At 33.3% G+C, this 72,089-nt stretch overlaps 2 protein-coding genes across 2 annotated transcripts; both read left to right on the top strand.

Moving 5' to 3' along the window:
- Positions 1–38,794: 38,794 nt before the first annotated feature.
- Positions 38,795–39,781, top strand: LOC131657985 (uncharacterized). Its single transcript, XM_058927326.1, has one exon. The coding sequence runs from the start codon at positions 38,795–38,797 to the stop codon at positions 39,779–39,781; it is 987 nt and encodes a 328-aa protein (XP_058783309.1).
- A 7,892-nt stretch (positions 39,782–47,673) lies between these two features.
- LOC131657984 (uncharacterized) lies at positions 47,674–48,859 on the top strand. The gene is made up of 4 exons (XM_058927325.1): positions 47,674–47,712; positions 47,792–47,899; positions 48,020–48,081; positions 48,124–48,859. Exons 1-4 carry the CDS (start codon positions 47,674–47,676, stop codon positions 48,857–48,859), a joined length of 945 nt encoding a protein of 314 aa, XP_058783308.1.
- Positions 48,860–72,089: the final 23,230 nt, after the last annotated feature.

The raw sequence follows: 72,089 nt of genomic DNA, 5'->3' as shown, positions 1-72,089 counted from the left end.
TATATCCAATTGTTCTTTAAATACTTTTTTATCATCAAAACCTTAGGAAAATGGTGCAAACCAATTTTGTTCCAACAATCACCCCCTTTTTTATGATGACAAACACAAGTATTTAAGAACAATGGTTGTTGATTTAATTAACAAGTTGACTCCAAGGTCCGAGGTTTCTAAGCTCTCACTGAGTCTGATAGTCCTAAGGGTGAGGTTTATAAGCCCCCCAATTTCTATTCAAATTAATTAAATTGAACTTTAAAGCATAAAATATATAATTCATCAGAATTTAAGTTGAAATATAATTGTCAGATTCAGATCTTAAATACTTATCATCCTACTCCCCTTTTTGTCATCAACAAAAATATAAAGAAGGAAGTAAGATGAGAGACTAGAGAGAAATAAACATGAACAAAAGATATAACCATCAACAATGATGACTAAAAGGGCGCCATACATGATTTTATTTTACCCAAAAAATAATTTCAAAAGGATATACCCGTCAATATAGCATAGAGTCCAGAAGATAGAAAATTCCCAAAAGAATTTTGATTGAATTACTATTAAACTAATTGACCACTATTTAGTTTGAATTAACTAAATAATTTTAAAAATTAATTAATTATTTAATTTAAATTGATTAAATATTTTAACGATTAATTGAATTACTATTAAATTAATTAATTATTATTTAATTTGAATTAGTTTGAAATAAGTAAATATTTATTATGTTATTTAATTTCAATCAAATATAATATAATTTATTTTTATTTGATTAAATATATAATTTTATTTTTAAATTTGTGCATTATTTGAAATTAGTAAATATTTATTTGTATGTTGATTTGAAATAAGTAAGTATTTGTTCTAAATTATTAAGTTAAGTATTCATCATTAAGAAATTGATCATTTGTCTAGTTGTATATTAATTATCACTTAACGACTTATGTACGAGACTTCATTGGTACAAATTTTGTAATTTTTGTTTTAAATTCAGAATTATTTAGTATTACTAGAAATTATAAAAATTATTTGTTATGAATAAATATTGGCATAGTGATAAAGACTTAAGATGTTGTTTAAAAATATTGGGTTCGATTCTTTATAGGAGGCAATTTTGGCTTTTTTGATATTATTAAATTAAAATGGTTTAAAAATGAAATTAAAATGTAAAATTAATTTAATATTTAAAAATAAAAAATGAAATCCAACGGTCACGATTTAAAACTAAAAATTAGCTATTAATATTTATTTAAGAATTTCGAACTCGATAACACTTCAAATTGTCAAAATTACTCATAATTAACGTTATACTAACCAGACTTGTAATATTCTTTTTAGGTAAATAGTTTGATTATTTGCAAAAATATTACTGTTTATTTTTTTTTTCAATATTAAAATTTCTGTCACTCCAGAGCATGTGCTGGAATATCCATGGATTACTATCATGAAAAACTCACGCTAAAAATGGGCTTATTGAGCTATACCAACAAGACTCTCTGGACCGGAGTAGAACAAAGTAAAATAAAGAGAATTTTCTAAGAATTTTTTCTGCCACCACAAAAACTTAACCTGGCACCCCTCCTTATTTTCATATTTTCAAAATATTCTTACTTAAAAAGAGAGCGAATGATAAATTCGGTAGTGCAAATAAAAAATTCAGTAGTATATTATAAAAATTCGGTATATTTTGGATTTTTCGAAAATACCCGTAGTTCATTTTTTTCGATATGCAAAAAAAATCAAAATTAACTTTACTAGGTTTTTTTTTGAAAAATTTGGTAAAAACTCATAATTTTTCAATAAATCCGGTAGTGTATTTTAAAAATTGAAAGTTTCTCATCCAATTCCAGAGGTCTTTTATACACCACGCAAAATTCCAATTTTGTCATCTGTTTTCGTAGATGCACATCCGGAAATACTCCATATTTTGAAAAAAAATTGCTTCCTTCCGTAGATGCTTCTACGAAAGCGTATAAAACATAATGAAACTATCAAATCTTTCCGTAGATGTAATTACAGAAGATTTTTCCCAATTAATTGAGAATTTGGAATTTTCTCAATTAATTTGTAATTAAATTGGAGATTTTACAAAATTAATTAAGTTTGATGTAAACATAGTGAAAATTTGGATTTTCTCAATTAATTGGGAAAATTCCAAATTAATTTACAAATTAATTGGGAAAATCCCAATTTAATTTCTCAATTAATTGGGAAAATCCCAAATTAAGTTACAAAATCCCAATTTAATTTCTCAAAATTAAGTTACAAATTAATTGGGAAAATCCCAATTTAATTTCTCAATTAATTGGGAAAATCCCACGTTTCATATGGAACATTCTGATTTTCCCAATTAATTGAGAAAATATCACGTTTCACTATGGAACATTCTGATTTTCCCAATTAGTCCCATGTTTCACTATGTTTTAAGAAGTTCCGTAGATGCATCTACGAAAGCACGAGGGCAGTTTTATAAATTCGGTGGTGCCTAAGAAATGCATGAGGTAGGTTAAGAAATTATCTAAATATTTAGGTAAAAACTCAATTTTTTTTTGAAAAATGCGGTAAAATCTCATATTTTTTTACAAAAATTCTAGTGTATTTTGAAAAATCTAGTAAAAGCTCATAGTTTTTTGAAAAACTCGGTAAAAACTCATAATTTTTTATAATCGGATAGTGTATTATGAAAAATCCGGCAAAAACTCGTAGATTTCTTTTATTTAAAATTCCGATAAAAACTCAGATTTTTGAAAAATCTGATAAAAACTCATAATTTTTTGAAAAATCCGGTAGTGTATTTAAAAATCAGGTAGTTCATAATCCGACAATTTTTAAAAAATCCGATAAAAATTCATAGATCCCCTAAAAAGTCAGTAAAAACTCATGAACTTCTTCACAAATCCGATAATACCTCAGAAATTTTCAAAAAATCTGGAAATCGCACAATTTATCAAAAATGTAAAAAAATCAAAAAGAATATTATGAAAAAAGCATTGCAAATGAAGGGTGGTAGAAAGATTCCTCGAATTTTCTCTATCACTCTAACGCATTTCTAGATTTAACGTGAGCGGATAATTTGTTATTTAAGTCAAATAAACAATTTTTAAAATTTTTTTAATACTAATAAAATCTAATATAAATTCATAAATGATGAATTTGTTTTTTTGAAAACCATGATAAATTGCTTCTTTATAATTATTAAAATAATTTACTTACTAGTGACTCTTGATTTTCTCTCGCTAAGATTTCAACTATATCACATCGTGAATTTTTTCTTTTAAAATATCCAGTTTTTTAAAAAAAATTTCAAAAATAACAAGGTTTTCAAAATATTTACAAAAATGTTTTTTTTTAATTTTAACACGTTGTCGCCAGGGGGGGTGGCGACAACGTTTTGGGCCTAGGAGTTGTCGCCAGTGGGCCTGGCGCCTCCTTTGTTTTGTTTTGGTGTTGTCGCCACCCCCCCTGGCGACAACACCCCCCCTATTTTTTTTTTCTTTTTTTTTTTGTTATTTTTTTTTGCTAATTTTTTTTATATAATTTTTCCAACTCTTTTTTCAACATTATTTGTTTATATAATTTTTTTGTTAATTTATTTTCCATCCGTATTTTTTTAACTAATAATTTGATTTCATTTCATTGAAAAAATAAATTACAAAGACACATAACACCTAAATACTATGTTGTGGAGCTAGCACCACGATTAGGACATTTGTTCCTATTATGTCCTACCTCACGACATATACTACACTTCCTCTGCATTTTTTCAGTGACATCCATATCGGTTCTAATACGCCTGCTGTTTGGTCGACCGCTTTTATTCCGACGCATTAAATCGTTATGCCAAACTGTTTCCCCCTCGTACACAGGCCAATATGCTTCCATTGCTACCACCGGAAAGTAATTGTCGTATACGTTGAGCAACGTTGATACCTTGTAAATTTCGGATACCAAAGATAATGCATCAAAGTGAGTATGTGAACATGCTGCAAGGACATGGGAGCAAGGCATGCGATATGCTTGAAATTGGCCACAGTCGCACCAACGATCTGGGATATTGACGCGATACTGTTGTCGTGGAAGTCCCTGGTTGTGGTCAATTGTTTCCTTTACACTGAAGGTGTGGCCATGACGGTCGAACTCGGTCACTCGGTGAGTGTTACCCTTGGCAGATTCCTGTTGTATATATTTCATACACACATCGCTGTAGACCTGTTGTGTTTGTAACACTGAATTCCACCGCTTACCTCTTGTGGCGAACAGAGTTGCCATCCGAAAATACGTAGCACTAACCAAGGCAGTTACAGGTAGGTTTCGAATGCCTTTGAAAACCCCGTTCATTGATTCCATAAGATTTGTAGTCATGTGACCCCACCTAGCCCCATCGTCGTATGACCTAGTCCATCTCGCTCTGTCAATGCTGTCAATCCACCTCCCTGCATCTGGATTTGTCAACGCTATTTCTCGGCGGTAGTATTGAAATCCAAGTTGGTTTAAGGCATACCCCGCGTTCACCAAGTGGTTCTTCAAAAATTTATCTTTGATCTCTCTCATAAAATTTTGTGCTATATGCCTAATACAGTAGACATGATTAGAGGGGGGGTTGTACCAACCATTTGCCGGATTGTTGTATGCGCTGTCAATAGAAGCGTGCCTGTCTGAAATCAAACAAAGGTTAGGCTGTGGAGCAACTCTAGCTCGGAGATTCTTCAGAAAGAAACTCCAAGCAGCAGTTGTTTCTCCTTCTACCAGAGCAAAGGCTATTGGAAAAATGTTGCTGTTTCCATCCTGCGCGACCACCATCAGCAAAGTTCCCTTGTATTTCCCATACAGCCATGTTCCATCAATTTGAATAATTGGCTTGCAAAAACCAAAACCGATGATGCATGGTCGAAACGCCCAGAACAGTCTATGGAAGATTCCATTACCTTCGAGAGGGGTTCCGTCTTGGGACTGTGCCGGCAGTGTCTCCAAAATAGTAACAGTCCCAGGTGAATACAATTGTAGTGCAGCCAGGTAGCGAGGAAGTTGTTGGTATGATTCCTCCCAGTTGCCGTAGACTTTTTCAATTGCTTTCTGCTTAGCTAACCAAGCCTTTCTGTACGAAGGTCTGTATTTGAACACAGAAACGCAATGAGAAATTATTGTCTTCACCTTCAGTGATGGGTCAGTTTCGACAAGAGGAATGATGGTATGACATATCATGTCATGACTGAGTTTTCGATGATCTTGCGCCATATTAGTGGTGACGCAGGTGTGGCCTTGAGATATCGAACGTATCACCCAAGCATTAAATTTCTTTCTGAATGATGCCTTCAGCATGTATCCACACTCCGGGTTTTTACACACAATAGTCACTCTCTCTGGATTTGAGCGATCAGCTTTAAAATCAACACAATTTGCTAAGTGCCAATTTTTTATAGCCAACATACAATCATCCTTCGAACGAAACGTGTCACCCTCTTTTAACTCCTCGTTTGACCGCATATATGGATTGTAGAACATATCGGACGATGGCTCGTCCTCTCCCAAATTAAGTGTTGTAAAATGTGCTGGAGGTGAGTATGCATGTGTATCTGGTACTGGATCCGGTACTGGAACTTGTTCGTCATCTTCGGAGTCACGATTCACCAACTCGTCAACAACATCTTCTATTTCAGTTTCTTCGTCCATGGCATGTTCGGGCTGTTGTTCGTCATCAACAACAGGATCAATAACCTGTGACTGAGTCATTTGTGAAGGAACAATTTGTTCGACCACTATGTACAGTTCCAGATAATCGTAACCAAAATACTCATGGGTAAGGAACATGTTTTGAACCTCTATGTCAGTCGTTATCTGTGATTGATAAAACTTGACCGAGTTGTTAGGTTCAACTAGGGGTTGTTGGTAAAATATTTGCGAGACTGGTTCTCTTATTTTGGATTCGATTTTCCTTTTTAGATAAGAAAAGTCCGCCTGCCTATTTAGAGCAAAACGTGTTGAGTTGGTGTTTCTAAAAATAAAACCGTTTGTGTCGCACTGGTAAGTCTCACCGTTCATATGAACACGAACTTTGTATTGTGAGGTGGATGCCATAATTTTGATATGTGTTTGTGAGAAATAGGAGGGATGAATGTTTGTGAAGTTTAGGTATGAAAGAAGAAATGTTTGTGAAATTTAGGTGTGAAAGAAGAAATGTGAAGTTTAGTTCTTATAATAGATGCACCACATCTTACACAATACTAATGCATGCAAGAATACATGCAATAATTCTGCACAAGATTCAAACATGACAAGACTAAACCATGCCACAATGGAATCTCGTCCCCACCTCTTACACAATACTAATGCATGCAAGAATACATGCAATAATTCTGCACAAGATTCAAACATGACAAGACTAAACCATGCCACAATGGAATCTCTTACACACACCTTACACAAGACTAATGCATTGATTTTAAAACATGCAATGAGAAAGTCTGAAACATTTAAATGTGACAAGACTAATGCATGCAGGCTAGGGAATCTCGTCCCCACCTATACAATTATGGCAGTCGCCAACGGGGGTGGCGACGACATTGATTTTTAAGAGTTGTCGCCAACGGGGGTGGCGACGACATTGATTTTTAAGAGTTGTCGCCAACGGGGGTGGCGACGACATTGATTTTTAAGAGTTGTAAGCAACAATAATTTTTTTAAGTCTGTACGCAGCAATACTTTTTTTATATCCACTAATATTATAAAATAGGGGCTCCTATGGTTGAGTTTACACACAGATACACAAACTCCAAATACCAAACAATCACACAAACACAACCATGCCTCGCCGGACAACCATTAGGCCAGACGGATGTCACAGGACAACAGAGCTGCCGCCCCGGAGATCAACATGGCGTGCCGAACCTGAACCGGAGTATCGCAGAAGGAACGAACATGTCATATTCTCACCCGTCAAACCTCCCATGCCGGTTATGTTTTGGAATATCTCTTCCGTCGAGCAACTCAAGAGGAGTCTCATGTCTTTTTTGGAGGGGGAGTACGAAGCCGGCGAACAGATAAGAAGCATCAAGAGGCTTAAAACAAGGGCCGATGCTGTGACTGGAGCAACGATAAGTGTCTGGGATAAGGTGGAATACGACGTTGATTCCATTCAAATGATGCATGGACCCAATGACATTGTTTTAACCGTAGTAATTTCTTAGATGCTTTATTTTTTTTGGAATGATTTAATGTTTTCCATGTATTAATGTTTTGCATGACCTTTTATTGTATCTTTTAATTAACGAATGAATTAATGTTTTCCATGACATCTGCGTTATTTTAATATATATATATATATATATATATATGTAGTTTAAATATGTTAAAATAAAAACAATTAAAAAAAAACAAATATACATGCATGCAAGAGTACACACAATACAAAGTCTGAAAAGCAAATAACCATGACAAGAATACATGCATGCCACAATGGAATCTCTTACACACCTATGCTATTAAGGAATCTCGTCCCCACAGTGGAGTACACCAAGAATACATGCATGCCACAATGGAATCTCTTACACACCTAGTGCATGCAAGAATACACGTTATACATAGTCTGAAACATTTAAATGTGACAAGACTAATGCATGCAGGCTAGGGAATCTCTTACACACCTATGCAATAAATGCATCTCGTCTCCATATTTTACACCAGCATGCATGCAACAATACAAAGTCTGAAACATTTAAATGTGACAAGACTAATGCATGCAGGCAGTCGCCAGAGGGGGGTGGCGACAACATTGATTTTTTATAGTTGTCGCCAACGGGGGGTGGCGACAACATTGATTTTTAAGAGTTGTCGCCAAAGGGGGTGGCGAGAACATTGATTTTTAAGAGTTGTCGTCACCGGGGGTGGCGACTTGCTTCGTGTTAAGTGTTCAACCGTTGTATGCACTTGTCTTCTCACAATTAATTGTGGCAGACTTTTATTGCACCAAACACATTTAATTGTGTTTTGTTTTGGCTATAAATAGGTCCCCATACTTGTTCATTTTCTTCATCACCAAAGAACTATCATCAAACTTACTTTCATCAGAACAACTAGTTTTCATCATCAACAAAAATGTCTCTCCTAACAATGGGTGAAGAGCATCGAGGAACCATTGCAAACATCGCCGATTATGTAAGTTTGAGTAAATTCAATTTATTTATGTTCTAAACACTTAAATTTTCTAATAATATTTACTAATTTCAAACATTCAAATACTTATGGTTCATCGTTTTTTTATAGGATTTCACGAGATTTAGAACCCGTGCGGGATCGATAAGTCCACCGGACCCTTGGATTGTGCCTTATCTTGAGCGTGCGGGGTTTGGGAAGGTAATTAATTTAATAAGCACCTCAATCGATATGAAATTTATATTAGCATTGTGTGAGCGTTGGAGGCCTGAGACCCATACTTTTCACCTTCCAATCGGTGAATGTACCGTCACTCTAGAGGACGTGTACATGTTATTGGGTCTCAACACAAATGGAAAAGCTGTGTTTGGAAATGTCCAACAACCAAACGCTCTATGTGTAGAATTGTTGGATGTTGATTTAATAGAGGGTGAGGGGCGACAAAGAGGTAGGGGCCAAGGTATAAAGCTTTCTGGCCTTCAACTAGCTTATCAAGGCCTGGTGTTGAATCGAGACTCTAGCGAGGAAAGTAAACTACAAAAAACTAGAATGTATATTATGTTGTTATTTGGTAGGTTTCTATTTCCCGAAGGCACGGGGAATAGTGTTAATTTTATGTACTTGTGTCTACTTGAGGACATCGATGCAATTAAGACGTATAGTTGGGGTTCGGCGGTGTTGGCGTACCTATATAGCTCTTTGTGCAAATGTGCAAAAAAGGATAGCTGCACATTTAGTGGATGTGCATTCTTGCTACAAACATGGGGATGGTGGAGAATGCCGGTATTAGCCCCAGCAAATCCGCACATTTACGTCTTCCCTTATGCGTCAAGGTAACTTAATGATCTTATTTTAATTACTTCATTTTTTTCCATTATTAATTGTAACTATATTGATTTTTATTTTTGAATGTGTTTAGGTTTAATGCCCTCGGGATGGACTACACCAAAACGCCAGTAAACAAAATCATTTTTTACCGCCAACTATTGGATCGATTAAGACCCCAAGATGTAACACCACTAAATATTTCCATCTTCTAAATATATTTGTAAAATTAACTATTTTATATAATTTGAAATTAATATTTTTTTTGTTGCAGTTTCTTTGGAGACCTTACTTGGGTTTGGACCACGTACCCGACCGTAAAGAGGCAGCTGTTTGGACGGCAAAAACACCCATCATAAGGTTCACCACTGTGGAGATGCACCCAAGTGACCGTGTGAAGCTCCAATTCGGCATGCATCAAGGTATCCCTGACCCCCCTGAGCCCGACTCTTTGGGACGTTGGCATCTGGCGAAGGTTAGCGAACAGTGGTACGTAGAACATTGGCAGACGTTTGCTAGAGATCAACGTAAAATATGGGCTAAACGTTCCAACACTGTTTTACAATTTCCTGTGGCGCCGGAAGAAATGAAACCAACGCTTGAATATGTAAACTGGTACAGATCGGTCACAAATCCCGAAATGTTTGTGTCTGCCCCTTTCTATTTAGCTGACCCGCGAGAGCAACAACCATATTTTGGAGGCCAACAACAACAACCACCTATTTACCAACAACAACAACGACAACAAAATTTCCATCAAGAACAACCACCACCGTCTTTCCAACATCATCAACCACCACCAAATTACCAACAACAACATTACCCACCACAACAAGAACCACAACAACAACAACAAAATTACCACCACCAACCAATCCACCAACAAACGCCTTTTTACCAACAAGAACAACAACAATCCCAACAATACCATGTCGGTAGCTCTTCCAGATCACAATTCCTAGACCTCAATGTGGGGGGTTCTTCCACATCACCACCACTAACCCCCGACATGGGCATACAAGAAGAATACCCGCCTTACAACACATTCGACCAACCAACATCACAATACCCCAGCCAACCATCTAACTTCAATACACCACCACAACCAATCTATTTTAACCAAACCGAATCCACCACCAACTTCCAAAATCCAAACCTCCAGGCCGCACCCACTAGGAGAAATTTCAACCCACCTAGACAAAGCTTTGACGGGCATGCGGGCACCCGCCTTTCCTATAGCGGGAATACTAGAGGTCAAGGACGGCTCACAGATTTTGTAGACCCGGAATACATTGAGGGGCCGTCGACTCAAACACAAGAGGAACCAAATAGAGGGGGGCGTCGCAGGAATAGGGGAGCACTACCGACTGTGACCCTTCTACACGACCTATTAGACAACCTGAATGCGGATCGTACCATGGTCCACGTGGCGCTCAATAATTAGGAATTTTATTTGTATCTTTAATGTATTTTGTGTTGTTTTTCATTTTAATGTATTGTGTGTTGTTTTCCATTTTAATGTATTTTGTATTTTGGTAATGTTTAATTTATTGCTATTATTTTTCCAACTTAAAAAAAATAAAAAAACAACTAAAAAAATAGTATAAAAATATTGGAAAAAAAAAAGAAGCAGAAAAAAAATAACAAAAAAAAAAGAAAAAAAAAAGAAGCAGAAAAAAAATAACAAAAAAAAAAAGAAAAAAAAAATAGGGGGGGTGTTGTCGCCGGGGGGGTGGCGACAACACCAAAACAATACAAAGGAGGCGCCAGGCCCACTGGCGACAACTCCTAGGCCTAAAACGTTGTCGCCACCCCCCCTGGCGACAACGTGTTAAAATTTAAAAAAAAACATTTTTGTAAATATTTTTAAAACCTTGTTATTTTTGATTTTTTTTTAAAAAAATTGGATATTTAAAAAAAAAATTCTCACATCGTTTGTCCATAACACATATTTCCTTAACAAAAACCCGACATGACTACGTATTCTGAAATCATATAGCATCTAGTTGTTGGATTATAATTTTATTTTGATCTATTGGACAAAATGATAGGCTCATTTTGTCTCAGAGGTAATAGACTAAGGAAAGTTTTAGACAGATGTAAGTTTATTGGTAGATTCATAATAATAAATGTAAGTAATTTATAAATAATTGTATAATCCTATAAATTGGGAGAACTTATCAATTGTAAACTAAGCTTGTAAAAGCTATAAAAAGAAAGAAGGAGAAAGTAATTGTGCTCGTAAAGTATCCTCTCAAACAATAGAAATTATCATTCTATCAAATAGTCTTTCTTTCGAATTCTCACAAAATTCTCAAATTATCCTTCTCTTTTTCCAACAAAGTGCCATTAGAGCTTAGGTTTTGATAAGAACTCCCTACATGGTCACAGTGAGCAATGGGGGAACATCCTTCCAATTTTCACTTCTCAAAGAAAGTATTGGTGATAATTGGTGTATCAAAATGAAGGCTATTCTTGGAACACACAATGTTTGGGAGGTTGTTGAAACAAATTTTAGGAATTACAAGATGAAGATTACTTAACTTAAACACAAAGGAATCTTTTGAAGGATTCAAGAAAGAGATACAAGAAAAATCTTTTACCCATCTACCAAACATTGGATGAAGATTAGTTTCAGAAAATATCAAATGCAAAATGTGTTAAGGAGGTGTTGGAGAAGCTCCAAACGTCTTACAAAGGTGATGACAAAGTAAAGAATGTACGTCTCCAAACTATAAGAGGTGAATTTGAATCCTTTCATATGTAAGATTCATCGTTTGAATCCTTATTTTCCTTCTTATTCTTTATTTGAGGTCGCTTATCCTACTTCTCCCATTCTGATGTCTTATGTGTAAGATTTCTTATAATGGAATGGGTAGACCCATAGATTTTGGGGATTGCTTCTACTATTACTTACGAAGGTGGCCTCTATCATGCTTTTGGTGACATAAGACCTTCCTCCGAATTGAGGGTGTTGACTCCAAACAAGGATAATCGGATGTGAATTGAATACAATGTGTGTGTCATTTCCCTTTATGGACACTTATTTCCCAGATTGGGTTTTCGTCTTCCATTCAATGACTTAGAGGCCGGCGTCTTGAATCACTTACATATTTTTCCCTCACATATACACCTAGTGGTTTGAGCGTTTATCAAGGTTTTCCAACATTGGTGTGAATATCATGAGGCGTGATGACGGTTATAGCAAGTGTACTAGTCCTGGCGAAGTAATAAATTAAATTTGCCCCCACAGGGATTGCAAATTTTAACAAGGTAACAATATTGCAAATTAAAATAAATAACAAAGGGGGAGAAATGGGAGAAATAATATTGAGGATTAATTCCCCACCTAACAAATTTACGATTGAGTATGAAACAATTTTAGGATCAATTTTAGAGTTAAAAAACATTTTAGAAATAAGCAGCGAAAAATAAAATGCAAAAAGTTAAAATTTAAAGGATAGGGAGATAACACCAGAAGTTATAGAGGTTCAGTTAAAAAGAAAAGACCTAATTCTTTCCTCAAGATTTGTTCTTGATAGTATCCAAACTTAAGAGCTTTTAGTAGGTTTAACTCTCGAACCCCTTTATACCATGAAAATGAACTTTGTGGCTAACTTCCAACCAAATAACGAACAAGGAGATAAGCGGTGAGTCTTTCTTCGAAACGATGGATTGAAGCGATTAGTCTTTTTTCCAAACAGGAACTTGGAGCAGTTAGTCTTCAAGCTTCAAACCTATATTTTAGTAGCGGGATGACCTCGAGCCGACGAAGACTTTTGAATGGACTAAGCCTTTGAACCAAACTTGTGACTTAGTAACTAAATCCGTAAAACAGAGATTTTAATGGGTTTAGCTTCAAACCTAAATAAATAATCCCTAAATGAATGAATTATTCAACTAAGGTAGAAATAGATGTTCCTTGGTAAATTTATAACATTATCCTTCCAGAATTACACAAATGCCTCTCTTGTAAAATAACTTTCTCAAAAGCACTACGACTAAATTTAAGTGAGAGAAAGCAAAGAAAAATATTTTAGAGAGAGAGTGAGGAGTGAGGGAAGGGACCTCTATTTATAGGCTATAGGTTGAAAATATAAGGGAAGAGGCCTATATTTATAGGCTAGAGGGTGACACAGAAAGGAAATATTTTGTAGCCAAAATTGATGAGACAATCGATTGGCATATACACCAATCGATTGGTTGGCCTAAAATTAATTGATTATAATGTTTTAAAAGGAGATTAAAGATATATAGCTGTTACCATTCATTAAAATATATTCCTAAACATTTATGACATATTTTTGCATTAACCCAATCGATTGGGTATAAGTGCCAATCAATTGGACAATATGAAAAATTGCCTATAACTTTTCTGACACCTCCCAATTCAACTGGAATGGCTTTAAAACATTTTTGGGAATATTTTATTAAGAAAAATAAGTTGTAAAACTCTTTTTAGTGTGTGTGTGTGTAAGATTAGCCGTAAAACTTTACGAGAAAACCCTTATGCCTTTATAATACTTATTCACTCATACGTGTCAGGGCGAGCTTTCACACACTTCAAGACTTGTCAAATGCTTCAATCTTGTAGACCTTTTCTTGATCTTTTACTTTGAGATGAGGCTTGAGTTATATTTCATTTAGGTTCCAATCATTAGAGAGTCTTTGCAGTGATCATTAAACTCTAGCTTAGTTTGATTGCATCTTTTAACCGCTTGCTATGCTTGTACTTAAGTTTTTTAGTTGTCGTCGTCAAAAGCATATCCAAGAGTTGAGATCTTCCTTGATCACTAAACCTGCAATACATGGTTCCATGTATCCCTAGGGAAAGTAGTGGTTCCGTTAAATGCTTGAAGATCCGAGCCTTTGTATAGAAACAAATCGCTTCTATCCAACCCTATGTTCTCAAGCAACTCTAAGTAAATGATGATGCAGGAGCTGTCGTCGTAAATAAGGATCCAAGACACATCAAATTTTTCAACTATAGTAATCATTACGAGGTAAGAAGGTTGGTTTCCCCTTTTTGAAACTCAATATCTGAACAATCTTGATAAATTTTCTTTTGGGAGACCTTCGGGTGGTGTACCTTTCATACTTCCCCACCACACACCGGTCGGAGTCATCTTGACACTAGTGGGACTCCTTCCCCATCGTGCGACTGGTGTCAAACACTCGACAGAGTTGAGTTTGTCAAATTGTGTGGTCAGCTTTTCTTCTAGAAGCATGTAAGGTTCATCTATAGTTAACATTTCCTGGACATATTTTACTTTATTCTTCCCTAACTTCTTCCCGAAGGGGTGGTATCTCAGAAGGCCGTTCTCGAAGAACCAACACTGAATACCCTCTTATGTCCATTCCACCTCAACAAAGACCTGCGTGAATCGGTTTATGTAAGACTGCAAGTTCTCTTTATTATCTTGGATGATCTTGCTCAAGGCAACTTCATTTGCAGGTTGTCCTTCCGGTATGTGAAATATGCAGAAAACCTGTCATAGAAGTCCGCCCAAAATCGATGCTTCTATTGAGCAGACCATTGAACCACAATGGGGTCGGCTCGATCAAAGCTAACACAAATAACTTGCATTTGGAGGCATCATCGGCAGTAAAGTAACTCAGCCAGTCATTTACGAGTTGCTCATGCTCATCAGGATGTCCTTTTTGTTGTATTTGCCTAACTTGGGAAACTTCTATGGATTTCAGGATATTGCTTTATAGGATTTTTAATGACAGGAGATGCTTCGACTACACCATTTCTAGTCGTTTCTATTTATGATGGGGAAGGGGCGTGGCTGCCCTAGTCCGGGGCTATAAGGAGGAGTCAAATGCTTCCTGCTCTTACGTTGATCCTTTGACTGAGAGGCCTCATCTCTCTTTGTTGTCCTGGATGGTTCCAGGACAACCACACGAGTCTTTCTAGATGCAACTTCTTGAAAAATATTTTTGCGGGAGAGAGCGTTGTAAGGGGGTTCTTCCAGACGCTGAAGCCTCTCTTAGAGCGCACGTAAGTACTACTGTCGAACGATGTCAAACATATTATTTAATAGTTTGTTAGAACCTTGCACTCCGAGGTTTGCATGTACAACGTGCATACAAAACAAGGCTTTTGGCTGTACAACAGAAGGCGAAATAGGAATCTCCATCAGCGACAACTTTGTACGGAGCGGCAGATCCAATGTCCTTATATCCAGCCTTCACCGATAATCAGAAGGACTGCATATATGGAAATCTAAGGAAACAAAATTAAGATTATGCTTGATTGGATCAAGTTGCGATGGATCTTTCGCTGCACTTGATCGCGGATGTTTTCACTCTTTTGATCTGAGAAAACTACAGACGATGAAGAGCAAAGTTGAATTTGCGGAAATCTTGGAATTAGACAATGCTACTGTTCCGTTCTGGAATTTGAAATGAGAGGAGGAACGATAGTGATGGCAGATTATAGTTTTTGATGCGGAGGAGTAGAGGACCTACAAGGTTAACACTCCAACGCTCAAGTTAGTATTTGAGTAAGAAGAATAAAATAAAAATGAATTTGAAACTTATAGAAGGAACGTAGCCTCTTCTTAATGATCGGTCGGAATTGACGTGGTCGACCAGAACAACATTCAGTGATAAAACACACTAAACTTTTAAATTTAAAGGACCAACTAAAGCTCTTTTGTCAGAGATGCTCCAAGGATCTTCTTACTAACAAGTGTCTTACAAACACAAGTTAAATAAATAAAAAAAATTTAAAATTTGTGTTGAAAAATAAGTAACAAGTTTCATACTTATAAAGAATATAAATAAATTTATTTATAATTTATATCTTTTAGCCCTTTTTGTGAATCTGTTAACCTTTTTCCTTTTATAAATATAAGAAAAATGCAGCTTTAAGTCTCACCCAACAACAACTACAGCTGTGTTCCAGAAATATCCACGACCGCCAGACCCCATTCTTTATTAATTCTCTCGCTCTCTCTCTGAGTGAGTGAGGAGTAGCTTTTACTTTTACTTTTCTATTAAAACCAAAATAATGATTATCTTCATCATTGCAATATTTCCTTCTTATAAGCAAAATCCATTCTTCTAAGGAATTCAATCTAACCTAGAGATCAGAATCAGATCATTATATACATATAGGGAAGTTCTGATTTTTTGTGGGGAATGCTGCCTGGTCCAAGGACCTTCTTTTCACACAAAAACTTCTGATATCATATGGTTTGAGTTTGTTACTGTCTCTTTCTCGGACCAGGCTTCATTCCCCTCAATTGCACCTTCCTTGTTCAACTTCTTCATTGGTGGATCTCTTCTCTTTCTTAATGATGAACAGATTTGACTAACTAACATCATATGCCCTTGTCTTGTCTTCACTTCTCTTCAACAGGTAGATGAAAAAGGTAACCATCATTAGTTTTTTGAATTCTAACTACTTCTAGATTTACATCTATTTTTGGATCTTGTCCATCATCATTGGATCTGAAATTTACATCATTAATTAATTAATTATGCATGAGTATGATCATGTTTCTGTTTATTTATATTTATAAGATCTGCTAGGGTTTCATTGCCAACTCCTTAAACTCTAAGGTACGTAAATATTTATATGCACCTATATATATATGTTTGAGATTTCATCTTCTATATCTACAAATCAATTATTTACTTATATGGTTTAGTCTACATCGTTTTTCAATTGTTTTTGTTCTTCCATAAATTTGTTTGTGGGTGTTGGTGGTAGATTTAACATGTTCCTGATAACCTGCACATGTGTCTCACCTTTGGATCACTTTCAGTAATTAATAGATAAGGTTGTTTTGAGTGGAATACATTCATTGATGGAGGAGGATAGGATAGTAGTTGAAGCATATAATTCTGTAGAATTAGATTCTATTTTATTCCTATCTTTTCTTTTTTTCTTTCTTTATAAAAGAAAACATCTTTCTGCTTTCTTTTCAGAATTTCTTTTAGTTCCTTCTTTATGAATTCCCTTTCTTTTTTACTCATTAAATTACAGTCAACTTAAGTAGATTAATTCTTAAGTTAATTACACAGTTAACCAGACTAATTCTTCCATAGTTTTCATTGTTGATGACTGTGTTGAATATATTTCCAAGTATATATTCATGTATGTACTAGTAGTACCTTATGGATATAGTTTTTCATGCATTGTCTATATTTGTTCAAATCCAAAGAGCTTTCATATGAAGAATGTGATTGAGATATACTAGTCTAAGAATATGGTAGATGAAAAAGAGTAAGTTGGATCCCTAGATGAAACAATCCTTGATCAAGATCAAACTTTATATTAATCTCTTTCAACAAAATCCTCTATATAGTCCTATATGAGTTTATTAAATTACATTCATTATGTGTAAATTAGTTAGTTGTATATTAGAAAATTTTGAAATGCACATTGGTGTAACTTGTTAATTTAGAGAGAAAAAAAATTAGTGGGTGGGTGGAAGTTAGCACTTGCACACCTATATTATATTACAATTGGCGCTGTGCTAGCTAGGTGGAAGACCATGAATATTTACAGGTTGTGTCAGGAGAGATTCAATAACATTACCACTGTCATATACTTGTAATATAATAGTGAAAGAGATGTGTATGGAAATGAACTGGTACTCACGCCGGGTGCGGCGAAGTTCTATGAAATTCTTAGGGTAGTTGGATGAAAGGCTACGCCGGGTGCTTGAACTCGTGAAGGAGATTATATTTTTATTAACAAAATGATGAGTATCTTTTATTTTTGATTGATGATTATTTATATATCATATCAAATGTGAATTTGTGGTCTTTAAAATTTTGTCCAAACTTCATAACTTTTGTGACTCCGTCACTGAATTATCACTCATTTTATAGACACAGTGATACATATATTTTTTCTGATTTGATTTGGCCTGGAACTATTCCTATAAATGCACGCCAAAAAAAAAAAAGGACGGGACGGACATAGTTAAGGGTGCAGGTCTAAAACCTTGTTCCGTCCTGAAAAAAAGTAAGGGCGGAGTGGGTTAAACCTGTAGGTACTACACCTTTTAAGTCAAAGATGTCAAAATATATGTTAATTTACGTATTTGTAAAAATCTACATAAAAAACGGGCGGGACAGTCACATTTAGGGGTGCTCAAAACCAAACCAACCCAATAGAAAACCGCAAACCAAACCAAACCAAACCGAAACCGCAAAAAACCGCATTTGGTTCGGATTAGTTTGGGTCATTTTTTAACAAAACCGCACGGTTCGGTTCGGTTTGCGGTTTGTATTTTGTAAACCGAATCAAACCGCATTATGTTACAACCTAAATTTTACTTAACTCACATCCAACCCAAAATTAAACCTATTATACATTAGCCTTATGATTACGAACAATTTTCTCATCCTTACACATATAATTTCAGTCCCGATCTTCTCAAATCTCTAATAACATTATTTCACCTTCTTTGCCACATACATCTTCCCTCTTCTTCTATAATCTTTACTCTCCTATATTCTTTCTTTTTCACCTTCTCATTTTTATGTAAATATTCCGTATTTCAGTTTCATTTTTATCGCACATCTTCTTCTCTAATCTCTCAACACTTTTTCTTTTTCTTTTTCACCTTCACTAATCTTTCGTCTCTTCTATTTTTTTGTTCATTATAATAATTTTTATATTGTTTTATGCTATTATTTTATGTTTAATATTCCCCTTTTGTCTAATTTAATTTTTACATATTAAATGAAAAATCGTTGTCAAAATATGACGAGTTTTGTTGTTATTTGTTAGTGTATGAATGTCTAAATATAAAATTATGTTGTCATATATATGTGTATGTCGGCTCAATAAAATATTTGTAAAAAACCGAACCAACCGAACCGAACCAAACCGCATTAGTTTGGTTTGGTTTGGTTCGGATTTTTTTTAAAAGCCAACCGAACCAAACCAAACCGCACTATTTTTTCTCTTGCGGTTCGGATGATTTTTTTCGTCAAAACCGCCCAAACTGCACCGCGAGCACCCCTAGTCACATTAAAAGGTGAGGGTTATGAGTTGTGATGACATTTTACACTAACTTATTTGACTCTGTTTTTTTTTTTATAAAGCAAAAGAAGATAGAAAATTAAGAGAATCAAACACATTTTAGATATGCTGGAACCCTTTAACTCAACTTAGAAAGTAAATCTTCTTACAATACCATTAAAAATGGAGAAAAAAACAAAGAACTAGGAAGGATTTAGCCAAAACTCAAGTAGGAGTTAGTACTTGTCTCTTTAAAAACCTTTACAAGTAAACCATTAAAAAAATTGGTGAAGAAAAGAAGGGTGCAGTACTCGTAAAACATACTAACAGAATCTATACTCAAATAAATCATATTTATTTTTTTAAAAAATTGAAAAATATTAGTAGGGATAATATCCCTGCCATGGAGTGTTCTGAATGTGTAAATTAATATTAACATGTGTAAATTAATATTAACATTATAATCGATATATTGATTCTCTTTACTATAAATGTGAGAGATAATGAAAGTCATCTTCTTAATAATCTCAATACAATTTTTTTTGACATAAACAGACTTAGCATCTTTCATTCATCAAACATTAAAAAATACAAGGAGGTACCATATTAAGGATATTACGCCTAGACCAAGAATTGGTCGCCTTCGCTAAGTTATGGGAAACCGAATTCGCTTGGCGCTTAATGAACTTTACCTCAAAGTTCGGTGTAACTCGGTGAACTGACTTTTATTTTTATATGCAACAATGTTGCGGTGAGCATGAGTCGCCACCGACTTTTATTTTGTCCAATGTTAGGAAAGGTAAAAAGTACAGAAAAAGACCTCTTTTAAAAAGAAACGGGCTCGGGGGGTAAGTTATGAAAAGGGAAGGTGTAAGCACCCTTTTCATCCGTAGTTATCTACGGGCTCTTAACTTGCTTAGCTCATGTTTGTTTGTTTCTTTGTTTTGAAAGGAGCATAAGGACTTTAGCGTAAATGCGTAGCCTTAGTTTTTTGAAATAGTATTGAAAAGATGTTTTTATTGAGCTAGGCAGTTTAAGAGCACTACCCTAATTGATTGGTCTTTTTCTGTAATTTTTAAAGTTCCCAGGACTATCCATACTATATAGGAGTAGGTAGTCCTTGTTATATTGGACGTGCGGGTCATCGAAGGGTCATCGAGGTCGTTTGAAGGCAACAGGTAGAGGCACCTTTAGCAATATTCGAAGGGATAATCATTGTTTCGTAGGCAACCGCTCGAGGGACTAGATCATATTACCGAGGCAACATCGTGGGTCATCGAGGGACTTATGATCTTTACATTGATTTTTAATCGAGGGACTTTGCTAATTGGTACCTCTACATTCGAGGGACACGACCTTTTAATCGAAGGCAACCAAGAGGGGCGTACCCTAAGGGTGAGTGCGTGCAAGTGTGTTGGTTTCGATTATATTCAATCTTGAGTTAAAGTTAACTATGATTTGTTTTTAGTCTTGCCATACACATCCTAATTAGCATACATCTAACACAATAATAACAAAAATTGCGGAAATTAAAAGTGCGGGAAAGTAAATAAATTCACTATGATTTTTACATACTTTGACCTATATACATTCTAAGATCTTAAACAAAATAAATAAGTTAAATCAAACATGCGACATACACGGGTTTTTGAGATGAGAGAAGAAATCGAGAATGATTTTGAATTTGTAAAAGAAAATATTTAAAATTAAGCCAATACCAATTTTACTCCTAATTATAATTTTAATTAAAACTAAATGATTAATATTAGATACTAAACTAATTTATAAAACCAAACCTAATTTAAATTTAAATCTAATTATTTATCTTTTTCTTTTATTATTGATAAAAAATAAAAGGGTTAATTTTGATTTTAAATCTTTTTAGTGATTTTTGGTTGGTTAGTTTAATCAAAATAAAATAAAATAAAACAAACATAAAAGAAATTAAAACAAAGCAAAAAAACAAAAAACAGCAAAAAAAAAACAAATAAATAATAGGCGCTGGGATCTGGTGCGGAATTTGAACGGTGGCTAGCGGTGATGTTTGCGGCAGTCACGAAGGATTCTACGGATGATGATTATGCGAGCACGATTCCTGCACGGCGGCTGGACACCAACCGGTTGTACGGTGTTGGATCTGCTTCTATTTTTCCTGTAAAAATACTCTTTACAAATATTAATGAGATGTTAGTATGATAATTAGTAATGACTTTGCATAAAGTGAGAGTTGGTATGAATTAAGTGGTGATGACAATTGAATCATATGAACGTCATGGTTGATGATGTAATTTATGGTGTGTATAGTATGTACAATATTTTTATGGACACTGAAGAAACATGGAATTGGTTGAGATATGGTGAAACAATGAGGGATGGTTCGGGTCTGTTAGAAAATAGTTTTTTTAGTGATAAGAATTTTTGTTTGGTGAAGTGAGAATGAGTGGAAGAGTCTGTAAGGTAAATTTGTTTTGAGTTCTAGTGACTAGAAAAAAGGTTTGATTCTAAAAAGAAAAGTTTTTGTATAGAAAAAAAAAACAGGTATCGTGGAGGTTGAGTGTTGGTTTTTACGTGTGTCCCCCCTGTGAATGGATGTTGTTGCCTTTATATAGAGGAGAAGAGTGGGAAATGATGGAAAGAACAATGCTTTGATGATCATAAAAGTGAGAGATTATTTCCTAAAATTTTTTGAAAACTTTCTAAAACATGAGAGACATGGTCTTTGAAGGAGGTTTAAGACTAATGAATAAGTTTGATTTTGTTTCTAGAATCTTAAAGAAAAAAGCGCTACTCTTTATTTAAATTTGTTTTGATTTTAATAGTAGAAATAATAATATCAACACTAAATCAAAAAATAAAAAAGTACTAGAAAAAACAAAAAATTTACTCTGAGTAAAAATAAAATAAATAAAAAGAGATTTGGATTTTTAAAATATTTTATGATTTTTTTTTGGATTTTTCGTGAATAAAATATGAATAAAGAAAAAAAAATTAATAAATAATAATTACGAAAATAATATTTAAATATTAAAAACAGGTTTTTTTTTTAATTATTTTGAATATAAGTAAAAAAAATGAATATTCTAAAAAAAACTTAATTAAAAAACGAGAATTAAAATTAAATGATTAAAAAGAAAAACTTATTTTTTTTTGTGATTTATTTAAAATAAAATTAGAAGTAAAGTTAGAAACAAATAAAGGAAAAATGTTGGAAGTGGGATTCGAACCCGAGACCTTGTACCTACAACCCATGCTTCCTTACCAATTGTGCTATATTATTTATTCGAAATAAAAAGCCAATTGAAAGTTTATGAAGCATCAATCAACATTTCGCTATTTACTAAAATATAACAATTTAATAGTAAACTATTATATTTTAAAAATAGACTTTAAATCGAATATTTATAAAATTCAGGATGTCAATGTGAATGAACCCAAAATTTCATAAAAATCCAATTTTCAAATAGTTTTGAATTTTTTGATAGTGTGGGCAAATTTTGGGGTATGACATTCGGAAATAAATATAAAATGTTCTGGATAGACTTGATAATAAAACTAAACTCGGAAAAACCAACATGCTTAGAGTAGATAGAATTGACGACAAATTGACAATCACTTTCAAAGGTAACATGGGAGAACTGGAGGGAGATAGCATATAGCTTCCTTCAACGCGATGGCTTCGGCTTCAAAGACCGAATAAAGGCCTAAATCCCACGCAGAACCAGCTCTGATAAATCTACCCAAATGATCCCAAAAGCACCAACCTCTGTTAGTAGTAACAACATTATTATTAAAACCTGCATCAACATTACACTTCACCTGATCAACCAAAGGCGGGATCCAAGTAAGCGGAAAATTATTAGTAGTACACCCATTATGGTCCTTTCTAGCTAGGAACCAATCATATCAATTGTGATAGGCTTGCAAACCAATTCTTATAGCATCTTCTCGATCATCTTGCCAAACCACATTATTCCTACTCCTCCAAAGGGATTCAAGTACCATAGCAAATCTCCCGGCATCCCGACGATCCTCTCGACTACACACATCAAATATAAGCGACTTAGCATCGTGAAAAGAATGAATACGAGAGTCTATAAGAGCTGACAAACCTGCTGCCCGCCAACTTTGGAAAGTTGAAATGCAACCAAAAAAGACATGCCACTCATCTTCTACTTCAATATCACACCACGGGCAAAGAGACGAACACGGAACATGATGTTGTTGCAAATTAGTACGGGTTGGAAGGCAGCCCCGACAAATACGCCATAACAAATGCTTAGCTCTAGATGGCACTAAGATGTTCCAAACATTCTTCCAGTTACCCTCCCTATCATTACAATGATTACTACTTTGCATCCCTCTCCAAAGTCTATAACCCGATTTCACACTATACTCACCATTCCTTTCCTCTTGCCACACCAACCTATCTTCCACAACCTCCTCCCTAGGGGAACTCTAAGAATGGCTTCAGCCACCACATGATCGAAAAGCAAATTTACCTTACCCACATCCCATTGTTTAACATTAGGAAGAAGAAGATCTTTAACACACAGAGTATACACACCTTGTAATTGTGGACCACATGTCCACCAACTTTCTTTCTCACGAAGCTACGGATCATTCATAACCGTAATGTTACTACCTTCACCTATGCTCCACCTACTACCAATCTTAAGCACATCCTTAGCCCTCCACAAACTCCTCCACACATAGCTCGGATTGTTACCAACTTTTGAATCAAGAAAAGATGATCTTGGAAAGTACCTAGCTTTGAAAATTCTTGCAACGAGGGAAGTGGGTTTCGCCAAAATATTCCAACCTTGTTTTGCTACCATAGTCATATTAAAGGCTTTAAACTCTCTAAATCCCAATCCTCCCTCACACTTCATCATAGTCATCCTCTCCCACGCTAACCACCGAATACCCTTATTATTACGGCCACCCCCCCACCAAAAAGAGTTAAGCATTTTTTCAATATCCTTCACCACCCCATCCGGGATTAAATAGATACTCATAATGTAGGCTGGAATCGACTGCAGAACGGATTTAATCATAACCTCTTTCCCTGCTTTTGATAAAGAACGGCCGCTCCAAGAGTTTATACGTTTCCATATTCGATTCTTAATAAAAGAGAACACCGCCTTCTTACTTCTACCAATCATGGAAGGTAGACCCAAATAAGTCCCTGTACCCAAAACATGTCGCACCCCCATCAATTTGGCCAAGTCCTCCTGAGCTGGACCACTCAAGTTACGATTAAAAAACACTTCAGATTTGGTAAGGTTGATCACTTGGCTTGTCGCCTCGGCATAAGTATTGAGAATCTTCATAAGGTTTGACACCTCCACCAGATTTGCCCTGCAAAACAAAAAACAATCGTCAGCAAAAAGCAAGTGGGACACACTTGGTGCCCCCTGCAAACACGAGCTCCATGAAGATCACCACGGGAAACAGCGCCTCTAATAAGAGTAGAAAGCCCTTCAGATACAAGGATGAACAGATATGGTGATAAAGGGTCGCCTTGTCTCAACCCTCTTCCTGGAATAATAGGCCCGACTCTATCCGAGTTAACAAGAACAGAATAATGCACCGAAGTAACACACATTAAAAGCCAATGGATCCACTTCTCATCAAACCCCATACGACGCAGGATGCCTCTAAGAAAACCCCAATCAACTCTATCGTAAGCTTTACTAATATCAATCTTTAAAGCCAAGTTGGCTATGTTACCATTCGTCTTCCTTTTTAACGCATGAATAATTTCCGTAGCCACCATAGCGTTATCAAGGATGGATCTCCCTTCCACAAAGGCCGACTGCTCTTCGGATACACACCTCTCCAACAATGGTTTCAATCTATTAGCTAACACTTTGGCTATGAGCTTATACACGACATTACAGAGAGAAATGGGGCGAAGATCTTTCATATTTTTCGGATTAGCACATTTGGGGATAAGACATATGTTTGTCGCATTAAGTTCCGGCGGAAAGAAACCTCTATCAAGCCACAAAATTGCTGCCTGGAAAATGTCTTCACCACATAAGCTCCAAAAGTGTTGATAAAAAGCTGGATTAAACCCATCAGGGCCCGGTGATTTATCCGGGTGCATTTGAAGAAGCGCTGCATAAAGTTCAGCTTTGGTGATAGGTAAAATAAGCTTGCTATTATCCTCCCGCAAAATAACCGGCTGAATATAATTCAACACAGGTTCATAATCTCCCTGCTTAACTTCAAATAGTTCTTCGAAATAAGATTTGGCGATACGACATATCTCCGCTTGATCTTTAGTTTCACTACCTGTCTCATCCATGATGGAGTCAATCCTTTTAAAGTTCTTCCTTACAATGGCGGATTTATGGAAAAACTTAGAGTTCGAATCGCCGAACCGGAGCCAATGCATCTTAGCTCTTTGTTTCCAGAAAATTTCCTCGCGGACTAGGATTTTATTATACTCTCGCTGTGCCTCAAAAGATCTCCTTGCCGCTCCCTCATCATTCACCGCTCTCGCCGCTTCCATGGCTGCAAAATGCAGTGACAAGTTATGTCTCTGCTGAGTGAAAACAGTCTTGTTCCAACTGGACAACTCCTTTGCACAATTACTAATACGGTGCAACACATCTCCATTATCCTCTATCTCCCAACCTTTCCTAACCACTTCATCCAACTCTTCATTAGAAAGCCAAGCATTCTCAAATCTAAAAGAATAACGGATGGGACGTTTTCGATGACATGGATCACAATGCAACAGGATAGGACTATGGTCCGAGTGAGAGGCTAGTAAGTTGAAAAGTTTAACCTCTGGGAACTTGAATAACCAGTCCTGCGAAACTAAAGCACGGTCCAGCCGCTCCTCAATCACATGGTCAGTACCCCTGCTTTTAATCCAAGTGAAGGGATGACCTTCCAGTGGGATATCAACTAAATTACAATCGGTAACCGCCTCCCGAAAGCCCGCGCACAACCAGTTGGGGTGTTGATGAAAACCGATTTTATCTTGTTGCGAGAGTAAATCATTAAAATCACCTATAATACACCAAGGCACAGTAGACAAGTCACGAAGCTCACGTAACATGTCCCACGCTTCACGCTGCCGGTTTCGTTCCGGATAGCCATAGTAACACGTTAACCGCCATTCCCCTTCCTCTTCATCTTCAACCATCAAATTAACATAGTTCCTAGAAAAATTAACAATGCTGCATTTAACAGTATCTTTACACAACACCGCCAGACCTCCGCTCCTTCCTACGACATCAACGGACAAGCAAGAATCGAACTTCAACGATACACGTATATTTTCTAGCTTCTGCTTTTTCGATAAAGTCTCCGATAGGAACAAAACATCCGGATGATATTTACGAGCCAGCTGTTTCAGATTCGGAATTGCGCGCGGGTTGCTCAAGCCCCAACAATTTAACCAACTATTAGCGAGTCCGTCTCTAACCCCAACAAATATAAACTTCTCAAATAAATAATTTCAATAGACATTATCACACCGAAATAAAACGTTTGCATGAAAAAGTATAAGTAATACCTAAACCGCAACACAACAATCAAGATTGATTGCAGAGCTATCCTGAAATATACCACCAAATCAATCACAATTGGACTACCAAGAACAACGTCTGTCAATATTACACTTAATCTAATAGGCCTTAGGAGGGTGTCAATACAGTTCTTTAACTACTAAAATTTTGGAAGGGTTAACCTTGGCATAAAATATTTTTAGGATCCAAAGTTTTTGTAGAGAAGTTGAAGCAAAGGCCCTAATTCCATTTTCAATTAAAACAACACTAGCACAAATACGATTTCACAACTATTTGAAACTTGGTCCTCTTATCATTAAACCAAGCTTTATTCGTATAATACTGAATTGTATCAATAATATCAACAATGCAGGCTAACATAACCTCTTTACATTATTGAGATCAACCACAATTACATAAATTAAGAATTTTGTCAATATCATACGTGACTTGCATTTGCAAAATAGAACTAAACCAATGGCATAGTTGTCTAGCAAAATCTGCAATCAAGAAAATATGATGACTAACATCAGAGTTAGTACCAAATAAATCAAACTTTGAAGGCAGTTGCAACCTCTTGCCATAAAAATAAGATTTTTAGTATTTTGACAAAAAATTCAAAAAAAACTTTCAAAGCAAAAAAAAAGATTTTGAAGCAGGAATGTGTTGATGTCATATATGCTTAGTGTAACACCTTAAAAATCCCGCATTTATCTACTTAATATAAATGTAAAGATGTCATGATGGCAACCCTAGCCACATGTCATCCTTACAACAATCTAAACCACGTGTCATCATGAGAATAAAACCTTAATTATACAAACCTAATAATAATAATAAATAATAATAATAATAATAATCTACTTAATATAAATGTAAAGATGTCATGATGGCAACCCTAGCCACATGTCATCCTTACAACAATCTAAACCACGTGTCATCATGAGAATAAAACCTTAATTATACAAACCTAATAATAATAAATAATAATAATACTAATTCATGAGAATAAAACCTACATGTCATAAACCTAATAATAATAATAATAATAATTTATGGGAAAAAAACCTTAATTATACAAACCTAATAATAATAATAATAATAATAATAATAATAATAATAATAATAATAATAATAATAATAAAATATTATGGTTGCTGAGACAGAAATCCAGGCCCAGACTAAAAGGCTACCGTTACGGCTGCTGTAGATAAAATTGAGGACAACCTATATTACTTTAGTGATGTGATCTCTGCGGGAATTCCTAATGTTGAAAGGTTAATAACAAACAGCATTCTGACGCTTCTGATTTTTCCTGTACTTCTTCCTTCTCTAAATAGATTTCATAGGATTCACAGTACCGACAACTATTATCTTCCTTTGATTGGGATCAATGGAAATAGATTTCACTCCTGATTTCAAAACATTCACACTTCAATAAAATTAAATATTAAAAAAAAAATACTAAACCATAAAAAAATAAAATTCAAAATAATAACAACTCTGAAAAATTAAAGCAAACCTGTGAAAACAAAAGGGAAACTCCCGTGGTTGAAAGCACCTTCAGAGTAATACTGTCAAAATTGTTCCCAGATCGTACTTGAAGAAGAACTAACTTCAGCTCCTATTATGATTGACCAAACACTCAGTGGGTGCCGCCAAGAATACCATCAGATAGAGACCCAGTGACGCCGTGAAAGCTAAACCATAAAAAAAAATTCAGAATAATAACAACTCTGAAAAATTAAAGCAAACCTGTGAAAACAAAAGGGAAACTCTCGTGGTTGAAAGCACCTTCGGAGTAATACTGTCAAAATTGTTCCCAGATCGTACTTGAAAAAAAACTAACTTCAGCCCCTATTATGATTGGCCAAACACTCAGTGGGTGCCGCCAAGAATACCATCAGATAGAGAGAGAGGATTGACACAAACGGGGTTGAAACAAACGCTTCTTCGACTTCCGCAATCCGAAACGAGACTCAGTGACGCCGTGAAAGCTGAAGCAGAAGGTTTCTACGGAGTTCTCATGGGCGGCTAGAGAAAACCCTTTTTTATTAATTAATAATAATAAAAATTAATTAATAATAATAAAAATTAACATAAATTTTCTTTATTTTAATTTATTTACAATGTACAATTATACACATATAAAGTTTTAGTTATTTCAATTTATTACCAATGATAAAATAAAAATAATTACAATTATTAAAAATAATATTTAAATGACAGTTATGTTATATTCATCAATGTCATTATTATTTATCCATTATATCATCTTGTGTCACATCAATATAACATTTTTTGTCGAGTGGTCACACAAGTTTAAAAATTTTGTCAATCAATGTCATTATAGTCATTTATAAAAACTTCCTATTATGATTTCATGACAATTAAAAAATATTTACTATATTGACATTAATTCTTTTTTATAGATAATATTTAGAGAAAAATAAATTAATTTCTCATAATTATTCAATTAACATATTGCATATATTTATTTTTTCGTAATAAATTAAAGAGTCACTTTTGTAAGAGCAATCTAAAAAATATATAATTGGAATAAATATTGAACTAATTTTTAAGTTTTGTTTTAATATAAAAATAAGTTATAATTATTTGAAATACTCACATTTTTTACTATTTTTTATTTTATTTTTTAAAGTAATAATAAATTTTCAAAATAAAAATTTAGAAGATAAATTACTACTTTTAATAAATTATAATCATTTGTATAAAATAAACACATTAAATTGATAATTATTTTTATATAAATTGTTTATAAAATCAACACATTAAATTAAGAATGATATTTAAAACCAAGCATTAAATTGACAAGAATTTTTTTAATATAAAATTAAAGCACTAATTTTTAAGTTATGTTTTAATATAAAAATAAGTTATAACTATTTGAAATACTCACATTTTTTACTAATTTTTTTATTACTTTTTAAAGTAATACTACCTCCGTTCCTTTTTATAAGAGACAAGTCATTTTTTAGGTTCATTGAATAACTAATGTATTTGGTCTCTTTATAGACTAGATACATTGATTATTCAATGAATCTAAAAAGTGCATTTTCTCTTATAAAAAGGAACGGAGGTAGTAATACATTTTCAAAATAAAAATTTAGAAGATAAATTACTACTTTTAATAAATCATAATCATTTGTATAAAATAAACGCATTAAATTGATAATTATTTTTATAGAAATTGTTTATAAAATCAACACATTAAATTAAGAATGATATTTAAAAACCAACGCATTAAATTGACAATAATTTTTTTAATATAAAATTAAAGCACTAATTTTTAAGTTATGTTTTAATATAAAAATAAGTTATAACTATTTGAAATACTCACATTTTTTACTATTTTTTTTAATTTTTTAAAGTAATAATACATTTTCAAAATAAAGATTTAGAAGATAAATTACTACTTTTAATAAATCATAATCATTTGTATAAAATAAACGCATTAAATTGATAATTATTTTTATATAAATAGTTTATAAAATCAACATATTAAATTAAGAATGATATTTAAAAACCAACGCATTAAATTGACAATATTTTTTTTAATATAAAATTAAAGCATTAAATTAGCAATCTTAAGGCATTCAATTTGTTTTTTACCGTAAAAAACAGACTTGCAAATTCAAAACTTATAAACTTTAAAAAATAATAATAAAATTAATTATATATATATTTCAGTTACTATTATAATTATTTTCTTATTTCAGTTACTAAACATAAAATTAGTAACAATTATTACTATATTTCATTTCTTTTATAAAGATGAGTGGTATAAGAATAAAAACATTTTTTTAAAAAAAGTCCAATATTACTCTAATACATTCTTAGTATTGAATATATATTTATAAATTGTAAACTATTAAATTATTGTCAATTTTTTATATAGAAAACAAACTCAATATAAAATATCAATAAAAATATATTTATATCTATCTAAATAATAATTATTTATCAATAATAATTTAAATTGAATTCTTCAATTGTATTTAATGCTTTGTAACTCTCAAATATATTCCAATTATTATTCTAACTGTAACCGAAAATCATTAATCTAAAATCATATATATATATATATATATATATATATATATATATATATATATAGAATAATATATTTTAGAATGTTTAAATTAAATTACTCAATTGTTTCAATTATTATAATTTAATATCTATTTATCATTGTTTAACAATAATTAACCTGTTCTTTTATAGCAATTTAAGAATCAGTTACATTTTTTCATTTAAACAATATTCTCATTTATATTATATTATAAGTCTTTAACTATCTATTTTCTAATCTATAACCCCCATACCTTTTTAATTTTTCAGTTTTTTATTTTTTTATTTAATTTATCATTTATTTATATTTAATGGTTATTATTTTCTATTAATTGGTATAGTAATAAACTTTAAAAAATTATATATCTTAATAATGGTATATGAAAACAGTTGTAAAATATTATGTCTTTTTGTATTCTTACACACCTTTATAAGTATTCTTGATCCTACTTTGATTCTTTATTCCGTGTTTTTGCTGCCCATTTCACCTATTCATTATTTTACATGATTTTTCACAATGTGTGCTATTGACAACAACTTCAATCAGTAAGAGATTTTTTCTAATAATTATTTAAATATTTGTTTATCTTATTATTAAATTTCATACTCATTTATTATATTTTCATTTAAAAACCACCTTATATATTTTTGCAGGCTTATCGAAGATGATAATATATTGCCTACATAAATAATAACAATGATAGAGTTTGTTCACATGTATACCGGAACGGGAATATTTGCACTATCAAAATTGACAAACCAGTGACATATTCTACAAAATCTTAGGGAAACACACTACCACGTTTTATTTAGAAATACTTCTCAAGAACCATTTTAAACTCCCTCCGTGATTTAGATTTTTATTTATAATTTATAATTTATATTTATTTTCTTTCATTTGTTAATTTGTTAATTTAGTGGGATAGAACTTCACATTCTCCCATTGTCATTTTTTGTTGGTGTTGTTGTTAATTTAGATAGATGGGATATATGATAAAATCATATTAATTGTTTTGTTAATAACATTTAATTGAATATACTGTTAATTTAAATCCAATTAATGTTGATATTGTATAAATCAATTTAATGAATAAAAATTATATTATCATAATAAATTCATAGTATTGAAAGTGTTTATCTTATAATAGTTTAAATGTTTTAATTCATTTTTTAAGTCTATTGTATTAAAGAGAATTATATTAATATTTATTTACCTTTTGTTCAATATTATGAACCAAATAGATATTGTGAGACATTTACATGTTTGACAAGTGAAATATGAGTGAGTGGTATAAGAAAATGATATTTTTTATAATGTTATTTATTAATATAATAAAATATATATGGAAATGAACATGTTTATATGATTTACATTTTTTTATAGAAAATATACTATTTAATTTTTTTTTTGGAGTTGACATTTATAATTTCAGCCATTTCTTAGGTTTGTATATAAAAACTAATTAAAAATTGAATTAAATTAATATACTCTTATATTATAAGTTTAAAAACTAATGAAAAATACTATATTCAAGTGATTTAATATAAAACTTATAATGTTGTATTATTCATATAAATATGACTATTTTTTAAACGGAAAGAACATAACAAAAATAAAAAAAATAAAACTATAATATAAATTAATAAATATTCATATATTTTAAACAATTTTTTATATTTATTATAAATTTATACATAATTATATTTATTAAATATATTATTTATTTGAAATAATATTTAAAGTAAATATTCAAATTATTCCCGTGCAACGCACGGGTCATAGGTCTAGTTATTATAAAATGGCTTATGTTAGATATTATTATTTTTATTATATTATTTTATTTTATCTTTATTAGGGTAGTTTTATCTTGGCTTAAATAGTATTTTCGCCCTAGTTAGCAAGTTTTTGCGATTAATCTCTAAATCTTTTTTTTTCTGGTCTGAGTCATTAATATCTCAGATTTGTGTTGCATTTAGTCTCTGGCGTTAGACTTCTCTTAAAAAAAAGGCTAAGTTGGCAAACAGCACTGATGTGGACAATGAGATGGATGTTGATTATCCACGTCTGCACAATATTTAACAAAATAAAAAATAAATGATATTCCACATCAGCACCGTTTGCCAACTCAGTCTTTTTTTTTAATAGAAGACTAACGTCAGAGACTAAATGCAACACAAACTTGAGATATAAGGACTCAGACCTGAAAAAAATATTTAGGAACGAATCACAAAAACTCGCTAAGTTACATTGACCACAAGAGTATTTAAATCTTTTATCTTTCTTTGTCTTTCCTAACTTGTAATATAGATACTCTAATTTATTCTATGTGTTCTTGGTTCATCTTATTGAAATCCTAAGTCAACGAGTCTTTCTTCTATATATTTTTATATATGTTTACTATTATTAATATGGTTTGATTTCGGATCTACCTTAAAGTGGTTCAAATATTTTTACGGGGTTGATTTGTTAGAGTGTTGGCTTTACGGTGTTGTTTCTTTGGAATTTTAGGGTGATACATTAGAAATTGATGTTGGCTAATTTGTTGGAAGTTTGTTTGACGTTGTTGTTTCTTAAAATAAAAAAATTGGAACAGTGAATTATGATTCCTTTGCTACACTATTGTTATTGTTACTTGCTACTGTTCCATATTAAAAATTAGGATTCTTTAGCTACGCTATTGTTACTGTTCCATGTTACTTGTTTCATAACTTATATGATTGATAAAAAAATTGATAATGAGAAGAGCATTATCTTTTGATGGACAGAGTAATTTTTGTTTAATTTTTGTTTAATTATGATGTTTTACTTATTTCATAGTTGATTACAATGACTAATGATAAAGATGATTTTCTTTAATTTATCGGTGTCCAATTTAATGGAGAAAATTATCTTTATTGGAGTTACGTAATGAATAATTTTTTTTTTTAAAAAAAAGAATGTGGAGTTATGTTGACGAAACCTCTGTTAAACCTATAAATAAAAAGGATGAAACAAAATATGCAAAAGAGTTGGATACATGGAATTTTAGTAATTCTAAGATCCTTACTTGGATCAATAATTATGTTTCTCAATCAATATGTGTGCAACTAGCAAAATATAATTCTGCTAAGGAGGATTGGGATCTTTTGAAATGTTTGTATGCTCAATCTAATTTTGAAAAACGGTACCAGCGGGAGAGTGATGTTAGAGCTCTCAAACAAAATAATATGACCATTTCAGGAATTCTATTCAGCTATGAGTAATTTGTGGGATCAATTGGCTCTTATGGAATCGACTGAATTGAAATTTTTCAAAGTATACACTGATCAAAGAGAAGAGCAATGTTTAGTTCAATTTTTGATGGCACTTAGGAATGATTTTGAGGGACTTTGTGGGGGTATTTTGCACCATAATCCTTTTCCAATTTTGATTAAGTTTTTAATGAATTGTTGGCAGAAGAAATTATACTCAAGTCTCACTCCAATTTGATTCCAGATAAAGGAGTTCTATCCACTCATCCATATGTTTTTGCTGCTCCAATTTACAAAGGAAAACCTCAAGGTAGAGTTGGACTTGGTATTGATGAGTATGATTTTTGTAAGGAGAAAGGTCATTGGAAAGCACAATGTTCCAAATTGTTGAAAGAAAATAAGAAAAATTTCAAGAGTCCATCATCCAATGTGGCTGTTGCTGCTCCTACTATCATTGGTTCCGGTTCTGATCATGTATATCCATCTGAGGCTACTTCTCAAATATCTGATATTGCAGAGCAGCTCCAAAAGCTTCTTGCCACTCAGTCACTTGTCATGTTTGCCTCATTTATTAAAGGTTCAGACTCTTTTTGTTTGTATGGTATATCTCCTTTCATATGAATTCTTGACTCTGGAGCACCACACCATATGACATATAGTGCAAAATCATTTGTGTCCTTGAATACTACATCATCTATGTCAGTTATGACTATTGATGGCACTCATATGCCATTAGCAGACATTAGTTCTATCTCCACGCCTAATTTATCATTTTTTGATGTTTATTATATTCCTAACCTCACTTTGAGTCTTGCTTCTGTTAGTCAACTGTGTGATTTTGGTTACTTAGTTATGTTTTCTTTCACTTCTTGCTGTGTGTAGGATCTTCATTTCAGGAGGCAGATTGGGACAGGCCATAGACAAAAGGGACTTTATGTTTTGGATGAGTTGAGAGTCCTAGATACCGCATCCTCAACCTCTACTTCTACAATTGATTTATTATCCTCTTTTCGTTTGAATTCTTCATCTTCTAGTTTTTATTTATGGCATTACCGTCTTGGACATGTATTTGCTTCTATATTAAAGTATTTGACTTCTATTGGAGCTTTAGGAAAATAGTGATATTTCAGATGGTTGTGGTTGTAAATTTGCAAAATTTTTAGCTTTACCATTTAATAAAAGCATTTCCATTTTATATGCACCGTTTCACTTAGTTAACTCTGATGTATGGGGTCCATCATTGATTCTTACTAAGGGTGGATCTAGATATTATGTTAATTTTATTGATGACCGTACTCGTTACTGTTGGGTTTATCTTATGAAAAACCGTTTTGAATTTTTCGACATTTATTGTATGTTTCATGCTATGGTTAAGACTAAATATAATGTAATTATTAAGTGCTTCAGTTGTGATTTAGATGGTGAATATACCTCTAATAAGTTCTATGAGTTACTTGCTTTTGATGGTAAAATTCTTCAAGCATCTTGTACTAATACTCCTTAACAGAATGGAGTTGCTGAAAGGAAACATCGTCACATTATAGAGACTGCTCATTTCCTTTTGTTGTCTACTTCAATTTCTAGTGAATTTCTGGGTGAAATAGTTCTCACTGATGTTTATGTTATTAATAGAATCCCAACGTCTGTCATATCAGGTTTGTCTCCCTTTGAAAAATTGCATAACTTTATCCCTAATTATTTTTCTTTAAAAGTGTTTGGTTCTACTTGTTTGTTTCCCGTCCACGAGTAGAACATAGTAAGTTGTCTTCTCGTTTTGCTATATGTGTTTTTCTTTGTTATGAGGATGGTCAAAAGGGTTATCGTTGTTATGATCCTCATGCAAGGAAACTTTATGTCTCTCGTGATATTGTGTTCCTTAAACACATTCTTGTTTACTCTCTTTCATATGATTTTCATATTACTAGTAGTTTCAAAACTCACCCATATCGATCCTTAGTCATTATAATAATGTTTTTAGTGATTGTAATTTTGAGAATTGCAGGACTGATACTGTTAGAACATGCAATCACACAATTGGTAAATCAATGGAGTTTGTGGAGAAAAAGAGAAATGAGAGAGAAGAGAGAATTAGAGTGAGAGAGAGAGAGTAATTAAGGGTGAGGATCAAAATTAGCATTAACATGAGATGCCTCCAAGGCATTTATACAAGTGTTACAAAATGATTGGGACCTAAAACAACTCACTAAACTACAAGAAAAAGATAATTTTCGTATGCGTAATTGGTTACCACTGAAACGAAAAATAATAACAACACAATTGTAGCAGGTTACATAACGAGTTACCACTGAAACAAAACAACTTCTTTTTCAAGTTCCATAAGTGCTTATATCTCAACTTTAACCAGTTACCACCCCGTGTTAACCAGTTACAACACTTAAATTATGAATTTTTCATCCAACACACCACCTTAATTCAAGTGCTCCAAAGTCTCCATGCCCATGCTCATCTTCAACCTCTTGAACACATTATTTGTGACTCCCTTAGTCAATAAATTAGCAACTTGCTCCTCACTTCCACAATATTCCAATCTTAACTTGTCTTCACTCACTAGTTCCCTCAAGTAGTGAAATCTCATCTCAATGTGCCTGCTCCTTGCATGTGCAATTGGATTCTTAGCAAGATTAATGGCTGAAACATTTTCAACCAAGAGTGTGACAGCGTCACCCTCATTGTTGCCCAACTCTTCTAATAGATTCATTAGCCATACGGCTTGGCTGGCACATAACGACGCAACAATATACTCGGCCTAACAAGACGGAAGTGCAACTGTCGATTCCTTCTTAGAACACCATGAGATTGGTGCTCCTTTGAACATAAAGATATATCCAGCCGGAGACTTACGATCATCTTTATATTCGCACCAATTGGAATCGGTAAAACCGAGCAAATTGCATTTTTTGCCTATATCCGCCGCGGGAAATAGAATTCTGCTGCCAATCGATTCTTTGACGTATCTAAGGATTCTCTTGACTACTGCCAATTGAGACACCTTCGGTCTCTTCATGAATCTACTCACAATACCGACATTAAACGCCAAATATGATCGTGTATTATACAAGTAATGTAATGATCCACATGGCGAAGTTCTAGATTGGGTCTTTGTAATCAGATCTACCATTTTAAACCTTTAACCAGCATGAAACAATCACTAAACTCTTACATTTAGCTCTTTCGACAACGTAACTTAGCTAACCTAATTTTTTTGTACTAACTAATAAACAAACAATAAGTATTATGGTTGTTTATTTTTATGATTACAACTATAATTTTGAGAATATTATTATTGAAAATTTAATTTTCCTCTTTATGTTTGCTGAATAATTTAATTTTTTAAAAATATTTATCAAATATATTTAATAAAAAAATAAAAAATAAAGGAGTAAAATATTTAGGAGTGAAAAGTTGCTGGTAATTAAAGTATTAAAATTAAAAATAAAAGAGTTAAAATAATTTTTTATAAAAATGTAAGATTCCCATCATATAAATTGATAATTGAAAGTGAAAAAATTATTTAAGTGTTTGTTTGATGAACTAACATTGTATTTTTGAGAACTGGAGATTGAAAATTCCACTCTCATGTTTGTGTCAAAATTTAACAAATTCTATATAAACTTTTTTATTCTCAAAAAATATTTTTTAATAATTTGTTAGTATTTATTTTCGAATAAAATATTCTTATGAGAATGAGAAATAGCCAAGTATAATTACCTAATGCTACATTATTTTTACACTTTTATTATTTTTAAAATTTGGAAATTATAAAAAGAATGAAAAATATTTTTAGGAATCTTAACAACTTTCCAAACAAATTGATGAAAATAAAATTTCCTTTAATAACATTTTTATATTTTGGTATTAACAATTGACTACGTGTTCATTTTCTATAACATCTAACTTGTTTTATTTTATTAATTTTGTCTGTTTAGAAAAAATATAATTCTATAAAATTCAAATCAACAAAATTCTACTGTATCACCTAATAGTAACAAACACGTTCAAAACGCGACAACCTATTTAAAAATGATTATCCACATAAACTGAATACGATAACAACATCAGAGCTAACACCAAATAAGCCCAAACAACACACAACAATCACAGCCAAGCATTGAATTCGCCTTGTTGTCATTGACTCATTTCACTATTTCATTATCCCAAAAAACTTAACAACTAGACTCACCTAAATAAGTAATAACATTATATTATATCCGATGTTAAGCATCAACAACAATTAGCCGGTAAAAATCATTAGAATAAAGCAATAAAATCTCATCGTATTAATATAAAAAATAGATGTAAAAGAATCCAAATAAAGCAAAGAATAATAGCCAATATAAGGTTGTAAAAACCAAAGCAAAATTCGAAAAGAAAAATGGCAAGATTACGTTGTCATTAACCGAAAAAAAAGGTTCCTTCTCATAACACCACAAAAGCCAGCTTTCTTCCTCCGATGAAAAAGGAAGAAAATTAAAAACCTCTCTCTCTTTCTCTCTCTATCTCCTCTGTATCTGCTATACTCTCTCTCTCTCCTAACATAATCCTCTCCGCCAGGTTTTATATCATTTCCAAATTAAAAAAAAACCCACAATCTTTTCGTAGCTGTTCTCTCCCACCGGTTTGGGAGTAGTGGGGGAGACAGAGAAAAAAAATACACACACACAAAACATTCAATCAAATATCTCTTATCCCCGCTGTCCCATCCGGCCCTAAATTAAACCCAAACAAAACCAAACCCATATGCCTCTTCCTCTTCTTCATTCTCATCCTAACAACAACAACCTCCTTCATCTTCTTCCATGCTTAACCTCACTCTCTCTCCACCACCTCTCCGCCCACCGCCACCAGGTTCAACACTCTCTACCCACCACCACCTCCTCCTCAAACTAATTCACATTTATGTTGACACATAACCAAAAACATAAATAACAACGATCGATACCGTCCCATATTCGATCGATCCATGTTGTTCATGACTGCATCACCACTCCTTAATTCAGCTTTCGACATCACCACCGTCTCGTTCATCTCCTCCCTCATCATTCTCTCCGTTTTATCTCTCTGTTTCATTTTTCACCTTCGCTTCAAATCCAAATCGTTACCCTATTTACAAAACTTCAATTCCCTCTGGACCGTAAGGTTCCTTCTCGTTCTCTTCATCTATCTCTGGTCCGTCGTCGAGCTTCTCCGGTTACCGTTCTTCCGTAGAAGATATTTATATCAATATATACCTTCCTTAGAGGCTTATCAACAGGCGAATCTCTGTAAACTCAGCGTTGTTCTCTCTCTGGGTTTCTTCCAACCGGCTTTTCTTGTAACGCTGCTTTTTCTTCTCAACGCTTCCATCAGAAAGAAGACACCAAACGACGCTTGGGCTATTACATTCGTGTTCTTCACGTGTGTTCCTCTTGTTGTTCTTCACGGTTTGCTTGTTTTCTATAACCCGTTGGAGAATCAGGTTCCGGAATTGTTGAGGCAAACTTCAGTGGTTCTTGAAAACGACACCGTTCTCTGCACTTACCCGTTTTTGAACAGCGTCGTTTTCGCGGCGTTTGGTGCTGCGTATTGTGCTTGGTTTTTGTTCTCGTGTTGGAGGGTGTTGTCGTTGGTGATTAACAAAGGGCTTCGGATTCGGATCTACGGGTTGGCTTCCGTCGTGTTGGTGGCTTTGCCGCTCCAGGTGGTGGCGCTGGCATTCACGGTGCTTTGGAATCCGGAGGATGATATTTACGGCGTCGTTTCGCTCGTGGTGTTTCTCACGGCTTTCTGTTGTGCCGTTACGGGAGAGGGTATTTTGGTAATTAAGCCTATTTCGGATGCGTTGGATGCTGGTGGTCACTCTTGCAGGTTGACGCCATGTCGTCAAGAAACGCCGCCGCCGCCGCCGATGATGACGGAACAGAAGATGGAGGAGCGAGACTCCGTCGTGGATTTAGAGGGTGTTTTGTTGCGAGGGTAGTGTGGTAATTTCAGTCTATTGAGAAGGAATTTTTGGGTTTTATCTGACACGCGGATTCATGTAAATTGATTTGTTTATCTACAAAAAAAATTTGAAAAATTCTGTAATCTGAATCTTAACTGGAATATTTTTGTTGTTGAAAAGTGTTATACTTTATTTTTTTTGTTATTAAAAATGTTATATATTTTATTAGTTTAGTTAATTTTACTTGTGTTTTCTTTTTCTTCCATTTTCTTATCAGTATGTATGATAATAGATATAAAGCTATAATTTAGATTTATTGTGCTTGTTGATTAAGAACGATATGTTGTTTGTTGATTGTAAATTTGTAACCAGGTCATGTGGAACTTGCAGGGATTTTATTTGATGCTGTTAGCATTCCATCAACATCAGTGGTCTTTTTAAAGAAAAAATTGTAAATTAAAATCTAAATTGCTTCTCTATAAGATACATCTATTGTAGATGTACTTGAATTATTTTGAAATGCAAAATTATCCAATTTTTAATGATGAAAAGAAAACTAACTTTAAAAACAATTGATATTAATTTTGTTTACTACCTTCAATATCACCACATTGTGGGTGAAATTATGATGTGAATTTGACTATAAATGTTTCAAATAACAACTATATCGACTGTTATATTGTGGAACAAAGTTGGAAAAATTATAAAGAGAATAAGATTCAAAAGCTTAAAACTACCCTCAACAACCTGTTCAAAAATGTTCACACAACTCATTTGAATCTGGCCAATAACAGAAGACAATTGGATGACTTAAACATTCAGAAGGTAGTTAAAGCAGAATCTCAAGATTGATGAAGCCTTTTGGAGCTAAAAAGAAAAAAAGCTCATGGCTTTCGGAGGAATACAGAAACACGAGGTTTTTTCATTAAAAGGCTAATCAAAGAAAAAAAAGAACCTGATCAGCCACTTAGAAGGTATAAAATGGGACCGTCTACAATAAAGAAGAAGATATTTTCAACATCTTCATAGACCATTTCAACAATAATTTTACTACTAATATAATAACAGAGACATGCAAAACATCCACAGAGTTGTGGAAAACAAAATTAGCCCAAAAATTTTCAATGAGCTGAAAGAAGAGTTTACATCAAATGAGGTAAGGAACTCTATCTTCAAAATGAAATATTCAACTTCTCCTGGCCCTGATGGCCTTCCAACTTGTTTCTATCATCACTAATGGGACCTTTATATGTCTTATTCTTAAAATCTCTAACCATTCTAAACCCTCTGATTATTGCCCTATCTCCCCTTGTAATGTTATTTCTAAGATTGTGACTAAAACTATTGTGAATCCTAATCAAATCGCCTTTATACTCTAGGCTCATAACAGATAACATTATATTAGCTTAAGAATATTTTCACACCTTCAATAAAACAAAAGTAAGAATAAAGGTTATGTTGGGTTCAAGTTGGACATGGCCAAAGCTTATGATAGGATAAAGTTGCATTTTATTGAGGATACTTTAAAATCCATGGGTTTTACCTAGGAGCATTGTTATTTGTTACTACTATTATGACATGGCCAAAGCTTAAGATCCCATATATCCCTATCTGTTCATTCTATGTGTTGATGTTGTCTCTGGTTTACTTATTAACAACCAAGATAAGGGCAATACTAAAGGCTTGACCATAGCTGAGAATGTCCCAGCCATCTCTCACCTTTCCTTTGCTGATAATAATCTTATCTTTTATAGGGCTAATTAAAATGAGGCAAAGGAGGATCACCTCATATTTGAGAAATACCAGAATGCTTCACGAAAACTCATCACCTATCCCATCAAGTGTATATGGAAAAAATACTTAAGGTTGCTTACTTAGTTTGTTAGATTAAAAAAGGAGAGATTTTGATTACATTTTGGAGAGAATCAGAGGTAAACTAAATGGTTGAAAGGAGAAAAGCATGTCTTATATGTGTATAAATATCATAATAAAGGCCATTTCTCAAACTATCCCAACCTATACACTATGAGTGTTTTCAAATTTCTAAAAAAGAAGAGAGAAAGATTTGCTAGTCTAGCTGGAAAAAAATTATGCCAAAATAAAAGTAAAGAAGAGTTTGATTTAAGAAAAATTGAATATTTTCATTGATGCCCTCTTGGCAAAGCAAATTTGAAGATCGAAATTTAACAAGAAAGATCTGCTACTATGCCTGCTGACTACATAATATTACCACAGCATCTGAAGATCGAATGTCAGCGGCATAATCGCCCAAGAATGACAGCCAGAATCTCCAATTCCTTGGAATTAATTAATCGAAATTTATCCTTAATTAACCTTTTACGCATAATCTATTAATTGAGTAGGCGTCGATTTGCCAATCAACCAAAACGAATTCCCCAACTCCTATGCAATGCTTCGGTCACCTCAGCAGCCACTAACAAATTGAAGATTGTCACTCTTGCGAAATCTAACTTGGTGATCGAACCCCAAACATTCTAATGGGAATAAAATTCAGTGGGTGAGAGAATAATCGAAATTCAACAGTTTGTTTTTTTGACGAGTGCAAATTATATTGTCATGATTACATCTCTATTGCTATGCATAATCCAAATATATTATCTAATAATAAGCATTAACATACTTGTCCGTGAAAATATTAATATATTATTAGGCGCTCTTTCCATCAACTGTTCTGTTACTCTTGCCATGAGCTTGCAATCACCTTAAATCTATACTTATCGGAAAAATCAAATGTAGCTGATTTTAGTCGATACTATTCTTGGTTAGCCTATTCTCCTATATAGTCGGTCTCTGAATTATTACTCACATCACATTCAAGTGAAACAAATATGGATTTTACATAAGTTAAATTATGATATTGTTTTACCTTAAACCAATATCTTTTTCACAAATAACATCTATTTAAAAATTCAAAACTAAAAGAAAATGAACATAAAAACTTCAATTAAATGCTTAAAGAATGACATTGTTATGCAATGTTTAGGTTCATAGCAGCAATGCATAAGAGACAAATATGAGAAACCAAATCCTACCAAAAGCCTAGAAAATAAAAACAAGACATAAATTAATTGTAACCTTAAAAAAACTAGAACCTACGCCTATAAACCATTAAAAGTTTGAAGAAGTTATAGATATCCACTCCTATCAATCTTGAGGGTGCATATCTCAGCCTCAAGCCTATCAATCTTGACATTGGCTTCATCTCTTTCAATCATTACCATGCATAGCTCCTTAGTTATAGCTTCTAAATCTTGCAATCTCCAGCCAAGTTCTTTTTGAGTAGTAGCATGTAGTTCTTCTTGCTTCAACTTTTCAGCTTCATATTGCCTTAATTTGCCTTCCAATTCGCTCTTTCTATACTCGCAATCGGCCAATGTAGAGGTCAGTTCTATTTTTGTTTTAAACAAACTTGCAATATCAAAATGCAACTCATCTTTCTCCAAAGAGAATTTATTCTGTGAATTAACCATTTCACACTTCAAATTTTGCACCTCTTGCTCATATATCATAACCAAGTTTTCTAGTATTTGAATATGCTTTCTCCCTGACACTAACTCCAAATCTGAGTCAGCCATATTTTCTTCTGCCTCTATAAGCTGACCTTGCAGTTGATGAGTCTCACATGCCTTACTCTCAAGCTCCTTCCTCAAAACTGCATTTTCATCTTCTGATGTCTTGAGCTTTTCATTACCTATCTCTAGCTGTTCCACCAAATTTGAAATCTCGTGAACATGTTTTTTGGCCTCACTTTCCTCAATTTGAGCCTTCAACTTGTAAATCTCTTTATCAGAAAACTCTTTCAGATTACGCAACTCTTCCTCTTTCAACTTCAATTCTTCCGACAACTCATCAACCTGGTGTTCACCCTTCTCAACTTGATCCCTCAATTTGATAATCTCTTCTTCTAAATGCGTGACATGTAAGTTCATAATTTCCTCATCATAACTCGTTTCAGTCTCTTCTGCTAAGAGATTTAGACATTTATCTTTTTTTTCAAAGGCAAGTATGATATATATAATTAAAACGAAAGGTACTGTCATCAATATAGAAAGAGTCCTCGAGGAAGACACAAGATATATCAAACCCGGGATCAAAACCAAAAGGGAAACAGAAAGCCTGAGATATTTATCATTTTCACTTTTGGAATTCCACGATGATATAGGTGATTCGCAACTTTCCTTTTTAAAAGACACAGAGCTCGGAGACGAATGAATATTAAAATATTGAAGGACAGAATTCAGCCAAGTCCGCCTCTCTTTAATTTGAGCTTTCAACATGAAAATCTCTTTTTCAGAAAACTCTTTCAGATTATGCAACTCTTCCTCTTTCGACTTCAAATTTTCCGACAAATCATCAACCTGGTTTTCACTCTTGTCAACTTGATCCTTCAATTTGATAATCTCTTCTTCTAAATGTGTGACATGTAAGTTCATGATTTGCTCATCATAACTTGTATTCTCATTCTCCCATAATTCGGCTCGGTTTTGTTTCATATCACGATAGTTCTCTTCTCCTAAGAGGCTGTGACATTTATCACTTTCACTTTTACTAAAACATTCAAGGGCAGATTTCAGCCACAATCGTCTCTCTTCCATTCGAGATTCTACAAGTAAAGTCAATGATTAGAATTGTTCATAATAATGAATAAAAATGGTTGATAACCAATAATTATATAGGTTCATATTACTAAAATAAACACAACACAAAATCTAGTCTTATTCTTCTATTTTTTTACTTTCTCAAACTGAAGTAACTAAGTGAGAATGGGAATTTCTATGTTAAGAGGGAACAGCTATTTCCTACGAAAGATTTACCAAGGAAAACCGAGAATCACTTCAAACAATTACCATGCATGTTAACAAGAAGAAGACACATAAAATTCTTAGGTTTCGTTTTCCTATTCCATTTTAAAGTTTAGCATTTTCCATGTTAAGAAATTGCATGATATATAATAATTAATAAAAAGATACGATACGAAACAAAGATACATACCTGACGAAAAAGAGAGTCTGCAGATTGATTAATGTGTTGTGAGATGGATTAGGGTGTGATGGGATTCTGTATTGTTTTGAGTTAGGGTTTGATGGATATTTATTATGTGTTTTGAGTTTAAATATTTGAGTAGTTTGAATACAGAAGATATATGCATTACATATATTCCATCGTGAGAATAGGAAAACAGTTAAACCAGTAACAAACAAATTCCACTTCGATTAAATTAGTAACTACTAGATTGTCGACCCGTGCTCCGCACGGAGAGCACGGATATATTAGAAACAAAACTATATTTTTTATAATAGTTGATATTTAATTTTTTTTACATATAAAATTGTCTTGAAGGTTATTTAAAGTATGTTTGCAATTATATTATTAAATTTTTAATGTGAAACAATAATTAAAAAAGTATTTATATTATTATTTTTTAAGTTATTAGAAGATTTATTATAGTTTCATTTATATATTAAAATAAGTAAGCTATCTCTTACAAAATATGACTACTTGAACTATATTGAGTTTAACATTTAACTCATAATTTAAATTAATTTTTTTACTTATTATTTAATTTTAATATGAAATATAGAAGAGTGATATTTTTTAGCTTATATTTTAGAAATGATAAATATATATTTAAATTGTATTTATATTTTTAATTATTCTCTATTTTAAATTATTTATATAAAAGTTATTTTTTAATCATGGAAGTAATTTCAAAAATCAAGTAATTGTAATAAAGTTTAGACAATAATTGGTAATAAATTGAAAGAAAGAAAAACTTTATGAGTGTTAAAGCCAAATAAATTTAGTGAATATTATTTTCCTTTGTATATGGCGTATGTGGCATACATGTGTCAAAAAGAAACAGTAAATTCAATCACATGTTATTAACAAAACAAATAATATGATTTTATCATATATCCAATCTAAATTAACAACAGAAAAAAAAAAAATGACAATAGGGGAATGACAAAAACAAAACAAAATAAGTAAAAGCTGAAATATAAATTATAAATAAAAATCTAAAAAATGTGGTAGTGTGTTCCATTAAGATTGTGTAGAATATGTCACTGTTTTTTAGTTTGCTAGCGCATCTATTTCAGTCCCGATATACATGTGAACAAACTCTATCAATTGTTATTATTTATGCCGGCAATATATCATCTTCGCTAAGCCTGCAAAAACATATAAGGTGTTTTTTACATGAAAATATAATAATTGAGTATGAAATTTGATAATAAGATAAACAAATATGCAAATAATTATTAGAAAAAATCTCTTACTGATTGAAGATGTTGCTAATAGCAGACATTGTGAAAAATCCTAAAAAATAATGAATACGTGAACTGGATAGCAAAAACACTGAGAAATTAAAAAGGTGGATAAGAATACAAAAAAACATAATATTTTACAACTGTTTCATATACCATTAGTAAGACATATAATTTTTTTAAAGTTTATTATTATACCAATTAACAGAAAATAATAACCGTTAAATATAAATAAATGAGAAATTAAAGAAACGAAAAAAACTGAAAATTTAAAAATGGTAGGTGGTTATGGATTAGAAAATAGATAGTTAAAGACTTATAATAATTTACACCAAAATATATTATTATTATTATTATAATTAGAGTAATATTAAAGTTGGAAATAAAGTTAAAATATAAGGATATTAATATTTTTTTTAGAGTTCTGAATTTTTTATTTTAATTTGTTGTCTTTATTTTAAAGATATGTAAATTAAAAGCCACTGAATATTTTTTATTAAAAAATATAATATATTATATAATATATTATATATAATATAAATGAGAAGAACACAATGTTCTAATTAGTATCAACATAAATTTATGTTTGAAAGTAAACAATAATGGCATTGATTAAAATATTATTAAAATGATGAAATGTAGCTGATTTTTAAATTGCTATAAACGGACAGAGTTAATTGTTGTTAAATAATGATAAATAGATATTAAATTATATTAATTGAACAATTGAGTAATTTAATTCACTATGTCTAAAATATATTATTCTATAATAATATATTTTAGAATAATATATATAATAATATGTAAAAAAATCATGATAAATGATATATCTAATTTAATAAATCTATTAATTACAAATTTTGTATTTAACACTTAGAAAATTTATTTCAGTAAATAACAATAATAATAATGTTTACAATATTTTTCTACTATTTTATTATTAATGAAACATATAAATTTGATATTATACATAAGATTAAAGGAAAAAAATACGATTTTATAATATATATATATATATATATTGTTTTTATAAATAATATTATTTGTAATAGTAGGTAGTTGAATATTATATTATTATTATTAGTTAATTACTTTTAGAAAAAATAGAAATTAATGAAATAGATAAATTTGATATTATATATAAGATAAAAGAAAAGAACACGATTTCCTAATTATATTATATTATTTAAAATATTATTATTATTAATAGTAGTGTTAAAATATTATATTATTATTATATTATTATTATTTATTTTTAATATAGGGTCAATTTAGTAAATGACACATTAGGTTTTTTTTTTAAGAATGGCTATTATGATGACACGTGGCTAGGGAATGGCTATCATGATAACACGTGGCTAGGGTTGCCATCATGACAACCTTCCATTTATATATATTAAGATTTTATAATAACAGTAAAGCATTTATTTTAGGGATAAATATATATCACCCCCGGCCATTAAGGTGAGTTTTGGTTTTCCCTCTATTAATATTTTTCTTAAGATTCTCCTTTATAAATCACAGATTCCATTTCCACTCCTCCCTAATCTCATGTTATGCTGACTGCCCCCCGGCGAATTAGGTTAAGATTTGGGACCACTATCAAGTGCAAAGACGATTCAGAAGACCACGACAGTGACGATGGCTGACAACGACGAAGATGATGGCGATTTCACTCAGGTTAGCTTCTATATCCATTTATACTATTTGTATCGCACATGCATGTGCACAATTTTATTAGTTTCGTATTTGATTTCAGCAAGTGCAACCCTTTAATGTCGTCTTCCACCATGGAGGCGAGTTTGTAAGGATGGATGATGGTGAAATCATATTCAGGGGTGGTCTTTCAAGAACTGTTTATAGGCAGGTAATGGAAAACTGGACCATGAGTCATATTCGTAGTCTGGTTAATGGGTGGGGTTATGTAGAAGGGTCCTACAAATTATGGACGAAAATCACTGACATATAATTTTTTTTTGAAATTAAGAGCGATGATAATGCTTATGATTTATCTGCTTATGCTACTGCTATGCAATTGGATGCAGACATGTATGTTTAACATATTGTAAGTGGTTTAGAAGTAACTGGTAGGAGGCGTAGTTGTGTGAATGATTTTGCTGGGTTAGATGTAAGTGATGAAGAGAGAGTTAAACGCTTGAATGACAATGGGGATGAAAGGACCACTGCTATTGCAGATGGATTTGAAGGAATTGATGTCACTATACCTATTAGGAAGAGTCTAGAAATAGCTGGTTTGTTACCTTGTCCCAGTAAGAGGAAATTGGAAGACGAGGATTATGTTAGTGAGGAGTTGGACAGCTCAGATCCAGATAAATTTGAAGATGAAAAAGGGTCTAGGTTTGAGAAGTTCTGGAAAGAGCAATTTAATAAGAATTTTAAGTTTAAATGGGGTATGCAGTTCAACTCTCTAGATGACTTTAGGGAGGCAATTCGTGAGTGGACAATTTTAAATGGAATGGAGATAACTTTTATGAAAAATGAGGGGTACAGAGTAAGGGTAGAGTGCAAGGCTCAATGTGGATTTTCCATGCTTTGCTCAAGGGTGGGCCAGAAAGAAACTTTTGCCATTAAGACTAAAAAAGATACCCACACATGTGCTAGGGTTTTAGAAAATAGATCTGCAAATTCTAGATGGGAGGCCATGTATGTTGTGAAGAAAATGCAAACAACTAACACAGTGAGGATCTCTGATATAATACAAGACATGAGACAAAACCATTCAGTGGGTATAACTGTGGCTCGGGCGTGGAAAGCCAAATTGATTGCAAAGAAGATAATTAATGGAGATGGTTCATACAATTGTTAATGGAAGATGTTAGATTAGAAAAAAGATATGTCTTTATTTAACATTAACAAAAGGTTAGTAGCAACTGCTTTTCATTATGACTTAAAATTCTAGGAAGAGATTGGATACTAAAGTAGTTATGAGCAGGCATTGGTTACCAACTTGGGTTATGGATGAAAAATTCCAAGTCACACATTCTTATAACAAACAACAATTTATTGTTGATATAGCCAAAAGGTAATGCACTTGAAAAAGAAGAAGAAATTCTGACCCAAGAAACCAATGGATCTCAAAGTGCAAGGAAGGCTCTAAAGAAGGCTAAGAAGAAATCAATTTCCAAACTTTAGTTATTGACTTAACTGTTATTTTGTAAGGTACACTTTTGGTGCTATTTTGTAATGCACACTTTTGGTGCTATGATGTAATGACAATTACACACTTTTGGTGCATTATTTTGTATGTCAATTGCACACTTTTCGTGCTATGATGTAATGACAATTGCATAATGTTGGTGCTAATTAATAATGCATATATTAAGACTATTTGGCAGTTACAAATTGTTTGACAGAAACTGGTAGAATCTCATTATTTCAAAATGAATGCAACAAACCAATTCTTTGATAGAAAACATTACATTAACTTCAACCTACATAAAACATTACATTAAGTTGTACATAAATGCAAAAAACAACCAAGACATAACAAGTGCCATCTTTAGCATAACATTTGTCTTCTTCTCAACTACAACCTTCACTTTTGCTTTCTCTAATTTCTTCAAAACAATTTCTATCTGCATTTTCGTCTTGCCACGAATTTGGCAAAACCCTTGAAAATTAGCAAGATTCTGATTTACTGAGTCACCATATTCATCATCCCATAGAAACAAGTCACAACTATTCCCATTCTGCAGAAAAAATTACAAAGATATTACCAAGATTCTGGCAGAAGAAGTAAGAAGATAAGGGTAAACATCATCTGAATATTCAACAACAAACTTACCCCAGCGTTGTGACATTTCCAGAACTTTCGATTACGGTTTGGATCTGTGTTCGATACCCACATCTTCATAGCACACTCACATCCGCATCTGAGTGGACCTGGAAATATATTGCTTGTACTGCTGCTTCCAATTGATTTTCTAGCAGACATGGTAAGTGAACAAGAATAATTATCGTGGATACTGAGAAGGTGAAGAAAAACAAGAAGGATAAACAACACAAGTGTTGTGGGAAGATGAAGACTATGTGCAACCAATGTGAACCTTAATTTATATAACTTGATTTAATTATAAATAAATCCAACTCAGCAAGTCAACAAATGCCAAGTAGGATTATTCCATGGCCAATCAGCAAAACATGAGATTAAGGGGGAGTGGAAATGGAATATGTGATTTGTAAGGTGGAATCTTAAAAAAAATTAATAGGGGGGAAAATCAAAACTCGCCCTATTGACAGGGGGTGACATATATTTATCCCTTTATTTTATTTTTGGTTAATGAACTTTTTGGTCTCTCTAAATATTTCAAATTTCGTTTTAAGTCCCTCCAAAAATTTTCTTCAAGAATTCATCCCTCCAAAATTTTCCGTCTCAATAATTGATCCCTAACGTCAAATGCCACTAACTGTTGCTTATGTGGCAGCGCACGTGGAATAAATTTTTTTATTCTTTAAATTTCTTGAATGACAGCATGGCACAAATAGGCTTATTTTTAAAAAGGACTCTCAATTACTTCATTTTCCCTAACCGTGAAAGCAAGTTTCCCAATTTTTAATGTTCATCTTCATCCTTTTCATCTCCTCTCTACTGAAATCGTGAAACCCATCACCTCATTTGCTCGTCTTCGTCACCCTTTTGCTCTTATTCTTCTCCTGCTCTCCAATATTATATCAATTGCTTCAGTAAAATCTCGAGTTGGGAAGTTTTATGGGTGTTAGGTCTCTATGGTGTTGTATCACTGCAAGAATGGACTAAACAAAGGTAGGTTGCTTTGGAGATGCCTTATTTGGAGGAGTGCAGATATGTGTAATCTCTTCATCTGGGATGAAAATTCTGGAACTGAAGTTGCACATACGACGAACACGGATTCAGAAGCCATGACATCTTTGGGATATATGAAGTTCTTGTATGAAGATTCAAGGAAGAAGAGCAAGAACTTGAAGACGGAGTTGAAAACAGAGAAATTTCATGAAAGATTGAAGATGTTTTGTCTTGTTGTGTCCTTTATGATCAATGTGTATTTTGTTATGAAATGTAGTTGCTGAAGTAAGTGTTATGTACTGGATTTTTTAATGTCATTTTTTAAGGTGTTAGTACCCTATTGCATAGGACAGTGTAGTCACATTGTTGTTTGTCCTTGCAAACAATCCTACACCTTGTCAAATCATATTTGGAAAACCTCACCTCCCTACCATTCAACCCATTGTGTTCAAATACAACCTTCTTAAATTGCTTGAGAGATGCAAATGTTAGAACAAGATTGAGAATCTATGTTCAGAATCTAGCTTTGATGATAACAAGCATATATTTTGTGAGTAACAATTTTAGTACTAATAGTTTTATTTAGTGTGCAGATACTATGTTATAAATCTTAAACATGATTCATCAGAAAAAGAGTACAACAACTACATCCAGAAGATTGACGAAGCTAAACATCATTATTAGATGTTCTGATTAAGAACATGTCAAACAAGCCAAAGACAGCAGATCAGAAGCAAGAGAAGCAACAATCAGAGACAAGACCACTAAGAAGAACAAGCAATATCAATGCCCACGTACAACAAGTCTCAATCAGAAAGTACTTCAGAAGCTGCAAGGAAATGAACAAGAAAGATCAGCTACAAGAAGCTTTGATTAAGATCAGAAGATCACGTACGAAGAAAGATCAGAATTTCTGAAGCTATAACGCAGTGACATACAAAATGCAAACAACAAAAGAGTCACTTGTGAACCAATGAAGAATCTACAGCTCAGCATACATATTAATTTAATAAAATACAAGAGCTTAGAATCTAAGGGAAGAGACGTTAGAAACATCATCATAAGCAAAACGGTTGCAACATTAAATGGATCAACTGCAAAAGGTCAAAAGAAGAAGCAAGCCACATGCAGCGCGTTGAAAAAACAAGCTTAACCAAAGAAGCATGCCATCAACTGTAATCATCATGTTGAAGATAAGGTTCTGCAAAGAGCAACACTTGTCATTAAAGGATCATATGAGACAGAGCTTTCAAAGCAACATTCAAACAAACCTCAACGGCTAAATTCTAACGGTAACACTCACCAAGCTATAAATAGAACAAATCTTCAAACTTGAAAATTATGGGGTGGCCACAGTATATGGAATCCATCCATCTTACTCAGAGTGAAAAATCAATTCATCCAAAATGAAAAGTGAGTGATCATCCATCCCTTGAATGGATTCGGAAGAGAAAAAGACAATATCCAATAAGGATCATCCATGGAGATAAGAAGAAAGTGTGCAACCAAGGATATATTCTGCACAAAAGAAGAAGAAATAATCTGCAGAATACAAGAGGCAACACATAGTCAGTATGTGATAAGCAACATCACTAAAATACTCAGATCATACGCCTATACAATACAAGAGAGAGAAAATGTGTGAGAAAACAAACACACATCATAAGATACACAAGAGGCAACATACACTATGTGTATGATGGTTAAATGTTGAAATATACATCATATGCCTACCATGAAGAATCTCTTAGAGGATGAAGAAGAAAACCTGCATGCTATGCAGAATGCTCCATTGAGGAGAATTGAAGACATCCGAGAATACTTGATCAAGCATTAAATTGATCATGTTGAAAGACAACGGAACTGAATACACTGAGTTGTTGCTCGTAGAGTGTGTTCATGATTACTGATGTTAATCAATGTGTCATCAGTTGTTGTCAGATTAATGATTAGTATTGAAGACGAATATGAAGATCAAGACAGAAGGAACCCACATAGGAGCTGCTGCTCTTTATCTACTTACAGGAGAAGAAGATGATGATCATTCTGAAGAAGCATTCTCAATAAGGGTTGTGTCCCTTAATCAGCTTTCAGGAGATAAAAGAGATCAAGCAAGAAGCATCCAAACATAAGAGCCGAGCCTCTTAATCTGCTTATGAGAAGAAGGAGAAGATCTCAATCAGAAGATAAAAGAAGAAGACTACAAGTTCTGTTATAACTTGTAATATAATGTAAAACACATAGAGTTGTTGCTCGCAGTGTGTAATATCTTAGGAACTTATGATAGATTGTTTAGACACCAGAAGTGACTTCCAGTCAGAGTGTTGTAAACATATGTTCTTAAGATAGGAGAGAATCTACTTGAATAAGAAGCATTCTTGTAATCTCCAGTAGACTGGTGAACATTATATCCTGCTGGGATCCCTAAACGGTTTATCATTTAAGGTTAGTCATAGTGGTTTGTTGTGCAAGTTTAGACACAATGGGATGGTTGTGCAGGGAGTCAATGGATGTTATATCTCGTGGAGATCACTAAACAGTCCATTGCAGTCAGTCACAATAGATAGCTGTGCAGGGAGTTAGTCACAACGCGTTGTTGTGCAGGTTACTAGATTGATGAATATTATATCCAGAAGGGATCACTGAACGGTTCAGTCATCTAGGGGTTAGTCACTCGCTGGTAGCTTGTGCAGGGTTAGTCACAACAATTGGTTGTGCAAGATTGTTAGTCACTATGGAGGATCATGTAGTTGTAATCATGATTTGGTTATAGTGGATTAAGACCTCTGGACATAAGCAAATCACCTAAAGAAGGTGGACTGGAGGTAGCCTTATTCAGAAGGTGAACCGGGATAAAAATGAATGTTTCCTTTACTTTCAGTACATGTCATTTTAACTTAGAACATTCAAGCAAAAGTTCCTCAGAACTGTACTGAGCAAGTCAGAAGTTCTGATATCCTTTTGAAGTTAAAATGAACATCTTATTGGTTATGTAGTTCTACATCTTCATGCTTCCGCAACATCAAAGCATAATCCAATAGATGATTAAACAAAAAGAAAGAAAAGACGTTAAAGAGAAAGAAAGGGAATTTTAATTGATAAAGAACACAATTCAATCCCCCCTTTCTTGTGTTTTTCTCCACCTTCAGCAAATTCCATTCCCACCTTGAATGAGAACTATTTTCTAAGTTTTTCACCTTCATTATATTTGATCACTGGTGGCCTCTCATCGGCACTATCATCATCTTCCCCACTATCAATCTTATCATTCATGTAATCATCATCAATTACATGTTCCCTGCCCATCTCAGTAGTAGTCAAACCCTTCTTAATACCTTGACTTGTCCCTGAACCAACACCATCATTCACTTGACCTGTCCCAGCACCAACACCAACAATATTCACTTGACCAATGACTTCATCAAAATCATGCATTCTTTCCTATTCACTGTCTTCAAAGTGTATACCATTCAAAGATTCCTTAGATGATTCACTATCCTCAATCTCTTCATTTTCCTCGGCAACAACATGGCCTTTTTCTTTCTCTATTAACCTCTCCATATAAGTCAGCACCAGGTAATCTTGCCTCTGCATATATCTCAATATCACACTTAGTTTCCTCAGCACACAAAGCCAACTTTGTTGCACCAGCATCATTAACAAAGGGTTTAAGATCATTTTCAAGACATTCCTTATCAGCCTTCCACCACATCTTGACATCTTCAATTTTAAACAAAAAATTAATGTCCTTAATTAAGTCACAGGCTTCAAAGTAGGACAAATAATCAGGGTCTAGACCACTTACAATATAAACGTTCCCCCTTCATATGTTAACCCTACATCCTTTACAAAAGAGCCGTTCGTATAGAAAACAACCTTAAATAATCCCATGTCCTACACATTTCAAGAAAAACACAAGTACTTTCAGATTTTAAGAAAAGTCAAAAACCCTAGTTTTTTCAGGTATGAAATACAAATACTTTCGTTTTCACTATGAGTACTGAAAGCAATAAACAAAACAAAGTGGGCCTTACCTTGTCGTTATTGGGACCGCAGCAAGCAACTCAACCTTCGTAACCTTCATCCGTAGAGGCATCCGGAGGTGTATCTCCGAAAGTACATTTTTTGTTATTTTAAAGTTCATTTGTTCCGTAGATGCATCTACGGAATTTTTTCAGTTATGTACCTCTAAAAGCATTTGATCTTATATTCACGCCAGAATCTTCTCCTCCCTCATTCTTCTCATTTCAACTTCTACTCTCTCAAGCTCTCTAAACCTATAAAATCAAAGTTCCACCAAACTTCGTTGTTTTCTCACGAGTTCGTCAGGGACCATCAACATCAACAATCAATAGACTTCGACTCCTTCAAAACTCAATTTAATCGATAAGTTTTCAAGTTTCGAAGTTATTTTCAAGTATTTCCTGTAATAGAGTTAGAATACAGTTTTAGGTGTAGAAATCATTGGATAGTTTTAGAAACATAGTTTAGAGACAATGTAGGTATTTTTTATGTGTAAAACAGACGATCAAGCCACCAAAATGGATTTTTCAATGGCTGGAATAGTAACATGCGTCATTGTTGCATTTTGAAGCTTCACAATGTTTCGTAGGTGTATCTATGGAACAAATGAAATGTTAGGTAGTTCCGTAGATGCATATCTGGAACAAACCCAGTTTTTTAGATGCTTCTGTAGATGTATTTACGGAAGTTTTCCATATTTGCACCTACGAAGTTAAAATGGTTTTTTTTTGCTTTTATAAGTTAATTGTATCTAATTCGACTTTATTTGTAATAAAATGCAAACATTATGGCCGACCAGGAAGAGTGACTTATATTTGGGAGGATTGACAATATGCCTTCGTGCGACGTGCACGGATGCAGATAGTGTCACAGGTGACATATGGCATCTTTCTTCCAGCAGATGTAGCTGACTCCTCCGTTACAGCAGAGCTGATAGATGGGGCCACATCGCATATTCACCTGGAGCATATTGGACATGCGTCTTCCACTTCTACTTCTTCATCCTAGAGGCATCAGGATGATGGTGAGGGCACTTCATGGACGCCCTCCACCCGCAGATCTCAGGATACTTCTGTTCCTCCTGTGTCATCTCCGAGCAATGCTGGATCTCTTGTGCCACCTTCTGATGGTGTAGACCCATTGCACGAGGAGGCTGGTGCTGATGTTGGCGCTTTTGTGCCACCTCCTGAGGCTTACCCAGGGGGTCCTTCGAATTTATCCATGTTGGGTACGCAAATCATATAATCAGACATGTCTGGAACAGAGAGATACAATTTCTTAGACTTACTACTTTTTTTCTCAGTGGAAATTTATTATTTCTAACTTTGCTTGTTATTAAAAGTGTTGTCTTTGGAAATTTTCAGGATAGGGCTTCCCAGAAGTTCTACAACCATGGGCGGAAGATTTTATCTCTGCAACAGCCTACAGAGCCGTGGTTCCAGGATGTCCTCGCAACTTCTGGGCTGGAGGACTTACGTCAGATCAGGTACTCCACTATACACAACGGGATGCTGATGGCATTCTCAGAGAGATGGAACCCAATGACGTCCTCATTCCATCTGTCTCATGGTGATGTTACTATTACTTTGGACGAAATCACATGCCTGCATATACCTATTAGGGATACCTTCCTTTGTCACGGTAGGATGATGAAGGACGAAGCGAGAGAGGCTATGATTGAGGAGCTTGGGGCTGGGCCAGAGGATGCGCTTGAGGAGGTAGAGAGGACCTGGGACGCACACTTGAGTTTTTCCTTCTTGACGTGGAGATATGATGACGAGCTACTGGCGGCACATCAGGGTGTTGGTGACCCGGTCAAGATGGAGATAAACCGACGACGGGTGCTTAGGTGTTACTTCTTATTTTTGATCGGCCCTTAGCTCTTTGTGGACACGAGCTCCACGTACACGGATGTCGCTTACCTGAGGTACTTTTTGGATCCCGCGCCGATCCATGAGTACAACTGAGGAGAGGCAACACTAGCGTACAGCTACTCGAGACTCGGAGAGGGATAGCCTGTTGAAGGCAAGGACTGTGACAGGCAGCTGTTCACTCTTAATGATAACGATCTTATATCCTTCTACTTTTATAAGTTATTCAATCTATAATCGTGATAATGTTTGATCTCCGTGTTTTTTATTTTCATTTCAGGGTTGGATATTACAACACTTCCTTTACTAGTGGATTTTTAATCCAAAAGCTTGCCTGGGTTGGAATGATGGATAATCTGTTGAAGGGGCTGAAATTGGTGTTTCGAGTTTTTTTGCTGTTTCACGTGGTGGAGTTTAGCTTTTTTCTAAGTTATTGTTTTCTTTTACGAAGTTCTTTCGTCTATGTGGTGATTCTGGTGAGGAGCTCTCAGCTGTTTAGAAGGTTGGTTTAGTGTCGGCATTAGCACTAAATTGGTGTTTTCAGTCGAGAGTCCTGGTGCAATGTTTCCGCAGATGATGGAGTATCCTTTATGTGGTGGAATTGGCTGGAATATTGTACCGAGTTGCAGGTGGTGTTTTATCAAGAATCCGGTGGCAAATGGAGGGTTTTACGGAGGTGTTTTGAGGTGTAAGGAGTGGTTGCAAGGTGATGTAAACGAAATAGGGGTGGTTTCAACGAAACTGTCTCGTTTCTTCAATTTTTCTATATTTTTTCTTCTGGTTTTCTCAAAAAGTGAGGGTGAGAACAAAGGTGACAAAGAAAAGGCGTTAACATACTTATCAATGAAAATATTAATATATGATTAGGTGCTCCTTCCATCAACTGTTCTGTTACTCTTGCCATGAACTTGCAATCACCTTAAATCTATACTTATCGGAAAAATCAAGGGTAGCTGACTTTAGTCTCTGAATTATCACTCACATCACATTCAAGTGAAACAAATATTGATTTTATATAAGTTAAATTACAATATTGTTTTACCTTAAACCAATATCTTTTTCACAAATAACATCTATTTAATAATTCAAAACTATAAGAAAATGAACATAAAAACTTCAATTAAATGCTTAAAGAATGACATTGTTGTGCAATGTTTAGGTTCATAGCAGCAATGCATAAGAGACAAATATGAGAAACCAAATCCTACCAAAGGCCTAGAAAATAAAAAACAAGACATAAATTTATTGTAACCTTAAAAGAACTAGAACATTACGATTGTCACTACGCCTATAAACCATTAAAAGCTTGAAGTAGTTATAGAAATCCACTCCTATCAATCTTGAGGGTGCATATCTCAGCCTCAAGCCTATCAATTTTGGCATTGGCTTCATCTCTTTCAATCATTACCATGCACAGCTCCTTAGTTATAGCTTCTAAATCTTGCAATCTCCAGCCAAGTTCTTTTTGAGTAGTAGCATGTAGTTCTTCTTGCTTCAACTTTTCAGCTTCACATTGCCTTAATTTGCCTTCCAATTTGTTCTTTCTAAACTCGTAATTGGTCAATGTAGAGGTCAGTTCTATTTTCGTTTTCAACAAACTTGCAATATCAAACTGCAGCTCATCTTTCTCCAAAGAAAACTTATCCTGTGAATTAACCATTTCAGACTTCAAAATTTGTATCTCTCGCTCATATATGATAACAAAGCTTTCTAGTATTTGACTATGCTTTCTCCCTGAAACTAACTCCAAATCTAATTCAGCTATATTTTCTTCTGCCTCTATAAGTTTACCTTGCAATTGATGAGTCTCACATGCCTTACTCTCAAGCTCCTTCCTCAAAACTGCATTTTCATCTTCTGATATCTTGAGCTTTTCATTACCTATCTCTAGCTGTTCCACCAAATTTGAAATCTCGTGAACATGTTTTTTGGCCTCACTTTCCTCAATTTGAGCCTTCAGCTTGTAAATCTCTTTTTCAGAAAACTCTTTCAGATTACGCAACTCTTCCTCTTTCAATTTCAATTCTTCCGACAACTCATTAACCTGGTTTTCACTCTTCTCATCTTGATCCTTCAATTTGATATATATAAATAAAACGAAAGGTAGAACAATCAATATACAAAGAGTCCAAGGGGAAGACACAAGAAGTTTCAAACCCTGGAACAAAACCAAAAGGAAAACAAGAAGCCTGAGACATTTATCACTTTCACTTTTGGAAATCTCTTTTTCAGAAAACTCTTTCAGATTATGCAACTCTTCCTCTTTCGACTTCAATTTTTCAGACAAATCATCAACCTGGTTTTCACCCTTCTCAACTTGATCCTTCAATTTGATAATCTCTTCTTCTAAATGCGTGACATGTAAGTTCATAATTTGCTCATCATAACCGGTATTCTCAGTCTCCCACAATAAACCATTATCGGCACGGTTTTGTTTCATGTCACTGTGACATTTATCACTTTCAGTTTTGGAATTCCTTGATGATTTGCAACCCTCCTTCTTAAAAGAGGTCAAGCTTTTATTATCAGGGTTAGGAGACTGATGAAAATTCAAAAATTCAAGGGCAGATTTTAGCCACGACGGTCTCTCTTCCATTCGAGATTCTACAAGTAAAGTGAATGATTAGAATTCATCATGATAATGAATAAAAATTGTTGATAACCAATAATTGTATAGGTCTATATTACTAAAATAAATCCAACACAGAATCTAGTCTTATTCTTCTATTTTTAACTATCTCAAACTGAGGTAACTAAGTAAGAATCATATACATGTTAATAAGAAGACACATAAAATTGTTAGGTTTCGTTTTCCTATTCCATCTTAAAGTTTAGCATTTTCCATGTTAAGAAATTGCATGATAATAATTAAGAAAAAGATACGTACCTGACGAAAAAGAGAGTCTGCAAATTGATGGGATTTTGTAGTGTTTTGAGTTGAGTTAGGGTTTGATGGATATTTATTATGTGTTTTGAGTTTAAATATTTGAGTAGTTTGAATACAGAAGATATATGCATTACGAAAAATACTTGCATGAGCTCAAACATAACAGGTGGTTATACAAACAACCAATCACAATTTTTTATTAATTAAAAAATAAGAAATATTTGTTTCTCTCTCCTACTCAATCACAACCACCCCCATGAATCCAATTAAAAAAGAAATTAAATTATAAATAAATTTAAATTTTTCTTTTTTCTTATTGGTTGTTCCTAACATTCATGATTTATGTTCGTATCCATGCAAGTTTTTCTCTGTGCATTACATATATTCCATCGTGAGAATAGGAAAACAGTTAAAAACAACATCAAATTCCACTTAGATTAAATTATTAATTATTTTATAATAACAATAAAACATTTATATTATTTTTAATTTTTATATCTTTAAATATTTATTTCACACCCAGGTCAGTCACGACTAGGGATGGCAACGGGGCAGGTCGGAGACGGTTATTACCTTCCCCAAATCCAAATTCAAATCTTCAAACAATCCCCGTTCCCCGCCCCAAATCTAAACGGATGGAGAACTAAAACCCAATCCCGACCCAAACGGGTTCGGGTTGGGTTCTGGTATCCCCGCCCCGCCACCATCCATTTATGAAAATTAATTTTTTTAATAGAAATACTTATTTTTTTCAAAATTAAATTACTTTATAAATAATAAAATGAAACAATTTCAAAAAAATTCATTTCAAATATTTTAAATAATAAATACAAATCAAAATATCAAGACTTTGATCACGTATTTAATATTCTAAATGATAAAAAATATATAAAATATACACAATGAAATAAACGGGATGGGTTCGGAGTGGGTACTAGTGTCCCCGTTACCCGACCCGTCCCCATATTTTGTAATCGGGGAAAACCCAAATCCGAATCCAAACCCAGTCAAAGCGGGTTTTCCCCGTCAACTTCAGGGCGGGTTTGAGTGGGTACCCGTGGATATGAGTTTTGATGTCATGCCTAGTCACGACTCACTTCTTATTTTATAATAACAAAAAAAATCGTATGGGTCATGTTTAACTATAGTCACATAGACATAAGAAAACCATGACATCTTAATCAAAATTGACACTTTTATAAAAACCCTTTTCCCCACATTTTTTAACACATGGAAAGAACAAAACTTTCCATCAATCTTAAACAAACAGTAGGGTTTCACATTCACAGAAATGGCCTAGAATAAAACTAGAACTTGTTTTTATCTTCATTGAAGCACAAAATACATTTTGACTGACATATGTAGCAGTTATTTGTGATATAACCAAATTGTATATCTATGATTTAATTATTTTTTCTGAAAGCAAGATGCTATGAAAGAAGAGACAAAGCTCCCAAAAACAAATACAAGGCAAAAGGAAACGGTCTGCAAAAAAGAAAATTACACGACCAAATAAAACCTAACATAAGTAAAGCAACGGGTTTTTGCTAAACTCATAAAAGTTGCAGTTGGTTTGCATATTTTTCCCTATAAAAAACCATCTCCAAATCAAAGCTTTACAACTCCAAACAATATCCGAAACATTCCAACAGATATTGTTGAAGATAATCCCGTTCCTATAGAGCCACACGCTCCAAACAGTCGCCATCCAAACACTCCCCGCCTTTCTTCTTTTCATATTCCTTTGAATACACCGCGATCTCCAAACGGAAAAACTTTCTTTAAAATCCTTCGCCAAATGGTAATCCAAACCTAACCATTCTGCCATATCCTTCCATACCAATTGCATTGTTCGGCAATGCAACAACAAGTGACAAGAGGTCTCAATAGAATCATCGCAGAACTCACAAGCATAATTTAGAGGTGAGGGCAGAATATGTCTATGGGCCAACGCAACTTTAGAAGGAATACGATTTAACAAACATTTCCAAACAAAAGTGCTAACCTTTAACAAAGCGTCTACCTTCCAAATATCCGTCAAAGCCTTGTCGAAACGGTCTACCGGACCAAACGGAATGTGCCTGCAACACATTGCCTTGTAACACGATGCAACAGAGAAGTTCTCGTCACCGGTCAGAACCCATTCCGGACGATCAACACCAGCCGCAGTCGGGCATGCACCTGTTAAAAGCAGCTTCAGGCGCGCATAATCTGCTACAACAGATGCGGTCATAGCAGCCTGCGGGATTCTGAAACAGCTCCAAGACCAGGTGCCATCAGTCGAACCACCCAAAGCTACTACTAAAGAATCGTGCAAACTAGAAACAATAAACAATCCCTTAAATTCCTCTTTTAAGGCTACTCCATCCATCCAAGCTGAATGCCAAAAAAATGTAAAATAACCGTTGCTAATGCGAAACTCACAGTTCTTCGCGAAAGAATCCTTTGGAAAATGATTACCCAACGAAGAAACATCCATGCACCAAACCGACTTCGAACCATTATTATTAAGAATTCCTCCTCCATTAGCGGCTATCAGCTTGATATCTCCATAACGAGCCTTCAAAATGCGATACCACAAAGAATTAGAACCTTTTAATATTCTCCACCTACATTTGAACAAAAGAGCCATATTAAATTCCTCCATTCTTCTTAAACCGAAACCTCCCTTATCAACCGGAAGGAAAACATCGTTCCATCCAACCCAGTGAGTTTTCCTCTTTTCTTCCGTTCCTCCCCACAAAAAACTACTTTGAATTTTATTAAACTGTCTAATAACATTCTTGGGAGCTTTATAGAAAGATAGAGTAAAAATAGCCAAACTACTTAACACTAAGAGTTAATCTACCACCAATACTAATCCATCTACCATACAAAGTAAACAATCTCCTCCTAAATTTATCCAACAAAGGTCTCCATGTGTTTATCCTTCTAGGATTAGAACCGATTGGTAAGCCAAGGAAAATGAATTATTTCTCCTCCAACTTACACCCAAGAAAAGAGGTAGCAATATCCAAAAAACGAGAATTTATGTTAATCCTGATAAGCTTGCTTTTGAGAAAGTTTATTCCAAGACCCGCGACAAGTTCAAATCCTTTCAAAACCGCCTTAATAACCCAAAGATGTTTCCACCTCCCATCAACTACCAATAGAGTGTCATCGGCAAATTGAATAACATCTATGAAACAACCACCCTTCATATTAAATTCCATGAAATCTCCGATTTCCACCGCTTTGTTGACTAATAACTTCAAACCTTCCGCTACTATAACAAAGAGAAAAGGAGATATGGGATCTATTTGACGCAAACCCCTTTCCACCCCGAATTACTTGGTTGGAATACTGTTAACCACAACCGTCATATTACTCGTGAACACTAAAGCCTCCATCCACCTCATCCACAACTCTCTAAAACCCATTCTCCTCAACATATATCTCAAAAAATTCCAACTAACTTTATCATACGTTTTTTCTAAATCCACTTTGAAAAGAATACAATCCTTCCCTTCCTTAGTGGTAAAGTCCACCAATTCATTAACAACAAGTACTCCATCAATCATTTGCCTACCCGGAACAAAAGTGCTTTGGCTATTAGAGATAACCGATGACAAAACATTCTTGATCCTACTAGCCAACAATTTTGAAATGATTTTATAAATACTTCCCATCAAACAAATAGGCCGATAATCTTCTAAACCCAAAGGATTGGAAACCTTCGGTATAAGAGATAGGAAAGAAGACGTAATAGATTTAGACAAAACCGCACCAACATAAAAGTCGCTAAAACAAGTTATAACATCCTTACTAATGAAGTTCCAACAACTTTAAAGAAATAGAAGAGACATACCATTCGGACCCAGGCTCTTACCACCATCACAACTCCACACAGCTTCTTTAATTTCCTCTTCCAAAAAAGGGACCTCAAGAGAACTACTATCTTCCAAACTCATCGAGATAAAATCCAGACCATCTAAAGTTGGTATAGCCGAACAAGGCTCAACAAACTTGTCCTCGAAATTCTCTTTCACCGCCTCTTTCACATCCCTAACCGAACTTACAACCCCCTATTTGTGACAATAGAACTTATGTGTTTCCGTCTCCTCCTCTCCTTCATAACTCTATGAAAGAAGTAACTATTAGAATCTCCATCGTTCAACCACTTAAGTCTAGACTTTTGAATAAGCAAGTTCTCCTTAATTCTTAGATTCAAACATATTCTTTTACTAGCATTCCTTCTAAGAGAAAGCAACTATGCATTCATGGAATCACAATCATCCAACGCATTTAACTCCTTAACGCCTTCCTCCACTTCCAAATCAAATTTGCCAAAATTCGACTTACTCCACCATTTCAACCTCTCTTTAATTATCCGAAATTTTTCTTTCAACACATAATCCCCTCTACCGCGGACATTAGCCGGACATAATGTTAATTAAAGTAATTCCTAACATGCATATTACTAAAGAAGTTAACATGGCAATTGAGATGAAGAGATTGCAAGTATTGATTGAAAAACATACAAAAATAAAGATCCTTAAATAGAAAACTAAATAAATGTATTGATTGATCTCGGTGTACAATATCGCGTCTTTAATTCGTCAGAGCTTCGCTATACGTTCCAAGATAACTAACTAGTAAAACCTAGTTCTATATATAGTGTTACAGGTGAAAGCCAGTACAAAAATCATGTGCAACTAAATTGAGAAAAAGAAGGAAAGTGGGAAAGAATGAGTTAGGATTCTGTTTTGAACATTCTGTAGTACGGGGAAACGGTTACCGCTATTAGCGGACGGTGACCGCCACATTAGCAGAAATTGGTTTTTCTTTATTTTCTCTGCTCTTTCTTCTTCTATTCCATTTTCGACGCACATTTCTTCTCGAATAAGCAAAGTGTAACACCCTTCTAAACCCCGCGACAATTAAATAAATTATTCAGAGTACATGAAAACAAGGGTGCCACAATTCAAATTTAAAAACAAACATCATACATCTATGTCATGCATTCACTGAGGAAATTCAACATAATTCATAGCTACTCATGTTAACACAGCGGAAAATCAGTTATACGGAATAGTTCAACATCTTTAGAAACTATATCCCACCAAAACTCAAATAAAATAAATAGAGTCATAAACATAAACTCAAAAACATCGCGTTCCCCAGTGTTACAATATCAGAGCATGACACCTGACGCTAAACTAAACACACTGACTCATGAGCTAATCCTCACCAAGTCGTAAAAGCCGTTATCCTCAATCTGAAAATGACAACATGTAAGGGTGAGTCTCATCGCAATTAACAAATATTATTGCATCATAAATAATAACACATCATAGTTATATTAATCACCCAATTGTATTATATTCAGACAATTCCACAAATACACAACCAACACATCATCAATTCATAACACTAAAACATATTCAATCATGTTATGAAAATCATGCATATGAATGAACTGACACTATGCATGTGGTACCAAACATCATCAATGGGAATAACCCACGACCGATCCAACATATTCAAGATGCGGCCCTGCTAGCACAAATTCCACACAATGGGAATTATGCCTTTCGTTGAATCTACAACATCATTCGGATTCATCCCTCAAACATATGATTATGAATGAATGCAATCATATACAACATACTTATAACATCGTCGATCCGATGAAAATCACTGTCTCATCTCTTACCATCATCATCATCAAGCATGTTTAATATATATTAGCATGATTCGAATATCATCCAATTATCATCATCATACAACTCATAGATCATCACATGATTATTACTTCAAACATAGCATATATTAACACATCTCATCACATATATGTACAATACATCATTCATCAAGCAATAAAATCATGTTTCAAAATAATTGTAGTTACACCTCATTTCATAATTTAAACACGTAGGTTATCTCATAAGGTTCATCATGCTCGAAATGGCACTAAAAACGGACATACGATTTGAAAGTTATGGCTTCCGAAAAATTTGTATGCTGTGAGTCGACTCACAACTCTTGCAGGTCGACGCATAGAATTTTCTTCCCCCCTCGGGTTTTCTCAGGTTGACCCATGAGTCGACTCATGCTGGTCTTTTGGGAACCTATAGGTCGACGCACGAGTTCCATAGGTCGACGCATGTTGCGTTTATACAGCATTTTTCTGCGATTTTTGACATCTTTCCTCTCCCAATCTCAATCTAATCGCACCATAACAGTTCTCACACCAAAATATCATCAATTAAAATAACATACTACAATTATAACACATTTTAGAGGTCATCTAACACTAAAACCATACATCAATTTCATCGATTCAACAAAAACAACCTAAATCTCCCAAAACCCCAAAACCTAAACATACAATACAATTGACCTTAATAATATTCCTAATCAGTATTATCACCTAAAATAAGATAAGAGATATTAATCGTAGATTCCCCCTTACCTTAGTCAAACGTTCTTGATTGGTCTCTCCCTCTACTGCTCCTCTTTCACGTTCTTGAGTTCCCAATTTTTCAGTCTTTTCACGTTCTATCCCTTCTCTCTGATTTCCTTGTTATTTTATGAAAATAACATTAAATTAGTAATGGGCTTTACTAACTTAACACCTCTTTCTTACTAACATCACCCATGGTCCAATACCATAAATCATTCTTTTCCAATTTATTTTCATAAAACCAAAATAAGTCTAATTATTAACAAGAAATGAAACAAGATATAAAACAAGATAACATGTGAATCGAGTCGGAAAATGCGATAAATTTTCAAGTTATTAGCGGTTTGTGGTTTTTTATGCTCTCTTGGTGGGTTCTAATCTATGAATGGTAGTTATGGTGATATGAGCTCTAACCTGAGTTATATTGGGTTGGATTATTAGCTGCTTGGACTTTTATCTGTCATGTGATGAATTCGAATCGCCTATCAAAGGTGGTGAATTCAAATTGCCTATTAGGTGTTTTGGGACTTAGTTTATTTTCGAGTCCAAGGATTAGATGACTCAGAGATATTTAGACAATAGTGGTAAATTAAAGCAGCAGTAGCAGTTTCGAAGCAGTTTAAAGTGCAAAAGACACGTGGGAACAAGTTAGAAGACAAAAGTCCACGTAACAAACTACGTGTCAAATTCTAAAGAAGTCATTGTTGTTGACAGTTACTAATGTACTTAGTATATAAGTAGATTTCATTATTCGAAATAGGGTTTACATTTCATTTGTTTTTATTTACAATTTTCACATCCAAGTGACATAGATAAAAAATCCATCAGAAAATGTATGAAATTGCGCCCCACTCTTAAATTCAAGCATTTTGTCCTATTACTTTACTATTTTCGTTATTTTCTTTATCCTTTCAAGAAATTATGCATTTACTTCTTTAAATTTTATCCAATTTTTCTAAATTCAAACATAGAATCTTTAAGCACTAATACGCTTTCTTTAACTTTTCACACAAAGTGTCCAATAGGATTTTTTGTGTTTGATCCTGTAAGTGAACTAAAACTCGTGATTTGTTTACCAAAACACCAGTAAATTATGGTTCTATGTGATGCGAAGATAATGTCCTCCAATGATTTTGATAATCACAACTGAACAAGAAATAATATATCTAAAGTCTCAACAGTAAATAAGCAAGTAAATGATAAAGTGTCTCAAATTTCAGTTGAAAGTGCTAGACAAAGTATAATTAAGAAAAAGAACTTAAAGTTGTGAAAGTTTGTCTGATCACGCGCTTAGCATTTTATGTTGTTTTTGCACATCCAATTATAAACTAAGCAAGAGTAAGTCTTGAGGTAATAAGACGATGCTCAAGCACACACACAACAAGTTTTTCAAACTTCTTATTGTTTTATTATATCTCTTAAAACCATTACGAGAAAGTGCTTAAACGACTACGAAGAATGTCTGGTCAATTAGAAAGGAAAAATACATTGGCTAATCTATGAGGACTTCATTCTAATCAATTAAAACAAAGTTTAATGTCTTCTAATCGATTAAAGATACTTGCAATTAATTAAGTGACGTCGAAATTCCAAGTTTCTTTTTTTGGCTTAATATAATCAATTAAGACATATTTTTAATCGATTAAAAGTTTAAAAAAGTCCATGGAATATTTTATTTTAGAGCCATATTTATTCCTATATAGCGGAGATTTTTCCTCACTTATCAACACACCAATTTTCTGAATTGTCAATTCTTTTATCTCTCGTATTCTTCTTATTTCATAAGTTTTATTAACTGGTATTTCCTTTTGTTGAGAGAGTGAAAAGTTTCATCAAAGAGTTGTGATATCTTTGTCATGCTTAAATTATTTATTCAAGATCATATTTATCTTGTGATTTATAATAGATTTGAAAGTTACAAGTTAAACTTGTAAATAGATTGGTTTAAGGTTGTTTAGTTGAACTTGTATAAAAGCTTAAGGTATTGGTTTAAGGTTGTTGATATGAACATGTGTAAAATCTCTGGTTGTTTGTGAAAGATTGTTTGAGATGATTCTCTACAAAAGCTTAAATTGTGAAAGGTTGTTTGAGTTGATCTTGTATAAAAGCTCAAACTAATTTTAGAGGAAATTTCAAGGAAAAACTGTTGGGGATTGAAGTAGGTTATGAAATTTAAAGCCAGACCATGATAATATCTAGTGTGATATTTTTTACCTTATCGCTTTATTTTTGTGTATGTTGTATTTTTCATAGTTATTTATCTACTATGCTGCTTATTCTTTATTCATCTATTCTTCAAACAAAAATTTTTTTAGAAAAGGTTTTTAAAATTCATTTATCACATTTCACTTCTCTTCTTGTGTTTTGAGTCGCTTGTTCAACAACTTCTTCGCCGACTTCTTCATGTTTCTTGACTCCATTTTTTTTAATATATGGTTTATCTGATGATTCGAAAAGTAGAAAAGCAGCTAGACTTCATAGACGATTGACATAGCAATGAAGGTGTTCTTATCAGTAAAGCAATGACGTAAAAGTGGGGAAACTAATGACTTTAGAAAGAAGAGATACAAAGTAAAAGTATGTTCAATCATCTTTGGATCTTCTCTCATGTTGATTTGTTCTTTTAAAATTAGATGTTTGGGTGGTAGGATTAATAAAAGGTATGGGAGCTTATTTTGTCTAAATCCTTATATTTCATGAAGATTCAAGAGACCACACCTAGTGAAGTCTCAAATTATGTTTGATAAAAATAGCAATTGACTGATAAGCTAGCTGATAACTTATAGCTTATAAATGATGACTGGTAGCTTATAACTCATAGTTAATGATTGATGACTTATAGCTGATAAGGTAATTGAAATGTTTGATAAAATTAGTGGTTCAATTAGTTGAAAAATTAAAATGACGTAAAAGATATTTAATATATAACTGTTCTATTTTAAATTAAAATAAATTATAAAGGGTGGTAGTGGATTTTAGTTAATTTAATAAGGAAACAGTGAAAGAAAAAAATGATAAGTTATAAGCTATAAGTTAAAACTCTATTTGAAATAGCATCTAAAAAATAAGCTATAAGCTAATAAAATAAACTATAAACTCGTGATGAAAAAACGGTTATCAAACATGTCTTTTACTGGCATACAAACTTATAAGTTATAAGCTATAACTATAAACTCAAAAAATATCTTGCCAAACATAGCCTCAGACTTTGTTGTTTATTCCTTATGGGGTAATTCTTTTTGTGATTGAAGCTTTAGTTCGAAGGGTAGAACCTTGTTCTCCTTCTCGATTCCTAGGTTTCTAGATATTTGTATGGAGGTGGAGAGTTTCTAAGAAGATGTGTTTTGTGATTAATGTTTACTCTAAGAATGTATTGACAGAGGGTTATGTATGTTGGTTGACCTCTGTCTCTGTTAAGATATCTTTGGAGGAAGTTAATGGTAGCCCATATACCTTATTTTTATTTTTTTATTGTGTTTGAAGTCTTTTGATCAAGACTCAATAGACTTAAGAAAGATTTGACCTACTTATTTTAGATTGCATTTGTAATCGCTTAATTTTTTGACAAAATTATTTGATTCTAAATTTGATTGTTTGTCGATTTCAGCTAACAAACTATTTATTTTTTCGATCTCAACACTATATAATTGGATATATAGTATTTAATAAAATTATCATTTGAACTCGATAATAAATATAAAATAACATAAAATAATGTGTTTAATTTTTATTTTAATTAAAATAATAAAAATAAAATTGAGATAAAAGAATTATACATTAAAATTAACATATAAAAAACATGATAAGTTAATAAAAAAAGTTATTTAAAACGAAACATATATATTTTTGAAATTAAAGATGGTGCACGTGTAAAACAGATTTATATTTTTATCTAATGGAAATTTGTCACTATGTTATACAATTAACTTAAAAATATCAAAAAGATTTAGCAGAATACATAACAGTGGTTGGTTGACATTTTCGGTTCATATTTTTTCTCTAAATATTTTTAGCCATATACAATTACGGGGGTTAGGTTGATGTGCATAAGGTATATCCTTATGCATGGTGCATAAGTCTCGTACGAGTAATATTTAAATTGTTCCGAGTAACATTTTAGTTTGAAACGAGTAATAATATCACAATCTATGAATAATATGTACATTATTTGTACACATCTATTAATTATGAGTAATTATTAATTGTGAGTAATGAGTACACTATTCTGAGTAATATTTACACCATTCTGAATAATATCGAATTTTAAATATTTTGAATAATATATTTATTGTTCTGAGTAATATTTATACTATTTTGAGTAATCTGTATATTATTTTGAGTAATAAATATAATATTTTGAATAATATAAATAATATTTAAGTATTTATGCACCGTGAATAAGGATATATCTTATGCACATCAACACATCCTCAATTACCGTATATCTTTAAAATAGAAAAAGAATGTTTCTTAACTCCAATCCAACAATTGTAGATGGAACCTACCGCAATATAATTCCATACACTTTATTTGGGTAAAAGCATTCCCATTATAAAAAATGTATATAAAAGACAAGTGGGGTTGGAACAATTGGGGAATTTGACATGGGGCTACCAAGAAGACAGTTAGAAGTTAAAGATGTTATTTGTAAAAATGATTTTAGTACTTTTGATTTTTATCATTATTTTAATATATTTTGAGTTGATTAATTTTAATACTTGTTAAAATTTTAGCGATTTTCTAGTGGTTAGCTATGTGATTCAATCGTTAAGAAAATGTTTTATAACAGATTTATTATGAGATTTTATTTATTCATGATTTATGTTGAAAATTTTAAAATTTTGTACAGTAGTTTATCTTCCACATCTTTAAACACATTTTTGAATTTAAATATATTTAATTTAAATGAATGTGAATAAATAAAATAAATATGCATTAAAGTGATGATATATTTTTTTTAAACAAAAAAGTAGATGAATTAAACTCTAAAAAAAAGGGTTTGAATAATATAAGTTGAATTCAAGATAATTTAAATAATTTAAAATACAAAATAATTAAAAAAAAGATAGAAACAAATTTATATTTATTCTCTATAAAGAAATCACACGTGGAGCTAAATCGGTACTAGGGGTGGGAATAGGCTGGGCCGAGCTAGGTTTTGTCAAGCCTGAGTCTGACCTGCTATAATATTCAAAGCCTAAGCATGTAGCCTATCATAGGCTTATTTTTTTGGCCCAGGTCCGGCCTTTTTGAAGGCCTGATTGACCTATTAGCCTACTTAAAAGCCTATTTCATTTGAACATTTGTAAATAAGTCATTCAACTCGTCTTTATATAGATTAACAAATTAAAAGATCAGTGAGATTAAATGTTTGTTTGCATTAGTTTATTTAAGTTTACCTAGTAGCATAAATTTTGTGATATTATTTGTTTGAGAGAACTTATCGAAACAACTTATGACATTGTTCATAAGATTCTTTTCATCTTATTTTCATAATTTCTTCAAGATAACTAATATTTATTTTTATATTTTTAATTCAAAGTAAAAAATATAATATAATAATAATAAAATTATTCATATTTATTTAAATAGGCCGGCCTCTTAGGGTTAAAAGGCTTTTTATGTGGCCTGTGGCTAGGGGTGGCAAAACGGGCCGCCCGCCCCGCCCGCCGCCCGCCCCGCCTTATGCCCGCCAAAAAACGAGCGGGGCGGGCATGCCCGCCAAGTAAAATGGGCATCAAAATCATGCCCGCCCCGCCAAGATGGCGGGTTGGCGGGCGGCGGGCTTACCCGCCTATTTTTATTTATATTTTTTTAATAGATTAATATGCTTTTTTTTACCTTTTAATTAAACTTTTCACTTATTTTTTAAAACAATTTTTTATAAAAGTAATTTTTTAACAAATTTACTCTAAAAAATATTACATATATCTATAAATAAATGTATAAAATAAACCATCAAGAATTGCAATTACTAGAATTAATTAAAAAATAGTGAGTTTTGGAGGAGGAGCAGGTTTTGGCGAGCGGCGGGCTTTGGCGGGGCGG

Source organism: Vicia villosa, linkage group LG3 (assembly GCF_029867415.1).
Source record: "Vicia villosa cultivar HV-30 ecotype Madison, WI linkage group LG3, Vvil1.0, whole genome shotgun sequence".
Lineage (NCBI taxonomy): Eukaryota > Viridiplantae > Streptophyta > Magnoliopsida > Fabales > Fabaceae > Vicia > Vicia villosa.
Note: the sequence above shows the minus strand (reverse complement) of the source record. Positions and strands in the feature narration are given on the sequence as shown.

Coding starts and splice junctions, on each gene's coding strand:
- LOC131657985 (XM_058927326.1), top strand. CDS start 38,795: ATGACTGCATCACCACTCCTTAATTCAGCTTTCGACATCACCACCGTC.
- LOC131657984 (XM_058927325.1), top strand. CDS start 47,674: ATGGCTGACAACGACGAAGATGATGGCGATTTCACTCAG. Junction 47,713..47,791: donor ATGATGGCGATTTCACTCAG/GTTAGCTTCTAT, acceptor ATTTGATTTCAG/CAAGTGCAACCCTTTAATGT. Junction 48,082..48,123: donor ATGCAATTGGATGCAGACAT/GTATGTTTAACA, acceptor AGTAACTGGTAG/GAGGCGTAGTTGTGTGAATG.